General features: G+C 39.0%; 2 protein-coding genes and 1 long non-coding RNA gene across 6 annotated transcripts; 2 read left to right on the top strand and 1 right to left on the bottom strand.

Moving 5' to 3' along the window:
- Positions 1-18,142: 18,142 nt before the first annotated feature.
- Positions 18,143-41,345, top strand: LOC118826857. Of its 4 annotated transcripts, none has more exons than XM_036597884.1 (6): positions 18,143-18,265; positions 22,730-22,794; positions 24,032-24,328; positions 24,428-24,718; positions 27,095-27,160; positions 27,317-30,364. In XM_036597884.1, the coding sequence occupies exons 2-6, from the start codon at positions 22,737-22,739 to the stop codon at positions 27,490-27,492; spliced, it is 888 nt and encodes a 295-aa protein (XP_036453777.1). In that variant the 5' UTR covers positions 18,143-18,265; positions 22,730-22,736; the 3' UTR covers positions 27,493-30,364. The 4 variants fall into 4 exon arrangements, with proteins under 4 accessions (XP_036453777.1, XP_036453778.1, XP_036453776.1 ...); XM_036597883.1 differs by lacking the exons at positions 18,143-18,265; positions 22,730-22,794; positions 24,032-24,328; positions 27,095-27,160; positions 27,317-30,364 and adding exons at positions 33,501-33,559; positions 37,097-37,393; positions 37,519-37,809; positions 38,562-38,624; positions 39,001-41,345 and having other exon boundaries at positions 24,653-24,718; XM_036597882.1 differs by lacking the exons at positions 18,143-18,265; positions 22,730-22,794; positions 24,032-24,328; ... (1 more) ...; positions 27,095-27,160; positions 27,317-30,364 and adding exons at positions 32,178-32,307; positions 33,501-33,559; positions 37,097-37,393; ... (1 more) ...; positions 38,562-38,624; positions 39,001-41,345.
- Positions 41,346-48,210: 6,865 nt separating this feature from the next.
- LOC118826862 lies at positions 48,211-50,909 on the top strand. Its single transcript, XR_005008815.1, has 3 exons — positions 48,211-48,377; positions 49,240-49,301; positions 50,758-50,909. It is a non-coding gene; the product is annotated as an uncharacterized LOC118826862 (long non-coding RNA).
- A 445-nt stretch (positions 50,910-51,354) lies between these two features.
- LOC118827052 lies at positions 51,355-61,555 on the bottom strand. Its single transcript, XM_036598266.1, has 5 exons — positions 61,489-61,555; positions 59,862-60,158; positions 59,462-59,752; positions 57,276-57,476; positions 51,355-51,362 (listed from the first exon to the last, which is right to left on the bottom strand). The coding sequence occupies exons 1-5, from the start codon at positions 61,547-61,549 to the stop codon at positions 51,355-51,357; spliced, it is 858 nt and encodes a 285-aa protein (XP_036454159.1). The 5' UTR covers positions 61,550-61,555.
- Between the last annotated feature and the right edge of the window lie 10,534 nt (positions 61,556-72,089).

The raw sequence follows: 72,089 nt of genomic DNA, 5'->3' as shown, positions 1-72,089 counted from the left end.
GCATTTCACACCAAACCGCTCTGAATAAACACTTAATGAATTTAATGTAGATTAACAGAAAGTAAGTAATAAAAAGGATAACAAGTCATTATTTTGAGAAGTCATAATTAAAAAGGTCAAAGCCAAACATCAGAAATTCTCAGTCAAAATTTTGAAGAAGAAAAAACATTTTATTCTACCTGGTGGGAACAAGAAATATAAATATATCACAAATAAATTAAGAGAATGCCTTGAAGATTGTTTTTGTTCTATATGTGTGCGCTTGAAGCACTGGGGTGTGAATATTTGTATTTAATTTATTATTGTATATTTATTAGACAATAACTAGTGTCCAGGATTAGTTAGGGCTACTAAAGTCTGCCCTGTACATAGAAAGGAAGTCTTTGGGATCTTTGTACAGTGGAAACTTGAACCAGGAGAACCTTATATAAAATATAACAGACCCACTTTGAGACTGACTGTGTTCATGAGGAGTGGAAGGAAAACTAGTTCCTGTACAATCACAGCAGTTATTTAAGCATTTTTCACTTTTTAGTGCGTACATTCATTTTCTGAGCACACGTTAAAGTAACTGTTTAAATAAAGCACTTGGTGTTGATATAGTTATTAAATATGGGGGTTTATGTGTCGTGAAGGATCCTCCAAGCTGTCCTTCTCTCTGTACTTCACACTTCCTGAACTGAAATTGAAAGTGACGCACTTACAGAGAAAGACACAAGATAAAATAACAGAAAAACCAGACTTCAGACTGTTACAGGGTGAGTAATCTGCAGATAGTATTCGTATTAGTATTCGAAACAGTATTCAACACAATTTCTGTTTAAATAAATAAACAAACACACATAACCAATTCCAACTGCAGACTGAGTGTAAAATATAGAAATGTGTTAGTTCTTCAGATTTCACTGGAGTTTATTAAACCACTGAAGGTCTATTTCTTCTACAAGTATTAGGAACAATGAGCCAATATTCTAACTTAACTAACCACTTTTTACTCGGTTATTACACCAATTTTTAACTCTCCTTTTCTGATTCCCTATTTCAGTGTCTGTGTCAGCTGTTACTGTGGTGAAGGTGAATCTTCATGACTCTGCTACTCTGTGCTGCTCTGAGAGATGCTCTGGTTTGGTCAGATGGACTGTGTTCCATAAACCCACTGATGCTCTGGCTGAGTGTGATCAGACTTCATGCAGATCAAAGGAGGGATATCAGATGATCCATGATCAGTACCTGAAGGGAGATCTCTCTCTCACCATCATCATCAGCACATGGCTGTGAGTGCGAGAGAGGACTGTATCTTCTCCTAGTGCAAATGTAACAGTAACCACACAAAATCCAGTAATCCAGGCTATGATACTGTGCAGTGCTCTAATAACTGACTCCACTGTAATGGTATGCTGTGCTATTCTGTAATAACCATGATTTAAGTGCAGTGATTGGATCAGATTTGGATCAGAGCGTCACTCACATCTGGTTTTGAGCTGAGAGGAATGACTCCAGCTGATAGTGGAGTTTACACCATCTGGGACACCAAGAATAAAGAAATGATTCATGTCTACACAGTGACCGTCCAAGGTACGTCTTCAGTGTTGTTGATACACCTTAATCAGTTAATTATTGCTTTTTATTTTGAGTGTTTGTTAATTTATAATTCGCATCATTCTTGTGTGTTGTAGATAACAGACAAAGCCTGGACAGAGATCTTAGATCTGTTGTGCCGGTGTGGAAGACTTGCAGCTGTGCTTGTGGCAATGACGTTGCTGACTGTGCAGCCGGAACATATTATAAAATATCAGACCCGATACCGATATCATATCAGATCGGATCGTATCGGTCTCATCTCTACTCTAAACCAGAGTATTGATGAAATGTGTTTGATATGCAGGTTTTATAAAAGGAAATAATTTAACATAGAAAACTGAATGTCATTCATTCTGCATGCACTGAAAGAAACTGGAAATATGTAAATGACTGTAAAAAGTTTCTCTTATTGTATAAATTTGCTTTGTGTTTTTTCTCTATATTGCAGCAGTTTGTTTACTAGATTTGTTGAACACCAAAATGTGATTTTAACCAACAAAACTGATGTTTAACTGATCCATAACTTATTAATTCAATCCATAACCATCTGTCAACTTCCAACACTAATAAAGCAAAATAAATAAATAATAAACTGTCCTGTACAGTAGATGTTTTACAGGTACGAGTCTAAATCAGTGCTGTGTTAAGAAGCTTGCAGAGCTTTACTGAGACTCTGAAAAGGTACAAAGGTACAAATACGAACTTTTCACCTGGAAAAACTTATTTAAGGTTCACAATCAGACCTTAAAACCACTGTTGTACCTTTGAGGGAACATTTACACTGTTTGTACCTTTATGAATGATAATGTACCTGAACAGAACCTTCATTACTAACAGTGTATAATCTACATTTATGACCAACTGCATGAAGAATAATGGGTAATAAATAGTAATTAAAAAGGACAGCAAAACAAACAATAGAAGTGAAGCATAATGGGATATTTGACAGTATTTCATTTGAAATGGGACGAGGGGTGAAGCAAAGCAGGTGGATGTGTTTCAGACTGTTCAGAGTCCAGAGTGAGCGGTCAGGAGGCTGGTAGGAACACAGAACAGCTGGAACATCAAAGATACCAGGAACCGTCTGATGAACACATCACTGTCTTCTGGGAGCTGAAGAGTTTTCATCAGCTGGACCACAGTGGACAGAACCTGCAGAGAACAGGAGGGATCAGACACTGAGGTGGGCTCTGCTGACCGTATTGATACTGAAACTCCACTGCTGTTTATAAGATTAATCAGTTTGGATCCACATCACAATTTAAAGAGCTGTGATTTTAATTTTAGACTATTATCAGCAAAACTTCATGTATGGACCAATCAAGTCAGACCAATCAGAAACAACCAAACACCCATGTGCTGTGACATCACAACCATGACTAACTTACAGTCTGGAACACTGTGTTCAGCATTCAGGCCTTAAGCCAGAAAAAGAGGAAGTTCTGTGCTGAAAATATCAGACCTGGAGCTTCATTTATATTCAGAGCACTGACTGTACAGACGCCTTATTCTCTAAAGATTATTATTATTATTATTATTATTATTATTAGAGAGGTGAATATCAGTGTGCTGTATCTGGAGGTGACGATGAAGATAAACAGGTGGAATAATGAACATAAACTCAGATTCCTGCTGATGAAGATCTTCACTACTACAATCAACGGTAACACTTCAACTGTAAGTTAATGTTGAGTACTTTATTAGTAAAAAAGCTGAATTGAAGGTAAAATTGTTATGATTAAATTAAACAACACCATTAACAGTTATTTTCCACCTCATACTAACTGATAAATAACGTGTTTACTAAACGCAGGTTCACTTTGTAAAATGGGTTTTTTATGTACAACAGTAAATACACAGTAAGTATTTCCTATTAACTGTGTAAGTTTGTGGTCTGTTTAGGAAGCAGGTTCAGTTTGTAGCGCCCTCTGCTGCACAGGTTTGGGTTCTTCATGATGAAACTTTAAAATTAACTTACAGTCAAAACTCAGAGTGAACTGTTACACATATATCTGTGCTTGTGGGTTGTGGTGAATATGAAATCTTCACAAATATGTATCATAAACATTATTTAAAGCATTAATTAGATCATCTGTCTAATCTGCACCTTTTATTGTAAAACACTGATATCTTCAGTTCAGAAGTACAGGATGACTGAAGATTAATACTGTATAATCATAGTTATATAATACAGTTCAGTAAGATGTTCTTCTCTTTACTAATCCATCTTCTACTGTTAATGATAAATGTATTTTAAATGTAGAATCTGGAATAATTAAACCATAAACAGCATCTGATTCTCAGATACACAAAGGCTGGACTAGAAAATAAGAAATAGATACACCAAACCAGTAAAAATCATCTGTTGCAATATTGAAGATGATGATCGTGTGTAACAGTTTGATGGAGAACAGTGTGCAGCAGGGGGCGCTGTGGGGCTACAAACTGAAACTGCTTCCCAAACTGACCCAGTAAACAGGGAATAATTGCTGATAACTGTTCCAGTCTAATAAGAGCCTGTTTAAACTGCTAAACAGCCACTGCATCATTTTATCTGTGAGTTTAGAACAGAGAGCTCAGCTCTTTATGTCTGTTTATAAAGGAACCCTGACTGTTCAGAAATGTAGGCCTCAGTATGGAGTGCAAGTCCTGTAGTGTTGAAATACGCTGTATAAACTAAACACATTACTGTATTTATTATTAAAATAATCTGTACCACATGACCACTCTCCTTTTTCACTGAGTGAGAATCATAAAGATCTAATTTAGCCTTTCCAGCTTTATCCAGAGTCTTACATCAACCAGAAGAGGAACGTTTTAATTATCTGATTTTCCACAGGACCAGAGCAACCATGACATCATCACAATATTGATAATTTGTTAAGTTATTTTATAATAAATTAAACATTCTCTTTAGGTTTATACATTTACTATTATTTATTTTTATTAGTATATGACATTATTACACTGTTATAAAGCATACAGTCAGCTAATTTAGCAAATGTAAGCTAACCTTCAGTGCTAGCCCAGCCAATAAACCCAGCTTACAGCTTCAACCCAGCTGAAAGACCAACAGCAGTGAGTTGTTGGTATCTTGGTAACGCTGTGATGTGCTGAATCTGAAATGTGACTCAGTTACAGATACATTTATCACAGTGCTGCCTTCTAAAGCACTGAGTTACGAGTCACTGAGGCAGCTGCCTCAGTTTCAGACACAGCCAGTGTCATTATGGCACAGCAGCTTTAGCAGAGCATTCATTAGTGCAGAACAGGACAAATCAGGGTTACATCAACAGAGAACTCAGTTCAGGGTGGATCACGCTGGCAGAGCTGCACTGATACAGCAGGATTCTGTACTGATCATGATTCTAATCTGAGTTATTGATCTGAGATATTCAGTGATCCTGTGGTGAAACATCTAAACACTGAGTTAGTGAGCATCTCTACACACTCACTACTAAACACTGATAAACTATGATCCAGACAGCTTTTGACCATGTCAAGTAGAACACAGTGGTCTCTTCTCCTGTAGTGGTGGTGGTGGTGGTGGTGGTGATGTAGGGCGTGCAGTGCTGAGCCACATTGGTGGTGTGATCACTGCCACTGGGTGTTTACATTGTTTACGGTTTGACACACCCACACAGCTCTGAGCAGACATTTGCCTATTTTTGAACTGTATTAATGTATATATTTATTGAATATAACACTGATAAACACTTATTCTGTGGCAAATCTTTACAATTAAAACTAAATATTTAAACATTTGAAACCATGTTATAAAGACACATGGACCCTTTTGTCCCCCAAACATCTGACATTACAGCCTCAAACACAACATTTTACTGTTATTGACGGTATTTTGGTTCAGTCTGTTCTGTTTATAATTAACGCTGCTTAACGAGCTGCTTCTACAGCTGACCACATCTGTCATCAACATGTAGTGTAGTGAGTGTGTGTATATGTGTACAGTAGTGTGTGGTGTAGTGTAGTGTGTGTGTGTATAGTGTAGTGTAGTGTAGTGTGTGAGTGTGTGTAGTGTATTGTGTGTGTGTGTGTGTGTGTGTAGTGTATTGTGTGTGTGTGTGTAGCGTAGTGTGTGTAGTGTATTGTGTGTGTGTGTGTGTGTGTGTGTGTGTGTGTGTGTGTGTTTACATTAATACACAGTAACTCAACATCAACTACAAACTCCATTCAGACGCCCCAGAGTACAGTGAGTTCAAACTGATTTACCCATCAGTCTCTTTAACACAGAGTTGGTGCCTCTGTTACAGTAACAGCTGCCACTCTTACAGATGTGGGAACATCACTGTGTGGATTCCCTGTTCAGCTAAAAGGGCATCACATCACATACTGTCACTTTTCATCAGCGCATTAGAAAAGAAATACTGACATAGCAGAACATTTATTTATTTATTTATTTATTTATTTATTTATTTATTTATTTATTTATTTATTCTTAGAAGAGAATTTCTTCAGGACATTCAGGAAATCCAGAGAAACCTCAGCATGATTTAGTGATGAGTATTGGTGTCCATATCATGAGTAACCTGAGGAAAAGAGCAAAAACAGAAGAAAGAAAGAAATATCATTGTTTTATGTTCTACATGAGCTTATCAATACATTTCAAATGAGAGATTAATGTTGCATTTTCACCACAGAGATCCTCTGTAACTCAGGTGGTCTCTGAGAAACACCTGAACAAAGATTTCAGTGGGCTTAATAAGCACACTTACCCTGTTTGTTTCATTTTGTTTTTATTTGTTAATTTATTCATGTAGTTTATTTTTAGTTTAACCTGATTTTAGTTTAATCTGATTAACTTTCATTTTATTTTTCAATCTTTTAAGCTGTAAATGATCAACTGCATTGAAAATGAGTCACTCTCAATGTGTAATGAGAATAAAGATTGATTGACCAAAACAAGATCAAACTAATCAAACAAAAACAACACACACACACACACACAAACACACACACACACACACACACACACACGCACGCACACACACACACACACACACACACAAACACACACACACACACGCAAACACACACACACACGCACACACACACTCACACACACACACACACACACACACACACACACGCAGACACACACACTCACACACACACACACACACACACACACACACAGCCTATTTTATTTCTACTTCATCCTCTGTTTTTAATTTAACAGAAGCTACAAGCTGACTCATTTCATTCACTGTCTCTTTCCTGTGTGTGAGTGTGGAGGAGGGACGAAGAATGAATAGTTTTCTGAGATGAGGTGTGTGATGTGATGAGTGTTTACCACAGTTTCCCTTTTTCAGTACCCGTGCTGACATAAACACAGCTCATCTCCAGCTTCACTGAACAGCTTATTCTGAGAAAGACTAATCAGTCCTGCAGTGATAAACACCTCCTCCAGTTTAGTACAGAACCTCAGTAAAGTACTACAGCATTATATTAGAACAGGCCATGGAGTCCTCAGAGCATTATGGGGGAGGTATGTTTGTAGGTGTAGGTATTAAATATTAATGTCTGAGCTGAAAATGGGCTTCAGCTATGATCATCTTTCTAAACCTCAGTTAAACCGTGTCTTTATCAGGCAGATGTTCGATTTTAAATGACACAGAAATTGGGTTTAGTTTAATCCACAGGTGTGTTTTAAACTGCAGCTTCTGAGGACAAAGTGATGGAGTTTAAGACTCTCATTCAGGTTTAAACTGGGGTTAAACTCTGAACCTCAGCTAAGCTAATGCCCCAATCAGAGCCTATCATGGACATCACCAGTACATTAATACACACTCCCCAGCTGCATGTCTGGTTTAAAAAGAGACCATAACTAGTCCTGTTTAATGGATTTAGTCCAGTGTAATATCTGAAATGTTTCATAGGTTTTCATAGTGTTTATTAAATGTGGCTCCATTTTGTCTGATCTATCTTATCAGATGTCAGTAAACATAAATATGGTGACGTGGTGAATCATGAAATCTTCTCTAAGTGTTATGATGTTGCGTTTGTGCCGTATCTCCCAGCTCTGTATGAAATCCTTCAGGTCAGAGTTCAGGGAGATGAGAGGGTTAAACACAACAACCTGCTGTTCCTGTTATTTTGGTTCAGCAGGAGAACATGACCATGGCTGAGTCTTTATCTTTATCTGGGAGAGTAAAGGATTTGATAAACTGCTGTTAGCTTCAGCTGCAGCTGTTAGCAAACACAGCGGATCCCTCAGTGTGATTGGGTTCTAGCAGTTCTGCCTGCTTTAGAACCTGGAAAACTGGGAAACATCAGTAAAGTTCATTACGTACTTGTGTACATTCAACATTAAAAACACTAAACATTTTACTGTTACTGTCAATGTTTTGTCTGTTATATTTCAATTTACTGTAACGTAATACTTCATCAGATGTGCTCTAATATTAATAAATCATGAACACCAGCCGTGCATATCGCCATAAAACAGTGTTTAATGCTGTATATATGCAGTTTTATTCTCTCTCCTAGTTTAATTCTTAGTCTCTAGTTTCTTTCTATGGGTGAAATCAGTCAGATTATAGCTTTTCCATCTCTTATTAACCAGAGAGGCTTATTCTGATCATATCAGTGTCTGTTTATGTACAGTTGTGGCCGTTTGCTGTTCTGGTGAAAACTCAGCAGATCAAACTCTCACAGATACAGATAAACTATTATGAATCTTTAATAAAGAAGACACAGCAACCTTATAATCATAAAGCTTTAGTTTATGATCTTATCAGTCTAATGAAGCACTTCAGACTGAGATTAATCTGAGTCTAACTGACCTTCCACTGTCTCTGCTGACCATCAGGCCTCTGTAAACAAAGCAGGTCAGGTCCATCAGCTAATCAGAGTCTGCATTAGGCCAATCACAGCACAAGATTTTATTTTATTTTTTATGGAACTGAATTTATTTTGTGTTTTAAACTGGTTTACACTGTTATTTCAGCATCTCACTGAAGATAATTCAGTGAGCTGAGCTAAGAACCCTGTAAAAACAAATGGGGTTTTTAAAAAGTCCAGTGTCCAGTCTGTCTTAAAGTATATATAAATAATATTTTACAGGACATAAAACACAGATTTCTGTTCTGTTAACTTACTGTTAGAAATTCACTTAACTAAAAATTTTATAGCAGCCCGAAGACTGAGTGACTAAGAGCAGCTATGATCTGTGTGCTGCTTTCTCTTCCACACATTTGTAGAATACATATCAGAGTCTTATACAGTCAGTTATGCTATTATTGTACTCTTCTAAACCACAGCCACACCCACTATGAGGTTGAGACTCTGTGGAAGCTCCTCACCTATTTATTCATCTCAGATGTCAGAGTTCAACCACAAAAGCGGAACTGCAGATCGCTGAGTTTGAAAGCGCAGCGGTGAATCTGTCGGGTTCAATGTGAAAGCAGCTTCAGTCACTGTAGCAGGACAGGAGGAGAGGAGAGGAGCGGATAGGAGAGGAGAGGAGAAGAGAGGAGCAGGTTTGCTGAGGAGTTTAGTGCTGAGCGGTGAGTATGACTGATTAGTAAGTAAGACTTTATTGATTACTTATTCTGACTGAATCAGTAGTTTAAACTCGGTCTGCTCTGAGAATCTGAACTGTGGAGGATTTTATCACAACATGAACTTAATTACACAGACTCTTCCCCTCTGAGTGGAGCTGATACTGAACTAACAGAGTGACCAGAGGAGAGAATATTAACCAGATAAAGACCATAAACACACGCAGACTCTGTAAGATAAAGACTCTGAAATCCACAGAGTTTATAAAGAGACCGGAGGAGAGAACATTAACCAGATAAAGACCATAAACACACACAGACTCTGTAAGATAAAGACTCTGACATCCACAGAGTTTATAAAGAGACCAGAGGAGAGAACATTAACCAGATAAAGACCATAAACACACACAGACTCTGTAAGATAAAGACTCTGACATCCACAGAGTTTATAAAGAGACCGGAGGAGAGAACATTAACCAGATAAAGACCATAAACACACACAGACTCTGTAAGATAAAGACTCTGACATCCACAGAGTTTATAAAGAGACCAGAGGAGAGAACATTCATTTCTGGAGTTGTGGAATTGCAGTTCAGGTTTGAAGAATATCTGGTGAATATCTAATGTCCGATGTATCAAGTTAACTTTATAAACTTTGTAAAAAAAGTGATCAACTGATGAGTCTTAACTGTTCAGAGTCTGTGGTGCTGTCAAAACTGTAAACAGTAAGTGCCACTGTGAAACAAATCTCTGAGAATGAACCTACTCACAAAATTCAGTCCTGAGGATGAATAAATTAAACCCCAATTCAGATATAAAATTACTTTCAAAACAGAATTTTATCACAATATATTTGATGTGTCTTAATTGATTTTATTAGTAGTCTGGACTAATTATTGAGTGCTAAGTATTTAAAGGTAACAGTTTTTAGCAGGACTTTTGCAGGTTTTAGTTGAATACCCCTGTATTATAATGTCCATACCACCTTAAATAACACTCAGTCTGTGTGTATGTAAACAGCAGCAGTCTGTTTGTGTGATGTGATGACGTAGCATCTTTAACATCAGCTCAATCAGCGACAGACACAGCAGCTTGTAGTAATGGACAAAATCAAAAACATGCAACAGCAATCTCTCACCACTGCAGTCCTTTTAGCTTTTCAGCGCACAAACTTTTATATCAGAAATTCAGTTTCCTGAAATGGAGATTTTGATTTGGTTCTGCTGCTGAATTTGACCAAAGAGGATTCATTAGTATGATTACATATCATATATATGATCTGGTTTTGCTGTTAATCAAAAACATCCATTTCAGGTTTTTGTCTAACAGAGCTTAAAATTCAATTTCAGAATTCTAAAATTCAGTTTTGAATTCAGCATTTTAATATTTGAATTGAAATCTAACTCCATATTTAACTCCTCAAAATTCCACTTATATGACTAGAAAGTACATCTTAGCATGAGACATTTCAGATATTGTGAGCAAGGCGCCCCACCGGTTAAGCATAATCATTTTTCAGACATATCAGTGTTCATAAGCACACTGTTGGCTCTGTGGCTTTTGGTGGTACAGGTAGAAAGAGAGTGACACTCAGAGGGGCAGCACCAAAAACTGAGAGAAACCGTGAATTAAATAAACATGGAAATATTTAATAATAACAATTATTACGCAATAATTAATAATTATAATTAGAATTTCACAGCGTTCTTCCTGTAAGTCTCTTATCAGTGGTTCTCCACATGTGTGTCACAGAAGCATTGATTTGTGTGTGTGTGTGTGTGTGTGTGTGTGTGTGTGTCGGTAGGTCAGTCATGCAGTCCTACAGTTCCACTCTCTGTGCTCTGATCTTACTGACCACTACATTCTTTACTGGTAAGAACTGAACTGTCACTACTTCATCATCTCATTAAAGACTTTGCTGTATTTTACTTTCGCTTTGTGAAATGGCATCAAAATAAATTAATGTAATTATTATATATTATAGCAAATCAGCTACACATTAAAGCAGATTGTAATGGAATCAGTGATCTGCTGAATGCAGATAGTTCACTACTACTGATTTAAAACATTCACTTCAGGAATGTCCTGATCCAGGGTTTTACTCCAGGTCTGAATCCATTCTTTCAAGAGTCGAATTATCAAAATATTTGTATTTTCAGAGATATTGCAGCTACACAGGTCACACTTCAGCTCATTCAAATAAACTAGATTAGCTTTACCTGAAGAGCTCGCAGAGCAAGAAGACACCATTAAATAATATCTCTAAGGAATGAATCATGGAATTCACCCGTAATAAAATGAGGAAGAAAAAAATAAATAAGATGAGAAAGATAAAGAAGAAAAGATGGAAGGAAGAAAAGAAGGACAGAAGAAAAGAGAAGAATGACTTAATAAAGAAAGAGAAAGTAGATAGCACCTTGCTGCACTGACATGAGACAGTGTTTGAATGGAGTCTGTATGTTCAGTGACTGAGACTGTAGTAACTGCATTAGAATAAGAATAAAGGACAATACAGAGCTCACATTACACACACTGTAATAATCCAGTTCAGGTAAGATATGCTAGACAGCCAATTACTGTGAAATCCTGCTGTAGAATCACTTCATCTTTCATAAAATGACACTTTCTGAACTGATATAATCTTTTATAAACTGCTTATATGCTTTGATTATAATATCCATGACACATGTTATTGATAACTGTGTAATAGCCATGTTATAACTGTGCACTCACTTCCTGTATGGTTAGTTTAATAGTGATTCGCTAAAAGTCAGCAGCTAAAATGCTGCTGATATTACAGGTTTACATTCGTAACACTGAATACAGTTAAGCAGTTTTATTAACTGGTAAAACACAATTCACTGCTGCCTGCTGTGTCTGTTTACAGCTCCACTACAACAGTGGAGTAAAATAGGCTCAACAACTAATCTGAATTAGATTGTGTTCAATGCGTTAAAATAGACCTGAATCTCTCAGAATTGGAACTTGTGTCTTCAGTTTTAAAAAATGGAGAAATTAGTTTAATGTCTGTAATTTTACAGAGACAAATTTGACATTTCACAGTGACAGTTTCTCAGTTACAGCTTTTATTCTTTTGTCTTATTCCCTCTTTCAGCGTCTGAATCAGCTGTTCCTTCAGTGAAGGTGAAAGTGAAGTTTAATGAGACGGCTACTCTGTCCTGCTCTGAGAGATGTTCTGGTTTGGTCAAATGGACTGAGTTCAGTAAACGTGCTGAAGTTCTGGCTGAGTGTGATCAGACTTCATGTAGATCAGTGAAGGAGGGATATCAGATGATCCATGATCAGTACCTGAAGGGGAATCTCTCTCTCACCATCACTGATGCTGATTTCACTATGAGAGCCCTGTACACATGTTGGTGTGATGGTAAAGACGTCTGTGATGTGACTCTTCAGATTGAGCGTAAGTGTCCATATTTTCTTTCTCCACTGACCGTTACTGACAGAACTCCACTGATTTCTGTTTAGTGCTTTGTGTCAGATTTACAGTCTTCTTAATCATTTTTCTCCACAGCTTTGAACACTTTAGTTCAGATGAATGCTGGTGAATCTCTGGTGCTGAATTTAGACATTCCAGATCCGGTGGTTGTGATTTATAACAGCACAGGTGCAGCTGGACCATCCAGTGGTCAGATCTGTACAGTGGCTGGACGATCACTGCAGTGTAATTCTGAATACACACCGAGAGCATCACTCACAGCTGATCTTGAGCTGAGAGAAATGAAGACATCTGATAGTGGAGTTTACTCTGTAATGGACAAAAGGAATGAAGAGGTCATTCACATCTACACAGTGACCGTGGGGTCAGCAGGGGGAAGTGATACAATTAAAGGTATGTCATTACATGCTTTCTTCAGTTGAATCAGAATTCACTGAGCAGGAATCTGCTGCTGAGCTTTAATGATTATTGTTAAAACTCACTACCTTTTAAACCTGTGTGTGTTTTGTAGATGACCATCCAGATCTGGACACAGATAGAGGAGCTGCTGTTCCAGCATTGGTGACTGTACTGATTGTACTGCTGGTTGTACTTGTAGCTGTGATTGTGGTGTTAGTGGTGCTGATTGTGCAGCTGAGGAGAGAAATTCAGCAGCTCCGGAGGAATAATGAAAATAACAGAGTTTTAATGAATGAACACAGAAACAACAGTGCAGAAGAAGAGAGACTGTCACCCCCCAATAGTGTCCAGGGAGTCTGAGAGATCACCACTAATCTCTCTCTCTCTGTTTCTTTCTCTTCTCTCTCTCTCTCTCTCTCTCTCTCTCTGTGTCTGTTTCTCTCTCTCTGTTTCTTTCTCTTTAGTCTCTTTATTTGTGTGTGTGTGGTTGGTTGAGTACATCAGTGTAGAGAGTCCAGCTCTGTCTGACCTTCATCGGCAGAGCTTTTCCAGGTTTTTATCTGTTTTCAGTTTGATAATCACAGCTGAGGATTCTGTCATTAATGTTCTTTACTCTTTAAAGCTATTTTACTACTAATTAAGTGAGTTTAGTTTAGTAAGCTTAAACATTACACAGATAATAACTGTGTAACTGTAAATATGTAAACAAAACTGCAATAATTACATTACAGTTTATTACAATTTTACAAGATGACAATACCAGATATTATTATTTTTCTGCACAAATATTTTCAAAGATATTTTCGAGAAGTATTTCTTTCAAAAACATTTCCATTTCTTACAGTCAGTAGCCGTACAGTTTAAATGCTCTGCAGATTGTACAGTAGAAGTGAATAATGCATATTTAATGTGTTTTATTATTAGTTTTAACCAGTTTTAAGTACAGAGCTCCATGAAGGAAGCTGATGCTGTGATTGGTCCAATGCACATTACCCCGAATCTGATTCAGTACTGGACCTGCTTCATCTACCGTGGAGTGATGGTCAGTTAAAGTCCACACTGATTCAGGTGTTTCAGTAGGTTAAAAACATTCACTGTATGATGAAACCCTGCACTGTGCTGTCGTTCTCCACTGTATTGAAGTTTTCACAGGTGATTTCTGAATTTTTGTTCTGATCAGTTTTCACCAACACAGAAATCACTCATATCTGTAAATACTGCTCTGTTCGCATCGCTGGAATGTTTAGTTTCATTAGACGAATCAGTGTTTTAAATGTTATCATTACTAGTCTGTACAAATGTTTTTATTTTTCCTGTTTTATTCAGTGTTATTCAGAATGTGTTATTGCTTTGTGCTTTAAGATACTCTGCAGCCTGAATGTTTCCAGTGGGGGGTTTCAGTGCACATCTTTATTCAGTTTGGTGACGGAGGCTGTAATACTGCTTATTTGACTTATTTGGTGTGTTTGGAAACCAATGCTCCTCTAACGTAAACTGGCTCTGAGTTCACGAGGGGACCAGAAGATATATGTTTTAATGTATATATACTGAGAGTGTAAATGCTGAAAATGTCCCTGTCAGTGTCTATAATTGTGTTTTGCTGAGTGATATAAAAGCTGATTTCTTTAACAGGTTAATGAGACTCAGGTGTGTCTGATGAGGGTCTGATAACTCAAACTGTTATGTGTCATTATTGCGCACCATCAACTACATCACACACAAATATAAAACATCTGTTTATTAAACTGCAATCAGGCATCGACTAAATGATCTGCATTCACTTTACACTTTATTATTGTACCTGCGGGAGACGCTCAGTACAACACAGATACAGTAGGATTTATTTTTACTGCTGAAATATTAAAAACAGCTTAGAAATGTGCTCATATAAACAACATCATCTGTTCTCAGAATGGGAGATAAACACATAATATAATAAACCTGTAACAGAACATGTATCGTGCTATGACTGTTTCAGTTACCGTCTCACAGACGTCTACATAATAATAAATCATATTTAAGTATCTGCAGTTCTGGATTAATTCTGACTAATTTCACCGTGGAGAGGTTTTCAGCTTCACCTGTTCAGCAGGTAATGAAGAGACAGTGAGACCTCAGTACCAGGACACTGTGAGCTGGGAGATCAAACTGAAATGAGGAGCTCTTAGAGCTGAGAACCTCTGATCTGCTGCAGATGTTCACTGAAGGAGCTGCTCTCCTTTCAGTACAGCCAGTTGTTTTAAAGGAGACCATAGAGACCCTCTGACTCTGGGTTTATTATCTCTTTATGTTTTTAAGAGGCAGTCAGTAACCCTTCACTACTACAGCACTACATGAAGTGATCAGGTCATCATCATCATCAGACAGATCGGTCTGTATGAAGATAAAATCTTACAGTTAAATCTTCTTCTGTGTTCAGGACCAAATGGAAAAGAGGTCATGCAGTTAAACTGGTTCTGGGTCGGTTTTACTGTTTTATATCCAGAGGCGAACATCTGCAGTTATATATTCCACCTGCAGGGGGCAGTAACGCGCGTGTCTCCAGCCACACTTCTGCTCAGCCGGCACTTTCAAATTCTCCGCGCGCTCAGTGACGCGCTTTACTCTGTATGTTCATTTACTCCGAATATTATTATTAATATGATAAATATCAGAGAGGTGAATATGGGGGAGGAGTGTGGTGAATCTGGAGGAGAGGATGAGGAGAAACAGCCGTGGAAGGACGGAGATAAAGTCAGGAATCTGCTGATGAAGATCTTCACTGTCAGACTCACAGTGGAGGTAAAGCTCTGAGGACTTTTATAGCGGAGTTTCTCTGTTTTTTACACTGGAGGGAAATTTTATACACAGTTATTCTTTAAAATGCTGCTTTACGTTCCGCACGTCTGTCTGCGAAATCTGCACTTTTTATTTATTTCATGTTTCAAATGAAATGTGCTAAATTTCCGTTCCAACGACTTTGGCGGGACGGACAAATGTCAAAATAAAAGTTCGACCGAACGTAATAAAAATTAATCTGCTCTCATCGTTGCGTCATACATTATCCAGCGCCAAAAATCTAGAAAAAAAAAAGTTTAAAAAAAGTTTTCATTCGGTTTTGTGAAAGCTGTGTGGAAGTAATTAGTATATAAAAAGCTGCTTGGTGTTAAATTATAGCGTTGAGATAAAAAGCTTTACTTAGGATTTAATTACACAATCTGGAATATGTTTTAATGAATGAAAAGTACAAAAACATTCTTTCCCATCTTCTACTAAAATTCCTGTGATACTCCAGCACTCCACCAAACCCCCAGTCATAAAATTTAAATCACAGATATTAAATACAGCAATACCTGCTCGTGAGAACATCTGTAACTGCTAATAACAGTGCTAATGTGAGCTGAAACATTTTATTCCTCTTTAAACAAGATGTGCTCAGTACCACATATGTTTTTTTTTTTTGTTTTATTAAAAATGAGGTTGATTGAAAAAATGGTAATAACTATTATCACATTAAAACATTTAGCAGATAAACTGAAAAAAACAAAATCTCACACATTTTACTTTTTAGAGATAATTGCAATAAAACTGACATTTCAAAAATCCCAAAAAGTTACTTTGAACATGCCTCATCAGTAAAAACATGAAAATGAATGTGTAAAAATTGATGTATCAAGTATACTAAATCAGAAATATATAAAACATTTTTATAACATGCACAGATGAACACCAGTCAGTTCCAACATGTAGTGTAAGATATTTTACATGTCTGTATTAAAATTAAATAGAATTCCTGAAATGTGTAAACTTTAGATCCAAAGTTCACTGCATGGGCTTTATGCTATAATCTCTCACCAGAAAACAGAGCTGAGTGAGGTGTTACTGAGTGAGAGTGTGTTACTATTCAGTTAACCACTGGGAACAAAAGGAGTTCAACTGAGATTAGATTTTCTTCTCTTTTTTAGGTCATTTCTCTGGTGTTCTGGTGTTGAAGGCTAAAAAAATATAACATTAAAATGTAGAAACATTTTTAATGTATTATTCAAAAATTACAGAAGGAAATGAGTAGATTTCTGAGTTTGTTGAGGCTTGAGTGTCGATGCCTCTTCAGATGAGCTAAAGCTAACACTAGATAAGACTGGTACAGTGTTGGATGCAGATGAAGACTCATCTTCTTCTTCACGAGGTCTTTTCTCCTCAGTGGACGATGTGCCACCATGTTGTTGTAGCACGGACCAGAGTGAGTGTGACAGCGCCGCGCTGTATTTGAGCTGAGCTGAAAGTAAGTAGCCAGTAAAGAGTTCAGAGATGCAGAGAACCTGTTTCTGACTCTAATATTTCTTATGCTAGCCTTAAATGCAAAAGACAGCATGAAACAATGTCCTAACAACACAATCATGTTTCACTGCAGCAGAATATAATGCATTACACTCACTTCCTTAGAAATATGATCAACACTGTCTTTTTCAGCCTGAACTGCCTTTTTACAGTCCTGTTAACAGATAAAACCTGTGTTCTACTTAAGTCTTAGCCTGTATGTTTTCTCTGTCCAAGACGAAATGTAAAAATAGCTGAATGAGCACCTCATACAGTTACTCAGGTACTGGAGTGCACATCTGTACAGCTCACATATCCAAAAATAAGTTCATTTTAAATTTAACATTCAAAAACTGAATCGTTTCATACCAGAACAGATACAAAGGGACATTCAATAACAGTGTTCAATAGTTCTCTGTCACAGAATAAACAACTCTAATCTACACTGAAAAAAAACAATATATTACATATAGTTTTACTCCCATTTTGCAGCAGTTTGGAAAAAAATCATAGCAATGTGTCTTGCTGCTACAGGCATACTTCATGATGCACCCTAAATAAATAAATAAATAAATAAATAAATCCCACTCTGTTGTCATATTAAATATAGAACACAGATTTAGTTTAGCGTGTGTTTACTTTCCGTGCTGTAACAGCTTCGTTTTGAACTTTCCTATCAGGCCATTTTCTCATTTTCTACCAGCAAGAAAAACAGTAGAATCTGCCCTTATGAATAAATAATTTGGGTGAAATCTATACGTTATTAACTAAAATTTCTTATTTCATATTCCCAAATATCCTAATTTAATAAAATATATTTAAGACTGCTGTAGTACCGCTTGAAACCCAGAGAGGGGCAGCACTGCGCCACGGCAGCGCCCAGCCTGACAAACCCAGAAGAAGACAAAGTGAAAGTGACGTCCGAGCGGAGAAAGTTAGACAAAACAAAACATTGAATATTAAGTGATATTAAATACACGCAGCTCCATTACAGCGGCGATACTGAAGCACAGTGAGTATGAAGAGGGTGCTGAAGTGCTTATAGAGGAGCTGAGAGACTCTGCTGTAGCTGTTAGGCTGATTTTAGAGCTAGCACTGAGCTAACAGCGTTAGCTAAAAACATTACAGGTTTCAGACTTTAGATTAAAATCTGCGGGTCTGTATAGGTCGTGGTTAATATCAGAACCAGAATCAGATACACACACGAGGAGTTTATACACACACCAGGAGTTTATACACACACCAGCAGTTTATACACACACGAGGAGTTTATACACACACCAGCAGTTTATACACACACCAGCAGTTTATACACACACGAGGAGTTTATACACACACCAGCAGTTTATACACACACCAGCAGTTTATACACACACGAGGAGTTTATACACACACGAGGAGTTTATACACACACGAGGAGTTTATACACACACCAGCAGTTTATACACACACCAGCAGTTTATACACACACGAGGAGTTTATACACACACCAGCAGTTTATACACACACCAGCAGTTTATACACACACGAGGAGTTTATACACACACCAGCAGTTTATACACACACCAGCAGTTTATACACACACGAGGAGTTTATACACACACCAGCAGTTTATACACACACCAGGAGTTTATACACACACGAGGAGTTTATACACACACCAGGAGTTCATACACACACGAGGAGTTTATACACACACCAGCAGTTTATACACACACCAGGAGTTTATACACACACGAGGAGTTTATACACACACCAGGAGTTTATCTTACAGAAATAGGACCAAGCAGAGCCGGTGTGTGTAACTGTTTCCAGATCAGTTAAAGTTGTCTAACTGACTGTTTGTGGATGATGTTTATGAGGATGGTGGCACAACTTACACTGTGGTTAATATGGTCCTAAAGATAATAGACAGTGCTGAACGAGGAGAAGGGCTTTCAGAACAGCTTCAGCCCTTACTGGAACGGTGTCAGTGTCCTGCACTGTCTTCTGTTCTTGTAGAGGTAAAATGATGGAGTTCTGCTTCATTCTGACCTCCAGAACGTCCAGTGAAGCTGCAGTGATGTTCAGATCTGGAGGCCATTGAAGGCGTTTGACTTTGCTTTGGAGGCGTTGTTTTGGAGCAGGACTTTGTCTTGAGATTGCAGTTCGTCCGTCTATAATGGCCTCATATTAGTATCATTAACACACAGTCCTAATCACTGCTAGGCATTACGGATCCATCAGCATGTTTAACAGGCATGCTTTTCAAGTGGAGGTTCAGATTGGGCCAGTGGTTCCAGCACCTCAGGCTTTGGGATTTTTACACCAGGTCATGCAGGTTATACCCCGCTGGTTTTAGTTGGGTCACAGTGAAATACATTCATTGTTTTCTGAGGTCGTTATCGATGCTGTAGATTTGTGGTGCTGATAGGTTAGACTTGTATGTGGATATTTGCTCTATTTGGCATGTATTGTAATGATTTGGGACCATTTTCTTTGACACTTGAATTACTTTTCTGTAATTTTTGTGTTTTTCTTCTGAAGTCCAGGGGTTGCTTAAGTCATTGTTAATATTTTTTTTTTTTTAGCCCCCAGCAGAAATATATTTTAGAGATAGTAAACTGTATTGTGTTTACACACTAACCTTTTCCCTGTTCAGGTAAATACGAATATGTGTCAGAGGTTAATCCTTAGTGGAAATGGTTGTACACCTACATTATTTTAGCTGCAGTAATAGAAACAAATGTTGAATGTGGTTTGGTGCTCAGTCTGTTCAAGGTATTGGTGCTAATGTTGATCCAGTATGTTTGGTTTATTACTAACTGATATTAATGAGATATGGATCTACACGAGTTGAGCACAATCAGGCTGCTAACTAAGCAGCAGAAAAATGCATCTTACAGCACATGAGTACCCAGCTACTATTTGGCATTGCAATTAATTTTGAACTGAACGTTCATCATTAATAACAGCTCTGAAGCTTCCCTCAGTTTGGTGAATGTTACATTACTGCACACCAAGCAGTTTTAATTGAGTTTTCCAGATAGCCAATGAGAACATCATAAGCTGAACTTGTTCTTTAACTCTGGCAGAAAGTGGATAGAGCTGATAGAGGTTCATGAGTGCTTTCTTGGTTTGTTGCTTGCATGACGAACATTAAATGTTTAATATGTGAACTAGCGAGACTATGAAACGCCGCTTTCTCCAATTTAGGGAAATACTCCTGTACTACTGTCAAGATGGTATAAGAGGGGGTGATGAACAGTGTGTTGTCAGGAGTACAGGGACGGTGTTCTGTTTGAGTTCTAAAATGTTCTGTCTCCAGTCCATACAATCCATATATGGACGCTAAGACCAGACAGTCAGAACATAGGTTGTTTACATGTGTCAGTACATTATAAAATGTCATCTTAAAGGCACAGTAACAAAAACAGCCTGTTTAATACTAATGATACGTGTCCATTGTGCATGAATTTGAAAGTGAAATTTTATACCTATTTATTTTCAATGGGGGTCTTGAAGAAAATGCATAAGGTACCTGTGCAGTTCTGTCTGAAAGACACGGAAGGAAAGTTATTAATGGGAGTGTTTGGGTTCCCAGATGAATACAATCCAGAATGAATATAAAGACAAAAGTAAAAGAAACACTGCATGACAGAAAGTCTCTGACAGTGTCAGTGTATCGCAGGTACAGCAGGCTAATACAAACATTTTTCTGTTGGTTGATAGCCAGCAACATATACTGAAGTATTCAGAGCTTTTTAAGTTTATGAGAGCAGTCTACCTGAGAGGAGAATTTATATTTCTACAACCCCATTTCCAAAAAAGTTGGCACACTGTGCAGAATGTAAATAAAAACAGAATGCAATGATATGTAAATCATATAAACCATATTTTTAAAGGAAAATGCTACAAAGACAACATATCAAATGTTGAAATTGGGATTTTTTTATTTATTTTTTTTAATATATGCACATTTTGAATTTGGTGCCAACACGTTTCAAAAAAGTTGGGACGGGTTCATGTTTACCACTGTGTTTCATCACCTCTTCTTTTAACAACATTCTGTAAGCGTTTGGGAACTGAGGAGACACTGCTGTAGCTTAGAAAGTGAAATGTTTTTTCTGTTCTTGCTTGATACAGAATTTCAGCTGCTCAATAGTTCAGGGGCTCCTTTGTCATATTTTTCATTTCATAATGTGCCAAATGTTTTCAGTGGTGACAGGTCTGGACTGCAGACAGGTCAGTTTAGCACCCAGACTCTTAATATGGAGCCATGCTGTTGTAATACGTGCAGACTGTGGTATGGCATCATCTTGAAATAAACAATGTCGTCTGGATGGCAGCATATGTTGCCAAAACATGTATATATCGTTCAGCATTAATGGAGCCTTCACAGATGAGCACGTCACCCATGCCATGTGCACTAATGCCCCCCTATACCTTAATGAATACTGGCTTTTGAACTGTACACTGATAACAAGCTGAGTGGTCTTTAGTCCAGAGGACACAGTGTCCATGATTTCCAAAAAGAATTTAAAATGTTGATTCGTCAGACCACAGGACACTTTTCCACTTCAACTCAGTCCATTTTAAATGAGCTCAGGCCCAGAGAAGGTGGCAGCATTTCCTGTTTTTTTTTGCATATTAGAGTTTTAACTTGCATTTGTGGATGGTGCCACAAGCTGTTTTCACAGACAGTGTTTTTCAGAAGTGTTTCTGAGCCCATGCAGCAATTTCCACTACAGAATCATGTCTGTTTTTAATGCAGTGCTGCCTGAGGGCCCAAAGATCACAGCCAGCAAATACTGGTTTTTGGCCTTGTCCCTTACAGAGATTTCTCCAGATTCTCTGAATCTTTTAATGATATTCTGTACCGTAGATGAAGAAAAGCAACAGTTCTTTGCTATTTTATGTTGAGAAACGTTATTCTTGAATTGTTGCACTATTTGATGGTGCAGTCTTTCACAGAGTGGTGAATCCCTCGTCATTTTTACTTCTGAAAGACTCTCTGAGATGTTCTTTATACCCAATCATGTTACTGACCTGTTGCCAATCAACCACCAGGCATTTTTTTAGCATTACAAAACTTTACCAGCCTTTTGTTGCCCCCATCCCAACTTTTTTGGAACAGCTCTTTTGGCATATATTCTTCAAAAAACAATGAAATTTCTCAGTTTCAACATCTAATATGTTGTTCTTGTATTATTTTCAGTTAAATGTAGGGTTACATTTTGCACAGCATCCCAACATTTTTGCAAATGGGGTTGTAAATTTCTAAATTTATATCAAAGCAGGGGGTCGCTTTTAAGTCAATCATTAGTTTCAAACTGTAGAAAATGAGGTATATTTCAGGTATAGAAATAGTCAAACTAACAGATAACAGGTAACACTGTATAGAGTACTGGAAGCAAGGGACTAGGACTTTTGTAGTTTCATGTACTGATGGTGTGTGTGTGTGTTTGTTTGTTTGTGTGTGTGTGTGTGTCTGTAGGTCAGTCATGCCCCGCATTTCTGTTCACTGTGTCCTGATCTTACTGATCATTGGATTCATTACGGGTAAGTACTGCTCTCTCATTCCTTTATCATCTTAAGGGTGTTTAGGCTGTAGGGCAGCCTCAGTGAATGGTCAGAGCAGGCAGGCCTGTAGAATGTAGTGATATTGTTTGTAAAATAGGAACAAATCTTTTTAATTTCAGTAAATAATTAGTGAACAGTCTCTGGGCATTTCCTATTAGTTTACTCTATGAATTTAGAGACTAACAGATTGCATGTTATTTCAATAAAACCTTTAAGCAGTCTGGTGGAGTAAGATAAACCAGATAATTAGGCGATTATCACAATAGGAAGTTTTATGGCTAACTTTTCATGTAGGCCAGGGTGAGGTAAGTCTGGCAGGCAGTAACCAGCCAACACATATATGGCTTTTACCCAGGAAACCTCAATAGCCTGCATGATACTTGTTTAAATTCAGTTTGTGTAGAGTGCACTTATCCTGGCTTTTTCACCTGCATACACATGCAGTTTCTTGAAAAGCCTGTGGGTGCTGCCATAACACCGCACTATTTCTGATTGCTGATATTCTGTTTCTGGACATGCTAGAATTAAGCGCATGAAATTCTGATGGCCATTTCTTTCAGCCAATCACAATCGTCTCTAAGCATTTCCCTTCGGAATAAACCTGCAGTGAGAATGACGGTGGCAGTAAATTAGTTGTTAATTTTTGCTGAGAAATGGTGGAAAGGAGTGAAAAAACATAAAATGTATCTTTTAAGAAGTTAAGTTGGCCTCAATGATTTGTAATAGGAAAAAACAGAAGGGGGTCTGTGTTGTTTCAGGGAGAAACGTTAGTGTGGTTTGCACTGTATGTAAAATGTGTTATCTGGCTTATTTGTGCTGTATTTGTGGTTAAGTTTTATGATTAATGGATGAACAGAAATAGAGCACAGAGGCCTCAGGAATGAAATAAGCAAGATATTATAATTGCTTACACCTTATTATTTTACGGCCAAAATTAATCAGAAAAAAGATGCTGTTACATTAACTACCAGTTCTCCTGTGTTTTACGTTCACTATGACGTGTTTTCCTTCCTTGTCTAAGAATTAACATCATGATTCAACTACAATTTTTTTATTATAAGAGAAATGAACACACATGGCATAATGTAGTGAAACTCTGGAATGGTTGCAGTGTGATCCTGAGTTCAAACAGTGTGGACTGATTTAAAGTTTGTGAAGAATTCCGGAGGAATTTATTCTCCTTTAGCACATCATTTTTATCTATTCTCTCTTTCAGTGACTGAATCAGCTGTTCTTCCAGTGACGGTGAAGCTTAATGACTCTGCTACTCTGCCCTGCTATGAAAGATGCTCTGGTTTGGTCAGATGGACTGTGTTCAGTAAACCCACTGATGCTCTGGCTGAGTGTGATCAGACTTCATGTAGATCAAAGGAGGGATATCAGATGATCCATGATCAGTACCTGAAGGGGAATCTCTCTCTCACCATCACTGACGCTGATTTCACTAAGAGAGCTCGGTACACGAGTGACTGTGATGGGAAAGATCTCTGTGATGTTCATCTTAAGATTGAGCGTAAGTGTCCATTACTGACGGAACTCCAGTAATTATAACGAATATAACGCTTTATCAGATTTGCTCATAGTTTATGTTCCTGATTGTTTTTCTCCTCAGCCTTGAATTTTCCCATTCAGATTAAAACTGGTCAATCACTGGTGCTGAAGTTGGACGTATCAGATCCAGTGGAGGTGATTTATAACAGCACAGATACAGCTGGACCATCCAGTGATCAGATCTGTACAGTGGATGGACGATCCACACAGTGCAAACCTGAATACACACAAAGAGCATCACTCACAGCTGCTCTTGAGCTGAGAGGAATGACTCCATCTGATAGTGGAGTTTATACTGTAATAGAGACCAGGAACGAAGAGGTCCTTCACAAATATGAAGTGACTGTTGAAGGTAAGGTTTTTTTCCCCAGAGGTTTGAATTTCATTTAAAAAAATTCTGACAAAACAAAAGTCTGTAAAACAGAAAAGAACATTTTTAGGAACTGTCCATTAAGAAATGGTCAGTATATGTATTTTTCATTTTTGTAGCCTTCCACCTGTCAGTCAGCCCATCAGGGCAAAGCCACACCAACACCAGTAACTTTAGTCTCAAGTCTCCACACGTCAGTGGATCATCAGTTTTAGTCTTGCAAGCTGGACTTGTTTAGAGAGTCCAGTGCATTTCATAGCTTTGGATAGCCAAGAAACACCTATTTGACATAAAAAGGTCATTTTTACTGACGTACAAAACTACCTGTTGTTTTTGCATGATGTGCGTTTGCAACTTTTAAGTCATAGCTAAAACAAAACACCCACAGAGTTACAGACATTTAAATATTTCAAAGAATAGTCTTGTATAGCTGTTTAAACTGTGATGCTGTACATTTCTCAAACCTCTTTTCTAAAACCCAACCGATATATCATTTTTAAGACTGATACCGATTTTGGTGTTTGAGGATTGAAAAACCAGATGTATCTGTCATCTGATAATCTTTTTTATGACATTAATATGTTCCCTAATATTTGCTATGTGTAGTTATAAGTAGATAAAAATATACTTAGTGGATAACTTGACATAATGTTGTGTAAAAGTAAACCTGCAACTTTGACACTTGTAAATTTCACACTGCAGTGTTATGAACACAAACATCCATCACATTTATCATTTAAAGAATTTAATGATTAACTGGATTATCATTGCTCCATAGTGAAAGAGTCCAGGTGCTAAGCTGGCCTGCCTGTAGTCCAGATATGTCACCCACTGATAACATTTGGCACATTATGAATAAAAAAATATGACAAAAAAGACCCTGAACTGTTGAGCAGGAAAACATTTAACTTTCTAAACTACAGTAGTGTCTCCTCATTTATCAAACACTTACAGAAAGTTGTTAAAACAAGAGGTGATGCAACACAGTGGTAAACATGCCCCCGTCCCAACTTTTTTGGCATCAAATTCAAATTTTTTCAAAAAACAACAAAATTTCCCAGTTTCAATATTTGATATGTTGTCTTCGTATTTTCAGTAAATACAGGATTTAAATGATTTGGGCATCATTGCATTCAATGAAAAGTTAAGGATCCTAAGAGAGCTGGGCGATATGGCCAAAAATGTTATCACGATAAACAAAATTCATATTGTTCGATATTGATGCATATCGCGATAAATGTCAAATCATTATTACTTTCAAGTTTGAAGGCTAATTTAAACTGAAAGTGGTGCTTTTGTGTCTTGTCTGATCTACAGTAACGTCAATTTGCCGTGCTGTGTGTGTGACGGAGCGCTGCTTCAAGTTAGCCAGCTGCTAAAAACAGCTAGCCTGGAAAGATAGCGCTCTCCCACTCTCCAGTGCCTCACAGCTTCCTCAGTTTACGTTTGTTTAAATCAGGGCTGTAACTCACATTAACCCACTTCTTTCTTTAGTTGTTTGTAAATGCACTAATACTGAAATATGACTGAGCGCTGTAACAGTGCGTTAGTTGTGCGGAGCAGACGTGATTTAACGCTGCTAAAGTTGTTAGGATGCACAGAAAGAGGTGAGTTCACTGTAGGACAGTACAGTTACGCCACTGACCTCGTCACTCAGACTCGGCCACAGGAGAACAGATCGCCGGTCGCTCCACTCAAACAGGGACTGTATAACTCTGCGTTTCAGACGTTGCTAAAGTATATTTGGCCACTCATTTTTCACTCGTCGCCCCCCCCTCTCTAATCATGTCCAGGGAGTGCACCCTCTTCTGGCGACAGCAGAGTAGTGTCACTTTCCTTGCAGTAGAAAACGCCACCAGGGCTGTCGCTAGAATGTGGAAGTGTGAGAATGGTGTATTATATTGAAAATTTATCGAACCTTTCTTATCACTCTATCGAGGAAACGTTATATCTCGATAATTATCGTTATCATTTTATCGCCCAGCCCTAGATACTAATTTTTTGGGAACAAAAAATGTGGACTAATGGTGTTCAACTGTGAGTGTGTGTGATGTCCACAACTTTATTATATTAGATCCTCTGTGTAGCTCAGTCTCTCCAGTGCTTCATACTCATTAAACCATTAGGAGATATCAGTCATTACAACATCATTACACTGCAAGACTCAGTTCTGTTTCTATGTAATAATCAGTTGATGATTGGCATAACTTGTTCATTTTAACAGTTGAGTGGAGATGCTGAACTACCCAGAGGATGATTAATCAGATCCTAAATCAGTGGTTTCTGCTGGAACTGCTGAACTGTGTTTATCTCCAGTTTGAGGTCTTGCATTGTGATGATGTTGTGGTGTTTTATCAGGTGATGGTTCTGAAGCTCAGGATAAGATTCGTAAGGCCTCTCGAAGCCGCCGCAGCGCCCCATCTGGTACGACCTACAGCTCACTCTATAGTGATACTACTGTACTGATTGCACTGGGTTACACTAAGGTTTATCACAATGTGCCCTGAAGATGTTGCAGGTCTTAACAGACTGTACAGTTTGAATAAAAACTCTGACCTTCTCTGTGTTGTGTTTTTTTAGATGGTCAATCCTGTCTGTGCAGAGATCAAGGAGCTGCTGTACCGGTGTGGCTGTTTGTACTCTCGCTGGTGCTGGTGGGGGTTGGATTCATGGTATTGGTGGTGGTGATTGTGCGGCTGAAGAGAGAGATTCAGCGACTACAGGCAGGATCCCCTGCTCTTAACCGGGGGCTCTGAGAGATCATTTCAAATTGTTTATTTTTCCTATCTCTCTTTACCGTCTCAGGAAAGGGAATGTGTGTGTGTGAGAGATACTTGATATGTGTATCAATATGGAGACTTAAGCACTATCTACTCTTCATCTACAGGGTTTCAGTGTAGAATCTATACATCTCAACAGAAGTAACAACTGAGATTTCCTTTATTCTTACAGTTCAACTTTCTGGAGCAACTTTTGGTACAAAGATTTTGCTGAAATTGAGCATCTTTATCAGAATCTAAATGATAACCACTTTTTGTCTAGAAGACCTCAGTACAAATGCTGCCAGTGCCTTTCTTCTATGAAAACGTGAGTGCCTTAGTTGAGAGTCTGAACTGAGGTATATTTTGCTTTCTTTTATTCTTGAACTGGACCAACTATTCTGTGAAGAAATTAGAGAAGCTTTCTTTATCTGTAGGTTTGGAGATGTTACATTTATCAGGGCTAAGTTTCCCTAAAGCAGGGTTTCTCAACCGCTGGGCTGTGGAACACAGTGGTCCACAGGCATGTCCTAGGGGAAAGGCAGCAGTTCAAAGTGGGCCAGTAATGTCACTTTGTGTAAAAAAAAACAAAAAAGAAAAGATAAGTGGGAAAAAAAGATTAACTTAATAATTCTCTCATCCGCTGTCATTGTTCTGAGCTGGTTTTAAAAACAGACGAGCCATAAAGTAACAATAAAGTAATGCGTTTTTGGTTCATCGATCAGAACTAACAACTGCAGATGTGTTATTTATTTAAACATAACTGCAAATGTTGGTTTCTGGAATTGAAACAAAGTGGATGATCAGATCTTTTTCAGGCCCTGATTCTTAGGTGTTCAGTGTCAACACATAAAAAAAAGAGTAAAAAAGTTACTTTAAGAAAGGTGATCTTTGTTTTCCTGTGGGCGGTCCTTCAGTGCTTTCTAGATATAAACAGGGGTGGGCTTCGGGTGGGAAAAGCTTGAGAACCCCTGCCCCAAAGCATCTTAGCATAAATTCTTCATATTCAGATTATTAAATGGAAGAGTGTGCCTTACAGTGAACGCTTTCTCTACTAGTTAAAATGATCTTAACACTAAGAAACGCTTTTGGAAAACTTGGACCTGGAATTTAATCTAAAGAAGCTGAACTTACTGAATAGCCTTTTTACAGGGCAGCTAAAACTGAAAACAAAAGCTAATTTAAACACAAATCTGCTGATGTTCTCAAGTTTAGGGGTAGATGGATGTCCTTAGACTCTAGACAGGTTTCTCCACTAGCTTAGAAACTGACGGCTCTATAATTCAGTTCTGTCTGAGAATGAGGAACTTCAACCATTGGAGGCTTTAAACCACATATTAGGTTTTGAACCCTTGGTGTGAATGAAAGAGCCAGTGAAGTGATATCATTAGAGAAAAAAACAAAGCAGTAGGTCAGCAAATGATGCTTCTGGATGCTTTTATAGGGCTAGTAATGAAAGACAAGGAGTGCAGCCTGATGACCAAATCATAGATAATAATGACTTGTTATGGACTGTAGCAAAATTTATTAGGTACTTTTTTTAGCATAAGAACTGAACATTTTCAGATATCTCTTTTCTTATATTGTGATTTGACTGCATATTTGATATAGAACAAAATACAAGCTCTATGTAATTTATTTTGTAGTTACCAAGTGTATCTTTAATCATCAGCATTGTAATCAGCTCCAACAAAATGTGCAACTGCCACTGAAGACATGTGCCCCCTGTTAAAGTGGTCCAGCTGGAGGGTCAGTTAAACTCATTGAGACTGATTGTGATGAATCGTATTTCATTAGATTAAGATTCTCTAAGGCTTTATGAATGTATGTTGTGCTTTGCTGTATTCTTCTCTATTCTGTTCTCTTCTTCCCGTCTGTAAATATCATTCAGCTGGCAGCTTTAGAGTGAGGATTTTTTAATACTGATGTCTTTACTAGAAGGAAAGTTGTATGACAGGGAAAGCCACTGATATGTCTTTTTACATTCTTACAGTCTGCACAGGATTATTGTTTTTTATTACCTTGTTTAATTGAAGAAAAAAAAAAAACTTGGTGAGATACAGTATGTACATTTTGTTATGGCTGTCTTTACATCTTGTATAAATAAGTGCTGTTTTTATAGTTTTTGTGTTTCATCTAACATTGATTCTGTAATTTTGTACTGAGACTGAAACACCAGTAAGACTGACCCAAGTGCCTCAGGCGAGTGTGGATAGCCAATCAGAAAGAAAATGACAATTTTGATATTTGTGGTCAATTTAACATAGTCAGTATTTTGTAATTGTGATCATTTTTGTTATTGTGATTGTTTGCAAGAAGTCATATGGCACAGTCTATATAAGGGAATTAAAACCTGATGTATTAAATTACATAAAAGGACCAAAAAAGTGAGGTATGTCTGATTATGTTAACTAAACTGTGAGTGTCTTGTTGGAGACATGGAATCCTATGATGATAGCATGTTCAATATGACCTACTGCCAGTATTTGTCTATACAGACTGTAGTGTTGTGGGCTTCATTTTAGGCACCTGCTATTCCTGAATGTGGTACATTTGAAGGAGTGTCCGCATACTTTTGGCCATGTAGTGTACATTTTACGGTTTTGTGCCTTGGTTAAGAGCTGTTTTGAGATGAACCACCAGCAGGAGTGAATCCAGTGAACAGCTTTGTCAGCACTGTTGCACTTATATAAATAGCACCAGAGAAGTATGATATAGTAGGTAAAGTATAAATGTGTTGGCACAATATTTTGAGATGTACATTGTTTTGTTTTAAAATATTTAAATGTAAGGAGTGTTTATTATAGTATTTTAGTTTGGTTTATTGGAAATGACTAATTATGGAAAATAAAGCTGAGTGAATATTGAAGCTGCTGAGTCTGTTTTATTTCAGTATTTAAAGTGATACAATGATACAGGACCCTTAGTCACAGAGTGAGGGTAGGAGTGCTGATCTCTTCCAGTCAGTAATTCCTCAGTAAATAAGAGAGGAACCTGATCCTGGATCAGCACTCCGACTCTAAGGAGCTTTGTGAATACCTGGTCTGCAGTGCTCCTTGTGGAAAACGGTCTGGGTTCTTAAAGTTTCCTAAATGCAGCAGAGACTGAGTTAAGGCCACTGCACCCCAGAAACGCTGATCCAGTCAGCTAACATAGCTTATAGCCTCTTTACACCTCATATCTTTTAGCTCAAACATCGAGCCTCGTTCACCAAAATCTCCCTAAGTTTGTTCTTAGGAAATGTACTAAGTAAAAGTCTACGTCAGATTCATGATGTGCTCTGAAATCATACACACTTAAAAAAGGGTTCTTTAGTAAAGAAAATGGTTCTGTGTAGAACCATGGACACTCAAAAGACCCCTTTGCATGGTTAAAGGGCTGTTTGCACTGTGAAATGGTTCTTCAGAGTGATGGAGAATGTGCTGTAGATTTTTGGGTCCTTCTATTATTACAAGCTTGACATTATAATGACAGAAGAACCCTTTTCAAAAAGGTGCTATGTAGAACCATATACAACACATTCTCTATCAGTCTGAAGAACCATTTCACCATGTAAAGAACCCTTTAATTATGCAAAGCCTTCTCTGAGTGTTCATGGTTCTATATAGAACCATTTCTTTTAAATTAAGAACACTAGAAGAACTGTCATTTCAAAGAGTGTAGAGCTGCTCACTCCTCTTGAGTGTGTAGATTGTGTTCTACAACAAATCCCAAATAAGAAAACATTGGTGAATGTCAGAATCTTCGTAAAACTCCGTAAGAGGGTTTTAAGAAGGAATTTCTTCTTAAGTAGGTTTGGTGAATGAAGCCCAATGAGTCTGTGAAGGTGATACTAAACGAGGCCGAGTATTGGCTGGTCTTTACATGCCCTTGCTGACCCAGCTCCCCTTCAAACCATATCCTTCCCCCTTTCAGCGCTCCTCTTCAGGGAGAGCCAGTTCCTCACACCCCACTGAAGATTACACGAAAGGACAACCTGCGAGTGAACATGCAGCACATGTTACTACTGAAATGAATACATTTACCAAACAGTTTATTGACTAATGTTCATCCAATTAAACAAGAACCTCAGATCTTCATCTAGATGAGTTAAGGTTAAGTTGGTTAGTAGTAGCAGCTGATGATGAACAAAAGGACCCGTCAGCTCAGTTTTGTACATTCTGTTTCTTGCAGGCCACTAGTTCTGAATCCTGGTCTTAGTACTGCATATCGTGCACATTTCCAGTTGTTTTTTGAGTTATACAGGGTGGAACAGATGAAACGGTCCAAACTCACTAAATTAAAAATACACTTGTGGGTAATGTTCAGGACCTTCCCAGCACCCAGACAAGGCCCAGTGATTTATTTGAAATTAAAAATACATGTCTGTCATTTTTAGTTCATTTTTATTTAACATTATCATGCTAATACTATTTAAACTGCCCATCAGCATTTTACACTACCAGGGTAAAACCCTACCTAGACTGAATCTTCCTCAAAATTTTGTAATACCTCATAAAATTAATAATTAAAAAAATAAATAAAAATAAAAATATAATAAAAAATAAAATAAAAAATATTTTAAGACATTTTAGAGAATTATATTGTACTTAGTTTGTGCCAGAACACGTCTGAATATGTTTTGCCCAGCCTCTGAGTGAAGACAGTCAGATGCTGCAGCAGTGCACACTCAGTTCCTCAAACAGAAACTTCTTATTACAGACAACGGCCTCCTCTTACACGAGGGACTGCTCAGCTTTACTCCGGGGAAAATTTGAGAATAGCCCCAGCTACACCTACACAATATTCATAGCACAGTTTAGATCGATTACAGTAAGTATTGCATATTTTCATGTATTATAAAAAAAGAATTGCTAACTAAATTCATCCTGCCAGAAGCAAACAGGGTCTGCAACAACTCAGCCAGTTCAACAAAGAGGCAGTGCTTGGTTTAATAGATAGGTCAGGCTTTGCATTAACAGGTTTAGTAGAAGTATCTGTTCTATCTACTGTATCGGGTGTGGTTTTCTGTGCTCTAGTAGTGAGAGTCCATGTTTTAGAAACCTGTCTGTTAGCAGAGCAGCTAACAAGCTCAATTCTGGCTGTTCTCTACACACGTGGGTCACATTTCACCTTCCTTTAAACGCTTGCCAGAGCAATTATAATTATTCATTTGGGCTTGATTAGATTGTTGTGATTTAGATTAGATTAGATCGATTGTTTTGATTTATTTCTCTGAAGGGCATGACACAGCAAAAACTACAACACGTGTCTGACCAGTGTAGAAATAATGCTGACAACACTGACACCAGCTGGCCTGGAGGTGACCTGCAATTTATATATTTATTTAAAAGTAATTTATGTCTGTACTCCAGCCCGGTACAGGCTTTTATTAGACAGTTGACTCCTAACATGCAACAACGATTAGGATTAATGCCCCTTTCTGTTATTATCCTTCACTCCACACTTAATATCTGTAAAATTATCCATACCTTAACTTTACACTTAATATTTGTAAAAATACTCATACTTTACCTTCACACTTAAAATCTGGAAGAAAAACTCATACTTTAACTTCACATTTAATATCTGTAGAATTATTCGTACTGTAGCTTCACAGTTAATATCTGTAAAAATACTCAGTTTAATTTACACTTCTGTACAATTATTTGTACTATAACTTCATGCTAATGTCTGTACAGTTATCTGTCCCATAACTTCACAACACCATAACAATCTGTAACATTACTTATACCTAAACTTTACTTTAAATACCTTTTAAATGATCTGTACTTTAATTTCACACAGTATCTATCAAATTATCAGGACAAAAACTTAATGTTCTATTGGTTTTGATTTTTCTTTTAATTTCTGTTTCTATGTTGAAATATATATTGACCAGTAAGTGCACCTACGCTTAGAACAAAGTAAGAGTAGCTTTTAAAATGTGAATGAATATTTTCTACATTTGAATGTGCCTTTTTTTCCCTTGACAAATATTTGAATTTGGGTTTTTATTTCATCAGTTTTACCATGAAGACCTGCAGCTCTGCTCACTGTGTCCTGATCTTACTGATCACTACTGGTAAGAACTGCACTGTCACTCCTTTATCGTCTCTTTAAACACTACAATATTTTACCATCCCTTTGGTTTTTGAATCAGATTTTCTGTAAGAGATGACATGAAAAAGATGATGGGCTTTATAATGTGAAGGGTTTGGATGGATCTTGCAGAGTTGGCTGTTGTTAAAAACATTTATTAAAGGAACAAACCAGAGACGGAATGCAGAAACAGGCTATGGTCATGCAGAGGCTAACGGGCATATGCAGGTGAGACTCAGACAAGGTCAATAAGACAGGCAAAAAGGTCTGAACACAAACAAGGGAAGACAGAGGTCAATAGAGGTCAGTCAGAAGACGTAAATGAGAAACCAAAAAAAAGTCACAAGCCAAAAATGAGTACAGACAAAAGGCTCGGTAATGAACAGCATGCTGACACAATACTTCACAATGAACCTAACTAAAAGCCCAGGCTTTATACTAACCCTAAACACCTGACAAGGAATAAATGTGGAAAGAATCCGGAGTCATGTGACCTCCCAGAGGATTCTGGGAGTTGGAGTCTGCAACGGAGTGAGGAGCAGTGGTTTCAGCATATCTGGGGAGAGATGTGACAGTACACCTCCAAGGAGCGCAGGACGGCCGACAAATGAACCTCCCACCCACACGACCGGAGATGCTGGAAGATCGACCTCTGGAGTCATTGCACTGCTTGACAGATGTGGATTCACAGGAAGGATCTCTAGAAGAGACTAGCAGGACAGGAACTGGACAGTCATTGCTTCTTGGGACATCCCGTGGGATGAGGAGCGGGCTTATCCAGGTGTCGTGTGTGGAACTTGTCCACCAAACCTGGATCCAGGACATCAGAAGCAGGCACCCAACTTCTCTCCTCAGAACGGAATCCTTCACAGTCACTTAAATGCTGCAGAACACCACCACAGCGCCTGGAGTCCAGCACCTGCCGAACAGCATATAAAAGGCGCCCTCAACCTCCAGAGGTGCAGGCACAGCCTCTCCAAGCGAAACCTCATTCAACAGACCAGGGGCCACGGGCTTGAGGAGAGAAACATGAAAGAAATTACAAACACAATACTGAGAACATCATTAACTCTCTTGACTACTGTAAATGTTCCAATATACTTGGGTTTTGGTTACTTACTACCCTCCCTAAACCTGAAATCCCTGGTCGATAACCAAACCCGTTCTCCAGGTTCATATGAGGGGGTCTCTCCACGATGGCAATCGGCCTGTTCTTTATAATGCTGAATGGCAGTGGGTTTGTTCCCAAACCTCCTCACTCTGTTGCATCCACTTGTTTATGGCAGGAAGGTCTGAAGGAGTGGCTGTCCAAGGTACGAGTGGGGATTGGAAACCTAATGTGCACTGAAATGGGATTAATCCAGTAGTGGCACTGATGAGGGAGTTCTGAGCCACTTCTGCCCAAATCAGAAACTTTGACGAGTCTAAAAGGTTATGTTGATGGAACAGTCTGAGCAATTTTCCTAATTCCTGAATAGTCTGTTCACACTGTCCATTGGACTGAGGGTGATAATTGGAAGTTAACCTTATATTAACACCAGGGTGTTCAAAGAAACTGGCCATACCCTAGAAGTAAATTGTGAGCCTCTATCAGACAGTGTATCTTCAGGAATGCCATAGTGCTGGAAAACATGAGCATAAATGGCCTCTGTTGTCTGAAAGGCTGTAGGAAGTGCTACAAAGGGAACAAATTTGACTCCTCTGGAGAAACAATCAGCTATAATTAGTATTGTCATGTAATCATCAGAATGGATAAGATAGGTAATAAAATCAATAGCAATGTGGGACCAGGGACATTCAGGAACTGTCTGCAATGTTTGGGGGGGTTTTACTTTGAGCACAAATAGAACAGGAAGCTATAAACTTATGCACATCTTAATTTAAGGTCTCCCACCAGTAACGACTTAAGAGCTGTTGTGTATGAACTTCTCTGGGGTGACCAGTTGAGAGCGAAGAGTGAGCCCAAGTAATGAGGCGATCATGAAGTGGTTCGGGCACATATGTCTTGTTGGCAGGGCAATGGTGAGGAACATTAGTATTTTTTAAAGCTTTAGCTATCTGTTCATCTATCTCCCAACAAATAGATGCTACTTGTACAGAGGAAGGAAGTATTGGTTCAGGCTCAGAACTCTCATTAAGCTCATCAGTTCCTTTCTGATGAATTCTTGATAGGGCATCAGCCTTTGTGTTGCAAGTCCCAGGACAGTAAGAAATACTGAAATGAAAGTGAGAAAAAAACAGGACCAACTTGTATTTGATGCTTAGCAGTATGCAGACACTCTTTTAATACAAGGAAAGGGTGATTAGCACCCTTTAGCCAATGCTTCCACTCTTCCAATGCCAGTTGCACAATTAGCAATATAAAAAGCAAACGGATACAACTTAGGGGGATCACCACTGCGATGTGATTAAACAGCCTCAACACCGGTCTCAGAGGCATCTACTTCTACTGTGAAAGAGCGAGAAGGATCCGGATGTTTAAGTACAGGGACTGAAGTGAATGCAGCCTTAAGTGCACTGAAGGCCTCCTCAGCTTGAGGTGAAGTTAATTTCTTAGCTGCACCTTTCAGCAGAACCATCAAGGGGGCTGTGATGGAGCTAAAAAGACATAAGGAGTGGCCATAAAAACTGGCAAAACCAAGGAACTTCTCTAAGTCTTTGAAGTGGGAGTTGGCCAATTAACCATGGCTTTCTGTTTGTCCAGTCGTCCAGTACTATGCCATTCTCACTGACTATGTAACCTAAGAATCTACATTTTAGTGAGGTGAAATTCCCTTTTCTCACCCTTGACATACAGGTGATTTTGTAGGAGACACTGGAGGACCTGACGGACGTGTCTAACATGTGTATCAAGATTGGGAGAATAAATCAAAATAACGTCAATGTAAGCTATCACAAAGTGACCAGTCATGTCTCTTAACACGTCATTGATGAAGATATAAAACACAGAAGGAGCGTTGGCCAGGCCAAAGGGCATTACTGTGTACTCATAGTGCCTCCTAGTGGTGATAAAGGCAGTCTTCCACTTATCCCCCTCCTTGACTCTAACCAAACACTTCTGAGAAAAATTCTTGGCTCCACACAGTTTTTCTAAAGCTACTGGTAAAAGTGACACTGGGTACGGGAACCCCTGTAATCAATGCAATACTTCACAATGAAACTAACTAATAGCCTGGGCTTTATACCAAATCTAAAGGAACACATGACAAGGAATACAGGTGAATGTAATCAATAATTAAGAAGGAGCTCAATATGGATAGGTGGGATGCAAAGAGTCCAGAGTAATGTGACCTCCCAGAGGATTCTGGGAGTTGGATTCCGCAATGGAGTGATGAGCAGTGGTTTCAGTGGAGCCGGGGAGAGACGTGGCATATAATCACTTTTGTGACTAAAATGTGATCAGCTGTGTAAAAGCAGTTCACTCCAACTGATTTGAAGACTTTTGAAAAATAGATGAAAGAAGTTCAACAATATTTATAAGTCTTTTTATTCCTTTGTCTGATTCTGATTCTTCTTTTAGGGTCTGAATCAGCTGTTCCTTCAGTGATGGTGAAGCTTCATGACTCTGCTACTCTGTCCTGCTCTGAGAGATGTTCTGGTTTGGTCAGATGGACTGTGTTCCATAAACCCACTGAGGTTCTGGCTGAGTGTGATCAGACTTCATGCAGATCAAAGGAGGGATATCAGATGATCCATGATCAGTACCTGAAGGGGAATCTCTCTCTCACCATCACTGAAGCTGATTTCACTAAGAGAGGATGGTACACGTGTGTCTGTGATGGTAAAGATCTCTGTGATGCGTCTCTTAAGATTGAGCGTAAGTGTCCATTTCTTTGCTTCACTGACCGATACTGATAGAACGCCGCTGATTTTGATGCTGTGATTTATATCATTTTCTATATCACTTTTGTTGTTAAGATTCTTGTTTGTTTTCCTCCTCAGCTTTGAACACTCCACTTCAGATAAACCCTGGTGAATCTCTGGAGCTGAAGTTGGACATACCAGATCCAGTTGAACTGATTTATAACAGCACAGGTTCAGCTGGACGATCTAGTGGTCAGATCTGTACAGTGGAGGGACGCTCGGCTCAGTGTAAACCTGAATATAAACTGAGAGCATCTCTAACATCTGTTATTAAGCTGAGAGCAGTGACTCCATCTGATAGTGGAGTTTATAGTGTAATGGACAAAAGGAATGAAGAGGTCATTCACATCTACACAGTGACCGTCAAAGGTATGAATTTAGCATGATTATTACAGCATAAGCAGTAAGAGTCCTAACAAAACTTTCTGCAGCAGCTACCAATGACATTTAGCATCAGTTTTCCAGTCAGTTATTGAACTTTATCTATGATTGATTTCTATTCAGTTGAGCATTTCCTTTCAGAGTCACGTGTAGTCCAGGATTAGGCTTAATCTCTGTCCAGGAAACTGACCCAGGTGAGATATAAGACCCCTCACTGTAGCATTAGCAGCACTGAAAGCAGCAATATGTCACTAAGTTAGCTTAGCAATTCCCATTCCAGAGATGCAGCTCTATTCATATTATGTAAGCTGAAGATTTTAAGCTCCAGTTTTCCAACATCTTAAAGATGGTTAACACTTCAATTTTGTCTTTTGAAACATAGCCACAGATCTTGGTGTATGTTTACCGTACAGTGTAGATCCCTAGGGTTCACTATGTGTGCACATTTCACTGCACGGCCACCAAACAGCAAAAGTGTAGATTGATGGGTAAAAATGGAAATTAAATCCATTCAATCAATATCAAATCAACAACACAATCAAGTGTGTAAAAAGTCAAGGGGTCTGAGTATTTTCTGAATCCACTGTAACCTTGTGCCCTTTTCCCAAATTGTTTGTTTGACATGAAGAAGATTTAAAAGGGAATGAAAATGCTGATGAAGAGTTTAACCGGAACCTAAATGAACTGTGTTTATCTTCAGTTTAAAATCTTGCATTCTAATGTTATGATGTTTTTATCAGGTGATTCTGATGCACAGAAACAGAACCACAGACTCAGTGAAAGCTGCTGCAGTGCTCTATCTGGTAAGCTTTACTGTTCACTCTATAGAGATCCTCCTGTACTGATTACAGTGATTTACAGTGTGTTACAGTAGGGCTGAATTAGTACAGTAGAGCAGTGATTCTTAATCCAGCATTGGCAGAATCTCCTCTACCAACACACCTGATCCAGCTTATTAAGAGCTTGATAATCAGTAGACGGGCTGGATCAGTTAGGTTGGGGAACAGCTGAAACAGGACAGGGAGTCCCAGGAACAGGATTAAAACATTTCAACATTACAACAGAGCTTTTTTATTGCAAGTAAATGTGACAGAAAAGGTCTCTGTTCAGCATAAGTGTGCATCAAGTATGCACAACATTAATATTCTTTGCCTTTTGCATTGTGTTTTTGTTTTGTAGATGACCAGCTGCAACCGTGTAGAGCTGCTTTACCAGTGTGGGTGTTTGTAGTGGTGGTGGTTGTGGTGGCTGTTGTGTTTGCGGTGTTAGGGGGGATGATTGTGTGGCTGTGGAAAAATCAGCAGCTCCAGAATGGACCACCAAGGAATGAAATTCCAATGGATGATCAGGGTAACCCCAATCCAGAAGCACTAGAGGGCTTCATCCCCCAACAATGACACAGAACACGTCTGAGAGATCTTTCCCAGTTTCATTTCTCTTTCTCTCTACCTTTACCGTTTGTGGGACCTCTGTGAGAGCGTTATGGTTAGGGTCCATCTGCTCTTCTCAGAGTTCAGTGTGGACCCTTTAACACATCTTTACTAGCATTCTAAACTGAGACGTCTTTTATTCTGGCTCATTACTGTACTGTTCATCCAGGTGAACTATTCTCCAGTAAATTCAGCTAAAAGAGTAGGAGATTTCCAGCAAGGTAGAGATTTTGTTTTTAGTACATTTGGAGATGTTACCCTGATGAGTTTAATCTAGGGAGGCTGAACCTACAGTGTAGCCATTTCAGGTGTCCTTAGACCCTTCTAAGTATCTCCACCAGCTCAGATACTGATGATAAAAGTGCAGAGTTAGGTTCTGTCTGTGGACCCCAAGTTTGGTGCTACTAGGAATTTGTGGCCTGAAGTCCATCACTATGACAAATCATTCCCTTGCAGTAATTGAGATGTTCTCCTGGCTGAGAAAGTGGAGCAGTAATGGAGGCACTGAAATGATGGCTTAGCTAAGGGTCTCCTAAGAGTGCAGGAACCTCATTTTGATTTTATTGATTCCAGTACTGACACTATAGGATCTAAATATTGAAGACAGTGGGACCAATATGCTTTATGAAAAAAAGACATGCACTTTAGAATAAAAAAGTCCTGTAATTTATTTGTTCATTGGTTCTGCTTTGCTTCAGTGTTAAACCAAGTAAGCTAAATTTTACAGAAGCCAGTAATGTGAGTGTTCTAGTGCAGGTTCCCCTGAGTCTGATCAGAAGTTGGACCTTATCTACTTCATGAACAGTGGACTGATGTTCAGAAGGGACTGTGAAAGGCCAGTTAAACTCCACACTGATTCAGATTAATCCCACTCTGTAACTGTGTTTTAGTAGATCACTATGTTGTACCTGAGCTGAAGCTTTATGATATTGTATGCTTTATTTTGTGTGTTTATTTTGTTATTTTTGTCATTTTCTGGACATTTTATCTTTTGATATCATACTGGCTGCTATGAGGGAATGAGGAATAGGTCACAAATACACTCAAGGTCCACTTTATTAGGAACACCATTCAAACACTGTGTAGGACCCACTTTTCTCTCAGAACGGCCTGCATTCTTTGTGGCATGGATTCAACAAGGTGCTGGAAACATTCGTCAGAGATTTTGACCTATGTTGATATATATTGCATCACAAAATTGCTGCAGATTTGTCAGCTGCAAATTCATATTATGAATCTCTCGTTCTTTACATTCTCCCAAAGGTGCTCTATTGGACTCAGATCCTTGACTGTGGAGGACACTTAAGTACACTGAACTTATTGTCATGTTTAAGATGACTTGTGGATGCACACGGTCAGCAGACAGGCTGTGGTGTTCAAACGATACTTGTCTGGTATTAGGGGGTCCAATGTGGAGCAGCAACCGTTGACATAAGGCAGGTTGGGTCCTTCAACTCTTTTTGCCAGATTCTGACCCAAAAATCGAGATTTATCAGACCAGCCCACTTTTTACCAATCTTTAACTGTCCAGTGAAGGACCCTGTGCCCACGATAGCCTCAGATTCCTGTTCTGCCATGCTATGGTAAAAGTCACGAATGCTGCGTTTGGGTGCTCATTGGAAGGTTGTACATACTGGATGGTTAACTAGTAAATACGACTAAACTCTGTTCAGGTGCTTGTTTATACATACGCCTACTACAAGGAAAAAGACAGCATGGCAGTCTGGAGAAAACACATCCTGCTTTTCTTTGCTGTGTTAAAAAGCACATAGATCTAATAGAAATGAATCAGATGTTTTGTACTCAAAGCTATTAAGAATGTTTGTGTATTTTTACTTTTTTTAATGTGTAAAATCAAAATGTTTCCAGTCTTCACTCTTTGTACATCTTTTTTTCAATGTCTTTGTGGCTTGTTAATGGAGATTTACAGTCATGTGCCTTGTTTAAGCTGTGACGTGAGGCTAAAGAATCAGCAGCCCGACTAAACAAAGTACCTTTGTGAATTATTGCACTGACATGAAGACGGCACATGGGAGAAGTGCAGAAGTGCATTTATTTTAAGTGTTTATTTACGTAAAAAGCAAATAAAGACGTTCATTTTGTAACGTTTTTGTGGTAATGAGTGCGTATCTTAATTTTAATGCAGGTCTATATTGTTTGAAATGACTGTAGAAAGCCTGTGTTGTGTTGATTAAAGATGTTGGTAAGAAATTGGATCTTTCTGTGAGTTGTGGACATTCATGAGCAATATAATAATAATATGAAGGGGCTAATAGATATACTATGGGGTCTGGTCACCATGGGTCACATGGTTTGGTCAAAATTTAACAATTGAAGGGTTTAAACTGCAGCTCTACTGCTTGTCTGATTATGTGCTCCATCTCAGTCAAAAAAACAGCTGCTCTTACATATCACACTAATGCCTGAGCTTCATGCTCACTAAACTGTCCGCCACATTTTTCAGCCCTGTTTACTGCTGATCTAAATCATTCCGTTGTTTTTACATTAAATTTGTTGTCTAACTGAAAGTCAAACACATTGGCACTTTTTCGAGAATGTTCATTTAGTTCTGTGCTCCACAATACTCTTTAAATATGTCTCACAAAATATGTAGCAGTAAGACTCCCTGACATGAGACAGTTATCCTCCATATGCATCTGTACTGAGCCGTAGGCTGAACATTTGTACTGTTTGTCATGTGTACTGCACTTATACTCCTCCAGTTCAAGCTGTTATAGTGAATGATGCTTTGATCTGTACAACATGTACAACTCCATTTACAAAAGAGTTGGGACGCTGTGCAAAACATACAATAAAAACAAAATGCAATGATGTGCAAATCATTTAAACACTATATTTCATTGAAAATAATACAAAGACAAAATATCAGATGTTGAAACTGAGATATTTTGTTGTTTATTGAAAAATATTTGCCCATTTTGAATTTGATGCCAACAACACATTCCAAAAAAGTTGGGATGGGGGCAACAAAAGGCTGGTAAAGTTGTGTAATGCTAAAAAACACCTGGTGGTTGATTGGCAACAGGTCAGTAACATGATTGGGTATAAAAGAGCATCTCAGAGAGGCGGAGTCTTTCAGAAGTAAAGATGAGGAGGAGTTAACCACTTTGTGAAAGACTGCACCATCAAATAGTGCAAGTACTCAAGAAAACGTTTCTCAACATAAAATAACAAAGAACTTCTGCTTTTCATCATCTACGGTACATAACATCATTAAAAGATTCAGAGAATCTGGAGAAATCTCTGTATGCAAGGGACAAGGCCAAAAACCAGGATTTGCTGTTCTCAGGCAGCACTGCATTAAAAACTGACATTTTGTAGTGAAAATCACTGCATGGGCTCAGAAACACTTCTGAAAACCACTGTCTGTAAAACAGTTTGTTGCTGCATCCACAACAAATGCAAGTTAAAACTTTAAAATGCAAAGAAGAAACCAAATATAAACAGGATCCAGAAACGCTGCCACCTTCTCTGGGCCTGAGCTCATTTAAAATGGACTGAGGGGAAGTGGAAAAGTGTCCTGTGTTCTGATGAATCAACATTTGAAATTCTTTTTGGAAATCATGGACACTGTGTCCTCTGGGCTAAAGACCACTCAGCTTGTTATCAGCACACAGTTCAAAAGCCAGTGTTCATGATGGCATGGGGAGCATTAGTGCACATGGCATGGGTGATGTGCACATCTGTGAAGGCACCATTAATGCTGAATGATATATACATGTTTTGGCAACATATGCTGCCATCCAGATGACGTCTTTTTCAGGAAGGCCTTGATTATTTCAGCAAGACAATGTCAAACCACATTCTGCATGTATTACAACAACATTGCTCCATATAAAAGAGTCCAGGTGCTAAACTGACCTGCCTGCAGTCCAGACCTGTCACTACTGAAAACATTTGGTGCATTATGAAATGAAAAATATGACAAAGGAGATCATTAACTAATAAGCAGATGAAATCCTATGTTAAGCAAGAATGGAAAACATTTCTCTTTCAAAACTACAGCAGTGTCTCCTCAGTTCCTAAATGCTTACAGAGTGCTGTTAAAAGAAGTGATGAAACTTTTTTGGAAATTGGGTTGTACTTTGCACAAAGTAACTGGGCACAAATGTGACTGTAACAGGAAAGTCTAGACTGTTGGCATGTAGCTGTCACACATATCTGCTATCTGGATTCTGCTCTTGGGTGAAATGTTGCCAACATCAGGTTACGAGAGAAAGCAGAAACTAGGACTAAGAACAACTACACAAGTAAAAGTACCATGAAATTAGACTTAAATGTACTTAAGTACCAAAAGTAAATGTAGTGTGAGTTTTTACAGTTCTGTTATATTATTTTGATGAACACTTTCTGTTAGGGAGACCTGTGTGGCTGCACACATGAACAGCTAACTCAGTTTTCACCCATTATTTTAAAGTTATAAGGAAAACTGAAAAAGTTTAGCCTTGGAGGCTTTAGACATGACGTCAGAGACAGGCTCCCAAAATACCCACAGCAGTGCAGACAGAACACTGGAAAGCAGTGATGAAAGAAACGAGGCTTTCTGAAGCTTTGAACCAACTGAACCAATCGATTCGACAGATGATTCATTGTTCTGAAGCACTCGGATCACCAGCTGGCGCCACCTGCTGGCACTTTCAGCGTTAAGGTTCTCACCTTACCAGTTTCTTGAAAAGAAATTTCTTCAAATGTTTCCATAGCAACCTGCACCAACAGCCTACTGCCCCATGATCAGTGAAAGCTGTGGATAAGCGTGGCTAAATGTAGTCCAAGCATGAACTGGTATTTGTTTTACACAGTTTTGTTTCCTTCTATCTGAGGATTCTGTACTGCATAAACAGTAGAGACTCCAACTGCTCTTTGTTATCATCACTGCCTTCTTACCTCTTTCAGACCTTCTAGTCTTAATGCATGTTTTGCTGTTACAGTACTGTTATGTTTCATGTAAAAGTACACGAATAAAACATTCTGTATAGTTTACATTGCTGTATTTGTCTCATATTCTTGGAATGTGGCTTTGTATGAATGTTTTATGCAATTCTGAAATGTTATTTGTTGCACTGAAGCAATGTAATTAGGTATGAAGCCCCTAAGGTGACATGGTGAATGACCATAAAGTAATACGTTGAGGCCATAAATTAATATATTGAGGTCACTAATTAATATATTGAGGCCATGAGAAACTTAACTCAGGCGTGTCAAACTGGGGACCTTCCAGGCGAAAGTGCTGTGGAGGTCAGCCTCATCTAACACTCTGAATTCAGTCATGCAGGCCTTCCTAATGAGCTGAACCAGGTGTGTCTCAGGTGTTATATGCACCTGTATGCAAGGACAACACTTGAATCAGGTGCCTTGCATGTAGTCTCCACCATGGTTTGCTGTGCTGCATGGAGATGCTCCAGTTGCTCGGAGAAAGGAGTAAGAATGGTTTTCCCCACTGACACAGAGAGGAGAAAAAAAGTCGCTGGCTCAAGTCAGCAGGAGCAGCTACTAAACTACTTACCATCACTAAAGATTACAACAACAAAAATGACACTGTGTCCACACCACTGTGAAAAGCCTAATGTTTTGTTTATTAAAAATAAGGAACAGGGTGAGGGTGCTGTGTCATTGTAGGGGGTCTTTAGGCTCCACTGATTCCCCCATGGTTTTTTGTTTTTTGTTTGTTTGAAAGAAAGTGAGAGAAGGAGAAAAAGACTAAGGAAGGCTGGTCCACTCAGCACTACTGACCTGCAGCATCACTGGCCCTCCACCAAGCAGCTCCCAGTTATCTGATTTATAGTCTTCTTGTTATTATTTTACTGCTGGATTTTTGTCCACTAACTCGTCCTGCAGTTTTCGAGATATTGACACTGTTCCAACTTTGGAATGTCCGGTCTGATCAGGAATGGTGTGCCTGTAGACAGCTTTTTAATTCGACTTTCACTTTTTGAACAATCCTAGTTAAATTACGTTTTTTTTTTTCCCCATAGGAATGAATGGGGTAAAAGTTGCATGTCTGCTGGACTTCTGCTCAACTGAAAGACACTTTTGCATACACTACCTCAGGGCAGGCCTCCGAGCATGAATTCAATGTTGTTCTGACCTGCACTGTCTTTTTTTTCCTCATCCCACCAAACTGCATGTCCTCACTCAGGGAAGGTCCCCAAGCTCTAATCCACAGCCATACTGACCTGCACTCCTCTATGGGTCATTTTTTCATCCCTCATACCTCCCATAGAGTCCCATTCATTTTCAACAACATGCAGCTATTGGCAACCCCCTAAAAACATTCAGTAAACAATCCACACATCATAGCAACCGCTTATTCTAGTTATCAGCGGCCTTTGTGGGCAGGGCTGAGAGAGTGCAGACGCGAATGCTGGTCCGTTGTTTTAAGCTCATATTTGTGGCTGAAAGTCAAGTCAAGAGGCTTTTATTGTCATTCCATCCATGTACAAGCACACAGTGGAGTGAAATTACGGTCCTCCATAGAACAACACGGTGCAGACGCAAGTGTGCAAAAAATTAGACTAGAAACATTACAGTAAATATGATACATTAAACAGACATTAGACACAGTAAACAGACAGGACAGTGCAGCACCGACACAGCACTCATTTCTGAGCATGAGGTGGGGTTGTGGAATAAGGTGCAAAGATTATTTAACATGCTGTGATCTGTGAGTAAACGCAGTCACACTTAAGGTTGCTCCTGTGATCCAGATATTTCCTGAAGCCCACCTTTCCACATCTTTAGCACACATACACACCGATCATCACTTGCTTCTTCCTTAATCAAGACTTCAAGGCTTCAAAGATAATTGGAGTAAGTCTTCCTTCAGTTGAGTCTTTATACTCGGTGCACTCAGGAATCAAAGAGAACAATTACAGATTCTTCTCATCCAGCAAACCATCAAACCAACCACTTCCTTCTGGGAGACAGAACAGCTCTTTCAAAACTAAGACAACCCTCTCTAAGAACAGCCTTTTTCCTACTGTGATAAAGTCACTAAACTCTTCTGAGGAGTGTTTATCACTGTCACATCCACTGCAAGTGGTTCCCCTCTGCGCCTACAGAGGTCGCTCTCACCAGAACACTAAGTTCTATCAGCTGTTTCTCATTGCTGATCTAGTTTTGTGTACATTTAGACCTCAGCGTTGTTTGTACTGATCATGCCGAGTAGTTCTGAGTGTTATTACTGCTGTTCTGCTTCCCTGGTTTCACTCTTTGCTCTGGACTTTGGTTTTTTGAGTTTTGGATGGTGTTATTGGCTTAAATGCTCTAATGGTTTAAAAACCTGCTCGTCTTCTGCCTCAAAGGTCAGTAATTCTGAGTTTGCTTCAATAAACATACAGCTGACTCCAAACTACAGCTGTGAACTTGTCTGTCTGTGAGATTTCCAGCCTTTGTAAGAGTAAACAGATAGAGTTACTGTGTAATCCACTTTCATTACCCAATTTACAGTTTCCCTCACTGATGCTGCTTAAACCCATTGCTGTGCAGAATTGAGTGCTGTGTGTTGGTTTATTCATTTATTTGTTTTTGTTTATTTGTTTGTTTTATTTACTTTTGATATGTCATTTTGGGTGGAGTGTTAAGTCTCCAGTGTGAATCTCTTTATGTTTGGGAACTACTGAAAGCTGTATTAGTAATATGAGTGTGTTTGAGATCACAGACAAGCCTTTCTTTGATTCATGATTCAGTGTTATTAACTCTAATAAGGTGTTTTAGTGACACAGTTGGACATTTTAAGCTTATTTAGGGAAGAGTAGTAAGGAGTGGTCTGCTGTTTGGGGCTGGTGGGTCGATCTCAGTGGAAGCAGGTCAGCCCTCTCAGCCTCTCTCTACTCTTCTAGTCTGTGTCCTCCTTATTACTTCTGTGGTGAAAACAGTGAATGTACTGAACACGTTTTCTCCAACTGTGTCCGTTTCAGGAATTTTCAGAATGATGTAGTGAAGGATAATGGACAGACAAATCACAGTATATTAATCTTTTCAACTCCTTGAGACCACCGGTGGTTCCAAAACGCACTTAGTCATATTCTTCATAACTTTCATATTTCATAAGCTACATTCTAAAGGTGGGGGTCGTATGAGGCTGTAACTGTCTTCTTTCCAGTCAAATAGATGGTGATGTAATTTTAAACCCTTATAATAAAAGAAGATGAACTCTGTTTTTTTTTTCTACTGAAAGTCGACCCATTTTTCCACAAATCTGGGCTGTAAACTATAAACAGATGGCGTCTCTTCAGTGATCTGCTCTGTAAACATTATTTTTATAAAATAATACGAAGAGCGTCTAAGATTTTTGGATTTCAGCAGTAAATTGTGAGCATATAGCAATATGTGTATCATAAAACACATGTTCTGTTAATTTGAGGGATCTTTTAGAAAAAAAATAATACAATAAAAATTTACATTTATTTCATGCAGTTACTGAATAATTTGCCTTAATATTTGGTCATGTAAACTCAGATGGACAAACCAAAATATACCCTGGAGAATAAGAGGTTAAGGATGGAAAGTTGTGATTGTTTGTTTTATTACTTTTTACATTACTAAAGACTTTTTCTGTGTGAATATTTTGTTCATAAAATCAAATTTACAAATAGAATCTTAGCATATTTGAAGACGTTTTAATATGAAATTTAAATATATTTATTGTAAAAGCATCTAAAGTGATGAACATCTTTACAAAATTGAAATGTGTTTGAAGGTTGTTATTATTATTATTATTATTATTAGATTAGTATTTACCTCAGACACGTGTCTGTTTTTATATATTTGTTTTATACTTGTGTATTTCAGTTCTATTTTATATTCTGCTGGTAATTCTCTTATTCTACAGTATACAGTACTGTATCAAATAAAAACTGACCAATCAAAACCAAGAAACACCAAAGAATCTTATCGGTTTGAATATAAGGGAGGGTCGCTGACTCGCTGGACTCTGCAGGGTCTGGAAGGATGTAGACGACGGTGAAGCTGATCTGTGAAAACAGACTCACAAACAGAAAACGGAGTTACAGAAAGAGAGAACAGAATCTCTCGTGAGGGACTGTGTGGTGTTACTGGAGATCAGTGAGGTCTTTATGAGAAGCACCGTTCCAGTCAGAGAGAAAGGTGAGTACTCAAACTGCAGTAACGTGTTTTAAACGTGTTTGTGAGTTTGTGGAGACGCTGGACGAGTCTGCTTTTCTTATCTTTATCTAGCAGAGTGCTGAGCACTGCTGTCTGTTTCAGATACAGAGCGCTGCCCACTCTGCAGCTTCAGGGGTTAGTTTAACATTAGAGTTAGTGCTAAATAGTGTTAATGGTGTTACTCTACCTGTACTGAACTGGTCATGGTTCTGGTGTCATCATGGAGCAGAACTTCCTGTTTTTATTTATATTTATAAAGATCTATTTTTGATATTCGTCCTTTCAGCACTAGCTTTTGATCAGACTGTGGTAGCCAGTGAATGGATGAGGCTGAAGTTGGCTTCCTGTTCATCAGCTTCTTGTTCCAATTTCCCTGTTCCACCTTAAATGGTGCAGCCTCATGTTTCCAGAATGTAGCTGCTGCACCATTTAAGGTGGAACGGGAAAATTGGAACAAGTATCTAACGAATAACAAACTGACTTCAGTTCCTTGTAAGAAGGTGCTAATCTATATTGAATATACGGATTAGGGAATGCTATGAATTACCTACAATGCTCACTCAGCTTTAAGTTACTGTAAATAAATGAATATAATGCTACATCAAGTTAAGATCCCCTGTAGGCTAATGAAATAAGCTTAACATGAAACCAGAGGAACAACAGTCACATCAACAGGTTCTCTGAGCCTCATTAACCACACGGCCATATCTACACCTGAATATCACACAAACATGAGCGTGGATCACTGCGTTCCTATCCTGCTTTCTGAGTGCACTATTGATATCCATGTCATTTTGGTCAGTATCTTTCTTAAATTGCCACTCTGTAATTGTTCTTAATGCAGACCAGCAGCGATGTTGACCTTCCCAAAATTGCAGCACTGGCTGGACCCAACCCAGCATCAAGGTATGTATATCTATGATCGTCTATATGCATCACAATCACTTTTGTGGTTGGTGCATCATTTTTCATACCAGTCAGTGCAGTTTAGGGAAAGCAGAAGGGGTTTTTATGTAAGCATCCTGAACCGGTGACCATGAGCTCTTGGCTGTTAAGCTCACATTTGAGGGATGGAGACATTAGTTAGAGGGAGCTGCTCATCCTTTCCTAGTCTAACCAATCATAAGAATTAGAATACCTCCATTCCGCTAAGTGTTTAAACCTCAACAGGCTTGCTGGTCCCTTCTTCAATTCAGTGCCTCTTATCCTCCTGGTTCACATAATTCAAAAGCTGATGCTTTGCCAAGAATTCACCAGTGTGACTCTGAAAGAGAGGGTCAGTCATTCATCTCTCTCCTGGTGAATTCTGACTCAGCAACTCCTGACTTCACCTGTTCACCTGTGTTTTTAACCAATCTGTTTGTGCCTTCAGTTTGTGAAGTACCGTCACCTTGTCGTGCGCACCTTAGCTCAGTTTTGGATCTCTGGTTTTCGACTCTGTTTTATGACTGTGGTTTTGGATCATCCTTTTGGCATTAAAGCTCTTAACTCTAGACTTGTCTGTGAGCGTCTGGCTCTGTCTGTCACCTTTACAACAAGCAGAGCACAATGGAGTAAAATACACTTTACAAATGATCTGAACTGGATCAAGTTTAACACATCTGATACAAATGGATTAAAAATGCCTGGATCTCTCAGGATCAGGAAATTTCTCATAGGTTTTAAAGAACTGAGAAAGAATTACATCATTTGAAATCGGCCTTTTTGTTTTTCTTACAATAAAAATCTCTAATAAAAACTTTATCTCTCATTTGCTGCTCCTTCATTCTCTCTTTCAGTGTCTGAATCAGCTGATCCTACAGTGAGGGTGAATCTTCATGACTCTGCTACTCTGCCGTGCTCTGAGATGGTCAGTACCTGGAGGGAGATCTCTCTCTCTCTCTCTCACCATCACTGACACTGATAGTGTCTCCCTTCAGGTACTGACCATAGATCGTCTGATATCCCTCCTTTAATCTACATGAAGTCTGATCACACTCAGCCAGAACATCAGTGGGTTTACTGAACACAGACCATTTGACCAAACCAGAGCATCTCTCAGAGCAGGGCAGAGTAGCAGAGTCATGAAGATTCACCTTCACTGGAGGATCAGCTGATTCAGACACTGAAAGAGGGAATAAAGAAAAAGAGATTAAAGGAGCAGCAAACGAGAAAAAGTTTCTATTAGAGATTTTTATTGTAAGAAAAATTAAAGATCAAGTTTGTCACTGTAAAATAGCCGATTTCATAGCCAATAAGAGTGAAGCTTCAGATTGAGCGTCAGTGTCCATCTGTTTCCTTCACTCACTGTGACTCACAGAACTCCACTGATTTCTATATATGGTGTCAGATTTAAATTCTTTGTGATTGTGTCTCTCCTCAGCCTCGAGTACTACAGTTCAGAAAGGGTGGGTATTTGCACTGGTGGTTACTGCACATGTAGCTGTGATTGTGATGTTAGTGGTGAAGAATGTGCAGCTGAGGAGAGAAAATCAGCAGCTCCGGGAGAAGAATAAAGGTAACAGAAAGAAAAAAGAAGAAAAAAGAGACGGTCATTCTCCAATACTGTCCAGGAAGTCTGAGAGATAATCATAATCAACGTCCCCCCCCACACTCCTCTCTCTCTCTCTCTCTCATCTCTCTCTCTCTCTCTCTCTCTCTCTCTCTCTCTCTCTCTCTCTGTGTGTGTGTGTGTGTGTGTGTGTGTGTGTGTGTGTGTGTGGTGGTTGGTTGATTGAGTATCAGTGTGGAGTGACTATAGAGATTATATAGTGAGGCTGGGAAGAATGTCAATATAAAATATCAACACGCTCTGCTAAAATGTATTATAATAACCAGGGCTGTAATTATTTATGTTTTAGAATATTCTAAAGAAAATTCTCAAATAGTAAAATATGCTATAACAGGAAAGAATCTTAAGATGATTAAATAGTTGTCTTATCGTTATTTAGTGTTACCTTTATTATTATTGTTATTAATGTCAGTATACTGCAAGATAAAGAAAAAACAATTGTTAAACAATTATTATCATAGCAAGCAGCATAAAATCCTGTTCTGGGGTCCGGCTCATGCTGGCGACCCTCAGCAGGTTTTTCTGAGACTGTAGTGAGTCAGTGGTGAGCGGTGAGTAGGAGAGTATTTAAAATCAGACTAACTTAAATTCTTAGCTTTTTGGTCACTTTTGGTCAGCCTCTCAAAAGCACTTTGCACCCAGGCATATGCTAGACTAAGCTGTGTTGGTCTTAAACCCCGGAGCCCCCCCATTTCCAAAAAGTTGCAATGCTGTGCAAACAAGGACAGCATTTCAGATATTTAAATATGCCCATTTTGAATTTGAAGCCATGTTTCAAAAAGTTAAGACGGGGCAACAAAAGACTGTTAAAGTTGTGTAATGCTAAACAAAACACCTGGTGGAACATCTCACAAACAATTAGATTATTGGCAACAGGTCTGTATCATGATTGGGTGTAAAAGGTTTTAGATGTAAACATAAGGAGGGGTTCAATAGTGGGATCAAATAGTGGAACAATCAAGAATAACGTTTCTCAATGTAAAATAGCAAAGAACCTGGGGAATTCTTCATTTACACATAAAACCATTAAAAGATTCAGAGTACCTGGAGAAATCTCTGTATGTATGGTATAAGGCCGAAACCAATACAGGTTGGTCATAATCTTCGGGGCCACAGGCAGCACTGCATTAAAAATAGACATGATTCTGTAACGGAAATCACTGCATGGGCTCAGAAACACTTCTGAAAACCACTGTCTGTGAAAACAGTTCATCACTGTTTCCACAAATGCAAGTTAAAACTCTAAAACGCAAAGAAGAAACCAAATATAAACAGGACCCAGAAACACTGCCACCTTCTCTGGGCCTGAGCTCATTTTAGATGGACTGAGTGTAAAAGTGTCCCTGTGGTCTGATAAAGCAAAGTTTAGATTCTGTTTGGAATCATGGACACTGTGTCCTCCGGGCTAAAGACCACTCAGCTTGTTATCAGCACAGCCAACATGATGGTATAAGGGTGCATTAGTGCACATGGCATGGGTGACGTGCACATCTGTGAAGGCACCATTAATGTTGAACAATATTTACGTTTTGGCAACATATGCTGCCATTCAGACGATGTCTTTCTCAGCAAGACAATGTCAAACCACATTCTGCATGCATTACAGCAGCATTGCTTCATATTAAAAGAGTCCAGGTGCCAAAGTGACCTGCCTGCAGTCCAGATCTGTCACTGCTGATAACATTTGGCACATTATAAAACCTGAAATACTGTATCACACAAGAATAAGAAAACATTTCACTTTCAAAACTACAGCAGTGTCTCCTCAGTTACCAAACACTTACAGATTGTCAAAGAAGAGGAGGAGAAGAAAAGCTTTAGCAGGAAAAGCTTTAAAAAGATGCAGATGTAAATGTTTCAACCAGTTTAAATACAACATAAGTTCCATAAAGCAGCTTGTGGTGTGATTGGTCTAATGAAGTTTCTCCTGAATCTGATTATCTGATTATCTGTAAATATGAATCTGCTAACAGCTCTGGAACGTTTTACTTTAGTGTGACAAAGGAAGAGGATTCATATGTTATTCTTTACAAATCTGTAACATCTGAAAGACTCTTTATTTACTCAGAATTATTTAAAGTATATTTGTTATTGTTATTTTGTACTTTAATGTAGACACTGTGTGGTGTGAATTCTTACACTGATGAAGTCTTGGAGTTTTCACTTTACACTGTTGTTCAGTTCTGCTGTAATCAGTTCTCGGTCAGGTGATGGAGGCTGTAATGATGACCTGACTCAGGTGTGTTTACAAACAGAACACAACAACAGTGTGTACTGACTGTGTCCATTAGAGAACCAGAATGTCTGTATATTTTGTCATGGAAAACAAATGTTTGTATTTATGTATAGATTATGCTTTTCAAATAAACTGAAAACAAGATCTTGTTTTTGGAAAATGTTAATGTCAGCTGAGTGACATACATTTCTGATTTCTTTAACAGGATCATTAAGAGGTTAATAAGACTCAGATGTGTCTGATGAGGATCTGATAACTCAGATATTTAAAACATCTTTATTATTCTGCAATTCTGTTATGACTTTATTAACACACAGGACATTCCCTCCATATAGTGCAGCTCTATGACGAGTCCTCATTATCAATAATCCTTTCTGTACATTCTTACATTACTGTCCCAAACTGACCCTGATAAGGGACACTAACCAAATGATCTGCACACACTTTACAGTTTGTTTATTATTTGATCTGCAGGAAACTTTCAGTACAGCATGGTTAACAGGAGGAATTATTTTCATTGCTTAAATATTAAAAGCAACTGAGCTGCTGAAACAAGACAAACAGAAGAGAAAGAGAGCAGCCAATGCTGGAAGAGCAGAGTGAAGTGTGGAGGAACAAACCAGTCATGATGTAAACCACACCACCTACACAACACACAGTACCCCCCACCCCCACCCCCAAACATTACTGAGACTGTACTTAGACCCCTGAAGACTAGACTGAAGGAAGTGTATGGTGTAGTACAACATTCAATTCAGTACAACACAGTTTAAATTCTACATGCTGTAGTTAGTTATAATATTAAGATTCTCTTCAGTGCATTTGGTTTGACAAATTTAGGCCCTTCAGTAAAGAAGCTGTTGCTTTTTTTTATTAATGAAAAAGAATTTAAGAATTCTCGTCTCGCTTGCAGTGTTTACTGTCTGTGTGGAGTTTGCCTGTTCTCCCCGTGTCTGCGTGGGTTTCCTCTGGGTACTCTGGTTTCCTCCCACAGTCCAAAAACATGCAGACATGCTGAATTGCCCCTAGGTGTGAGTGAGTGTGTAACTGTGTATGTCTGTCTGTCTGCCCTGCGATGGACTGGCGACCTGTCCAGGGTGTATCCTGCCTTCTGCCCAGTGACAGCTGGGATAGGCTCCAGCACCCCACCGTGACCCAGAAGGATAAGCGGTTTAGATGATGTATTTATGTATTTGGTTTTAAAATGCTAGGCCCTGCAGTTAAGACGTTATTAAATTTTTGATGTTTAACAAATTAATTAAAATTAAGCCCTAAAGTCCATTCAAATTTGGCTTGCTGTCGTTGGTTGCAATAATAAGAATTATTAACCTCTTTAATGCATTTGGTTTTACAATTTTGGCTCCTACAGTTTAGAAACTATTTACTTTATGTTATATATTAAATATTAATTATAATTCAACCCAACACTTAATTTACATTCTGCTTGCTGTTGTAAGCTGCCAAATTAGGGCACTTTTTAATGCATTTGGGTTTACAGTTTTGGGCCCTACACTGTTTACCTTAGTCTCATAAAACACAGCACAGAACTACGGAAATCAGATTAAAGTTCATACAGATAAAACACACTTATACAGATATAAAATATACAGATATACAATTATTTTAATACAAAATGTACACAGAGTTTAAACATTCAACCACAAGCATTCAGATTTTACTGATAAACAGCTCTGGCACCCTTAATAATCCTGCACACTCAGCAAAAACAAATTTATTTACACGTAATAAAAACAATATTTAAAAAAGTCCTGCTCCAAATCTGCCTGCAGAATGATATTTACAGATATGGCAGAAACATATTTGAACAGAGCTGAGAAAGAAACAGCGAAGAGCAGCAATCAGAAAGCAGTAGCTAAAGGTGAACATTATCAATCTGATGAGATACAGTATGAGATAAATCTGAGGCAGTGTTGAGCTGTAGCAGCAGCACAATCAGGTCCAGCGGCTCTAGACTTCCCGCTTTAATCACTGACCCATCCAAAATGACCACTCACATTTACTTTATTAAAGACTTATCAGTAAATGAGCCACGAACAAACACCTCCCCAGTACCCAGGTCCAGTTTTCAGTGCTGAGTCTTTGAATCTAATCTCATCATGCTGATATGAGTAGGATGAGTTTATAGAGGACGACATTAGTAATGAGTGATTAGTGATTATCTCAGTATTAATGAAGGAGGACCTGTTGAAACAAACTCACCTTCAGAGACTGTTATGTGGACAAAACAACCCACAGCGCTTTGTGGAAAATGGACGCTCTACTAATTATGATATCTAATGAAACTGCATTGTTTGAACACCAAACTATCAGCTCAGTGAACGATCCACTCCAGCATAGAATATCCTTAAGTAACATTCAACTAAATATCCATTAAATTGGAGTTGCACTGGAGCCACACTTGTATAATCTGAGACTTTACACACCTGCTTTAATGAGCTTCTCACTTTGCTGCACTGCAGAAATGTCTGACTGCAAGTTCATTTTTTCTCCAAATCTCCAAACGTACTGAAGTAGAAATAGAAAATACCTTGCTGAAAAAAACATGTGTCCCCCAAAAGGGGCTTTTCAGAGTTTGACAGTGAAGTGCATGAATAGAGAAGCTTCAGTTAAGAGTGTTAGTGGAAGCTTCTAAAGCTCTGCAGATGACCAGTAGACAGATCTGGAGTCTCCACACACACATACACTATATTGCCAAAAGTATTCAGTCACCCATCCAAATCATTGAATTCAGGTGTTCCAATCGCTTCATGGCCACAGGTGTATAAAACCAAGCACCCAGGCCTGCAGACTGCTTCTACAAACATTAGTGAAAGAATGGGTCGCTCTCAGGAGCTCAGTGAACTCCAGCGTGGTGCCGTGATAGGACGCCACCTGTGCAACAAGTCCAGTCGTGAAATTTCCTCACTACTAAATATTCCCACAGTCAACTGTCAGTGGGATTATAACAAAGTGGAAGCGTTGGGAACGACAGCAACTCAGCCACGAAATAGTCGGCCACGTAAATGACAGAGCGGGGTCAGCGGATGCTGAGGCGCATAGTGCGCAGAGGTCGCCAACTTTCTGCTGTCAATCGCTACAGACCTCCAGACTTCATGTGACCTTCAGATTAGCTCAAGAACAGCATAGAGAGCTTCATGGAATGGGTTTTCCATGGCCAAGCAGCTGCATCAAGCCTTACATCACCAAGCGCAATGCAAAGCGTCGAATGCAGTGGTGTAAAGCGCCGCCACTGGACTCTAGAGCAGTGGAGATGTGTTCTCTGGAGTGACCAATCACGCTTCTCCGTCTGGCAATCCGATGGACGAGTCTGGGGTTGGTGGTTGCCAGGAGAACGGTACTTGTTTGACTGCATTGTGCCAAGTGTAAAGTTTGGTGGAGGGGGGATTATGGTGAGGGGTGGTTTTCAGGAGTTGGGCTCGGCCCCTTAGTTCCAGTGAAAGGAGCTCTTAATGCTTCAGCATCAAGAGATTTTGGACATTTCATGGTCCCACTTGTGGGAACAGTTTGGGGAGTTTGGCCCCTTCCTGTTCCAACATGACTGCGCACCAGTGCACGAAGCAAGGTCCATAAAGACATGGATGAGCGAGTTTGGTGTGGAAGAACTTGACTGGCCTGCACTCAGATACCTCAACCCGATAGAACACCTTTGGGATGAATTAGAGCGGAGACTGTGAGTCAGGCCTTCTCGTCCAACATCAGTGTCTGACCTCACAAATGCGCTTCTGGAAGAATGGTCAAAAATTCCCATAAACACTCCTAAACCTTGTGGAAAGCCTTCCAGAAGAGTCGAATGTTATAGCTGCAAAGGGTGGACCGACATCATATTAAACCCCAGGATTAAGAATGGGATCTCACTCAGGTTCATATGCGTGTGAAGGCAGACGACCGAATACTTTTGGCAATATAGTGTACATATAACAACCACTCTCACATACATGTCTCATGAGTGGAGAAGCAAGAGAGAGAGAGCAAGAGAAAGAAAAGAAGAGAGGATGATCAAGAATGATCTTAGACTGCTCCCTGGTCATTACTGTGCTGTGCCAGTCTCTGCTGTTCTTCTGCCCTTGATTACCCAGTCCATTCTTCTGAACGTGGGTATTTCCAGTGATATCCGGTCCTTTTGGAGGCTGTGGATTTTTCCTCGTCAGCTGCACAATCACCACCACTAATATCACACACACAGTGAGAAGCACAGCCACTGATACACTCCGCAGTGGGAACCGTCCACCCAGACTGAGCAGCTCCTGATCTCTGCACACACACGGCTGAACATCTACAAACCAAACACACACAAAGATGTACGGTGAGCTTCATTCACACTGTTTAACTCCAGGAAAGTCTGTTTATGCAGCTCCAGATAAAAGAGTGGATACATCCACTTTTAAAAACTAAAGACAACATCAAAGCTATAAATAACATATGGAATTATGCAGTAAATAAATGTGTTAAATCAATACAGCCTTGACTCCTTTGCCTTCATGCAGCTTTACACACTCTTAGAGTTCTCCAGGCAGCTTCACGAGGAACCACCTGCTTTACCAACAGGACTGAGGTACCCAAACTTTTGACTGGTAGTGTAAACCATGCAGCATCATATTTTAGATTATACTGTGCAGAAACAGAACTGCAGTGACAGATGTGTTCAAAAAGCTTAATGTACATGAAGTACTGGAGAGGCTGGCTGTACACAGAGGAGCTGATGTACCACAGATAACAACCAACATGATCACAGCTAAACTCCATCACTAAGGATACAGTAGCAGTTTGCTGATCAGTGAACTTTAAGTTATCGGCAGAACGTATGAAACACTGTGTTCCTTAATTCAGTTCTGGTCCAGATGGGTTTGTGGTGCTCTGAGCTGATAGCGTTCTAGCTAAGACAGCACTTACAGCAGGAGTTTACACTAAGAGTGGCTCAGTCCCCAAACCTTACACAGCTGAATGTAACAGGACACTGAAACTGCATTAGCTGTACCTCACCTGCTTTTCCATCGGGAAATACGTAATGATTTTATTCCCACTGGAATCAGATGTTTTTATTCAACGTAATACTGCTGTCTTACTGACTACTTTGAATCTTATGCAGCAGGTAATCAGTTCTTATATGCTACAAACACAATCAGGCATAACATTATGAGCACCTCCTTGTTTCTGCGCTCATTGTCCATCTTATCAGCTCCATTTACTATATAGGTGCACTTTGTAGTTCTACAGTTACAGACTGTAGTCCATCTGTTTCTCTGATACTTTGTTACCCTGTTCTTCAGTGGTCAGGACCCCAAGGACCCTCACAGAGCAGGTACTATTTGGGTGGTGGATCATTCTCAGCACTGACGTGGCGGTGGTGTGTTAGTGTGTGTTGCGCTGGTCTGAGTGGATCAGACACAGCAGTGCTGCTGGAATTTTTAAACACCTCAGTGTCACTGCTGGACTGAGAATAGTCCACCAACCAAAAATATCCAGCCAACAGCGTCCTGTGGGCAGCGTCCTGTAAGCACTGATGAAGGTCTAGAGGATGACCAACACAAACTGTGCAGCAGCAGATGAGCTATCGTCTCTGACTTTACATCTACAAGGTGGACTGACAAGGTAGGAGTGTCTAATAGAGTGGACAGTGAGTGGACACAGTGTTTAAAAATTCCAGCAGCACTGCTGTGTCTGATCCACTCATACCAGCACAACACACACTAACACACCACCACCACATCAGTGTTACTGCAGTGCTGAGAATGATCCATCACCCAAATAGTACCTGCTCTGTGAGGGTCCATGGGGGTCCTGACCACTGAAGAACAGGGTAAAAGGGGGCTAACAAAGTATCAGAGAAACAGATGGACTACAGTCTGTAACTGTAGAACTACAAAGTGCACCTATATAGTAAGTGGAGCTGATAAAATGGACAATGAGTGCAGAAACAAGGAGGCGGTCATAATGTTATGCCTGATCGGCGTATCTTTCAAAGGGAAGAAGTCAAAGGATAGTTTGTTGGTTGCTCACTGCAGCAATGCGAGATCATAAAGCCCAAGGAACGTTATTAATTTGGTAAAGAATGGATTTGGAAAAGAATGAGATTTCAGTGGGGGCTGAGATGAATAACAGGGTCTTGCGTCACAACCAGCTCAGCTCTTCTGTACTAGTTAGACCTTCTCTGGTTAGTGTGCTGCGGCCTCACACTGACCGGCTGACGGACAAAATCTGGGTACAAGTTGAAGGTGTGGAAAAAAGATTACTGCTGTAAAAGTAGCATTAAATTCATACCCTGGACGGTCACTGTGTAGATATGAATGACCTCTTCATTCCTTTTGTCCATTACAGTATAAACTCCACTATCAGACAGAGTCACTGCTCTCAGCTCAAGAACAGATGTTAGTGATGCTCTCTGTTCATATGAATCTCTACACTGTGTTGATCGTCCATCCACTGTACAGATCTGACCACTGGATTGATTAGCTGCACCTGTGCTGTTATAAATCACCTCCACTGGATCTGATACATCCAACTTCAGCACCAGAGAGTCACCAGGTTTTATCTGAAGTGGTGTTATCAAGGCTGAGAAGAAAAACAGGAACATCAATTTATCAACTGAGTGCAAAGTGTTACACCCACATCACTGGATTCGGTCTGCAGAGTTCACGCTAGAAAACAGCTGGACACTTACGCTCAACCTGAAGACGCACATCACAGAGATCTTTACCATCACAGTCACACGTGTACCAGCCTCTCTTACTGAAATCAGCTTCAGTGATGGTGAGAGAGAGATTCCCCTTCAGGTACTGATCATGGATCATCTGGTATCCCTCCTTTGATCTGCATGAAGTCTGATCACACTCAGCCAGAACATCAGTGGGTTTATGGAACACAGTCCATCTGACCAAACCAGAGCATCTCTCAGAGCAGGGCAGAGTAGCAGAGTCATGAAGATTCACCTTCACTGTAGGAACAGCTGATTCAGTCACTGAAAGAGGGATTAAGAAATATAAACAATGTGTTAAAGGTAGTAAAGTGTCAATCCACACTTTTTCAGTTCCGATCTGATTCTGATACACAACTGCTGACACTGACGCAGATTCCGATACGCTCCCTTAAGAGCTCTGTTTACTTTACTAATATCATACCATTGTTGGTTTTGTGTTTCAGGTTACATCACAAGGCTGAAATGGACAACACAGCACTTCTTATTAGAAGAGCAAAACTATACACAAAGACATTGAATTTAAATGCATTCCAATGGAATTTATTCATGTTGAACTTCACATATAAACAGGTGGCAACAACAGCTGTAATGTGAAATTAAACATATGAAATGCAAAATGGAAATAAACATCTTAAATATCAAAAGCCTTTCTAGAACGTTAAACACAAACAATAAGCTTGGCTGCATCATGTGAACAGGTCAAGTATTGGGACAATCTTTAAAATAAAATGCAGAACAGGATGTCAGACAGCTGGGCTCTAAATGCTCCAACAGGCTGCGACAATCTCACATTTTCCACCATGATGCTGGAGAGCATCAGTGAGAGTCACTGCCTGGTGGTGTCTTCCTGTCTGTTAACGTGAACTCCTGGTACTCTTTGACGTGAAGCCTCTGCAGGTGATTAAACTGGTTGTATTGTCTGATGCAGCCACACTTCCACCCCTCAACACACTGGCTTTACACACATTACAAGTAGCGGTTTTACTTTCCGGCATTTCCAGACTTAAATATCTCCAAACACAACAACATTTTAGACCAACAGCTGATGTTATTTGTTATTTGCAGACCAACAGCTGATGTTATTTGCTCACTAACTTACAGGCTGAAATTGCTGCAGGTTCATGATAAAATGTGGAACATAATCCGGATCGGTGACGCGTCTCACGTTACATTACATTACGTTGTAATGCATTACGGTGGGTTCATGGTCCAGCACAAGCTGCAGACTGGAATATGGATCAGTAAGTGGATCGGCCCCATCCGTCCGATAACCAATGAATGAAAGATGTCAATATCTGACCCGATACTGATACAGGATCGGATTGGACCCATGTCTACTCATTTACTCCAACAACTACTTCATTTAAGTAGGTTACTCAGTACGGTGTTGGGCTCAGTATCGCCAAATACTGAAAAACATGTACTCAGCCTGGAAAAATGGTATCTTTGTATCCCCAGTTTCAGTGTTTTAAAATATAATAACATAGTTTTAGAATGAAGCTTAGAGAATTACCAACACGCCAAACAATGAACCTTAGAAACCAAAGGTGAACGTAAAATGTTTAAGATGATTAAGAAGTGCAGGACTTACCAACAGTGAATGTAGTGGTCAGTAACATCAGGACACAGAGAGCAGAACTGCAGGGCTGCATGACTGACCGACACAAAAACACTATTAGTACTGACAAGAAGAGGAGAGCGAAACTGTAATGCAAATTACAAATGCAAAGTACTGAAGCGGAAACAGAGAGCTGTTCTACACCTGCAGCACTTTCCACCAGCTCTGCTGTCATCCACCAGCTAAACCACTGATGATGGTTTCTTACTTTGTTTTATTAGTTATCACGTCTGGTTCTCGTAGGCTCTGTTTGGAGAAGAAAAACAGTTACCACTGCCCTCCTCATTATTCACAGGACAATACACTGTTTTTTTTCTTTTTAACAAAATTTTCCAAACAAAATTCTGTCTAGTCAATCATATTAATAAGGAGATAGAAAGGATTCAGTGTCACGCCTCAGGAGGACTCAGACTACATTTCCCACAATACATTAGGAGATCATGTGACTGAGCAACTTCCCTCTGAGGCAGAGTCCAGGAGGGACTCCATTGCCCACAATCCCTCGGGAGATCATATCACTTTGGATGGTTGTGCACGCACCTATCAGCGCTCACATTCACCGGAGTACTAAATACACACACCTGTGTTTATTGTCATATGACCCACTTAGTATAGTTTATAAGCCCGGCCTTTAGTCTTAGTTGTTTGTCGAACTTGAATAAAGCTCTGTGTACATTTTTTTTTTATCCGCGAGCGTCTGAATTCTGTTGCATCGTCACATTCAGTCCCTGAGTGGAGCTGCAGGACTGGACGACTCGCCTACAGAGACAAAAACACACCGAGGGAAGAGGAGAGACAGAGGAGGATAATTACAAACTGCCTATAATAAAAACTTCCTCTAGCTGGATTCTCTAGTTAGCTCTGACCAGCAGCAGAGGGGTTCAGGATATTTGAAGGATTTTTAGCTTGACTTATAGCCTGAGCTGATTCTGTGCCGGTCAAATATCCACTTATGTCACGTTACCAGAATTGTTCAAAGCAGCAGTTAGTTTTATTAATGACGTCTAACGTAAGCTTGATGTCAATGTTGAGCCTGACTGTTCTTCTGTTCTGTATCTGTTGAACCTGTTATCATTGGGAAAGGACTGTGGTGTCGGAGCTCCTAGGCCTGGTTAATTATTCAGTACCAGGTATTTAGCCTTTGGTTACGGGGGCTTCTGATGGGCAGGATGGCATTCTTAGGTAAAGAGTGTGAGCCTAGCAGTAAACAGGTAGCCTATCCATTACTGCATATGTATACTGTCAGTTATAGTTCTTAAAAAGAAAGAAAATCAGAATCAGCCAATGGGCAAGTCTGACTTTAGCAGTACAAAACAGCACAAAACACTATATTTGATGTTGTATGAACTTAATGAAGTTCATGAAGCATGAACTTATTTTTTTTTTGATAATATACGCTCATTCCAAATTTGATGCCTCTAACACATTCCAAAAAAGTTGGGGCAGGATCATATTTACCACTGTGTTAGATCACCTTTCCTTTTAGCAGCACTAAATAATAGTTTGGGGACTGAAAACACAAACTGATCCAGTTTTGAAAGCAGTATTTTTGTGCCATTCTTCTGTTATATAAGTCCTCAGCTGAGCACCCACAGGGCCATTGTTGTCATACTGTGAGCTAAATAATGTGACACATATTAGTGGGTGCTCAGTCTAACACTTAAACTCTCTGACTATGCAGCCATGATGCTGCAACATACAGAGTGTGGCTTGATATTGCCATGTAGAAATAAACATGGATGTCTCTGAAAAAGACAGTGTTTGTTTTTCTTCTTTGGCCTGGAGAACATGACTTCCATTATTTCCATAAACAATCTGAAAGGTTGACTCAGATGACCACACACGTTTCCACAGAGCATCAGTCCTTTTCAGATAAGCTCGAGTCCAGAGAAGTTGGCGGCGTTTCTGGACGTTGTTGATATATGACTTCCACTGTGTGTAGTACAGCTTTAATTTGCGTTTGTGGATGCAGCGACAAACAGTGTTTATTGACAAAGGTTTGTCAAAGTATTCCTGAGCCCATGTGGTGATCTCATCACAGAAACATGATGGTTTTAGTGCAGTGCTGTCTGAGGGGTTGAAGATCACAGGCATTCATCTCTGTGCACAGAGATTTGTTCTAGATTCCCTGAATGATGTTATGCAATGTAAAGAGTGAAACTCCTAAAATCCTTGCAATACTTGGCTGAGGAACATTATTTTTTAACCTGTTAGATTTTTTGCTAATGCATTTTTGGCAAAGTGGCGGGCCTTGACCCATCCTTGCTCATGAAGAATTCAGCTTTTTATGGATGCTCCTTTTATATCTAAGCATGATTCCATCACCTGTTAAGAAAGTTTTTTTTTTTACTTTTTATTTTTAGTATTTTTTTTTTCCTCTGTTGCAACTTGCCAGATGTGAGGGAAAAAAAATATTGTGACATATATCATGGAAATATCATAATACTTAATGAAATGTATATTTGTCATATTGCCCTGGAATAGCATGAGGTTTAGTAGGTATAGTGTGGAATTGTAAAATTGAACAAAAGAAAGGATCAGAGAATGTAAAGGAAGTAACGGATCTCAAAAAAGATCTCAGTGTGGAACGCGGGTTACTACCATTGTACTAATGCAATTTTATCAAAACACGACAGATGGATGCCGACACAAAACACAGCACATGGATTCCTGGTTATATGACTCATGATTGAACAAATGTAAAGTTTTTGCTCTCTGAGTCACAATCGATGGCAGATGAGCATATCTCGCTGTGTGTAAGTGGGTATACGGTAAGGTATACGCTCTAAGTGGGTATACGCTCTAAGTGGGTATACGGTCTGAGTGGGTATACGCTCTAAGTGGGTATACGGTCTGAGTGGGTATACGGTCTAAGGTAGTGCTCTTGTTGTTTTTCTTTGGTACGAGTTGATCTGGAGAGTGTTGGGAGGGGGGCGATGTTTGATTGGCTGTAGCCAATACGGCTTTGATGATGAATTGCCTGAGGAACCTGTACTGTCTGGCAGTGAGTGTTAAAAATATCTATTTAGAGTGGTCTCTCTGCTCATTTCTCTCTCTGTCTTTGTCTCTCTTTCTCATTTCCAGCAAGAGGAGTCTGTCAAAATATACCTTAGGGATTCCCTGGTGGCTCTACCTACCATTGTTGGTGAAAACATCAAAGATCCTGTTCACTTCCACCCAGTGAATATTTCCGTTTGTCCTGGATTGATGTGGTAACCCACTTCTGCAGGCTTGCAGATGCTTTTCTGGTAATGTTTGGTCTGATCTATGCTCTTCACCTGACTTATCCTAAAGGACTGACCAACACTCTTGAATTCGTCCAGAATATTTTACTTGGATGGAGGATGGGAAATTGTCACCTATGTTACAGACCCTTAAGAATGATCTGATGATCTAGGCAGTTAGAACTCTTTCCTCTCCTTGTTGCGACATCATTAATGGTGTCTCCTGCTCAGAGGTCTCTGTGTTTGTTTTATTATCCCTTGGTTAATAAGCTAATGCTGTTTTTCAGTAGGCTCTTGTGAAAGACTTGTTGTTTGTCAACATTGGTAAATCTTAGCCTTTTTTTGTTTCTATTATTTTTTCTTTATAATGTAGTCACCCATGGGTCAGGTTACTGAGAGGCTCTGTGTGGCCACAAAAAACAGATGACTAAGCTAACTGTGTCCTGAAGACCCTTTGTGGGTTACATTAATTTCATTGATTGATCTTGTCCCCTCCTGCACTATGCAATGCTGTGTAAAATGTATGTTTGGAAAACATCTAAAATTAGCTGTGAGAACTTGCTCATTAGTTCATAAATACATTTCTTTGTATAAATACGTTTTGTCAACATTACATATTTAGTTAATATTAAGTACTTAGTTGTGCTGCGTAACAGAAATACATATTTTCAGTAGTACACACTTGAAATAATTGTGTGTGTGACTCAAAAACTACAAGCTGTGCATACTACTGACAGTTGAGTTTATAAACTTAAAAATGTTAAGACTGATTGCCTTTTTAAGGCTGTGCTAACTTGTTTGGGTTTACGGTCTATCAAATTCACTGAAGAGGCAGGAATGCTGTGCTCATGAACGTCCACAAGGTGGCAGTGTAACACTATAAATAACCGCAATGAAGGTATTACTCTTTGAATTAGCTGAAGGTGTTAACAGTGTACAGTGCTCATATATAATAATAATAATAATAATGTAAGTGTATCAGATTGGAATTTGCACATGCTGCCACATGGCTAATCTCTGGATATAAGTTACTACAAATAAACAGCAGCCAGTACCAGCTGTGAAAAAGACCAGTGAAATAAATGCAAAGATTTCTTCAAATGCGGCTGCTAAAGAAAACTGCTGCTCCCTCTGTTGTATTTTTCAGCACAGAAACTGGAATCAAGGTAAGAAACACCTGTGAGTGAAATAAATTAGCCCTCATTAGCCACCGTGCATATATATCACTGTTAGCCATTAGCTGACAGACTGTCTAACAGCCACACAATAAAATAACTAACAACCCTGCTAACAAAAGCTGCTGCTGGCATTAGCCATGTTGAACAGCTGTAGCTACAGGCTAATAACAGCAAAAGCATGTTAGCTCACGGGCATTGATCTCAGTTGAGAATGCGGTTTTGAGAGGAAACACGTGATCCTGGAGTAAAAGTTTATACTAAAAGTACCAAAACTTTATAACAAATTTATCACAAAACAATGTCTCAGGTATCAAGCAACACATTCATAACCATTTTGTGTAATAACTTGAGCCACAAAATACTTTGGACGTCTGGTTCCTAGTTCTATGATGGTGAAGAATTCTGACTCGGTAAATTTCTCCAGAAAGGTGCATTTCATACCAAACCACTCTGAATGATTCTGTTTACATCTACATCATTGTATGAGTAAGTATTTAAAAAAAAACATTGGAGTTCCCCTTTAACATCACAAAATCACAACACTGATAACAAACAATCATCACTGCTGTATGGAATGTCCACAAGATGGCAGGATAACACTATAAATATCAGACATGGAGACATTAATCTTCTATTTTTATTATTTGAAAGTATTAACAATGCAAAGTGTTCATAAATAATAATAATGTAAGTGTATCAGATTAGAATTATGGATTTTCACATGCAGCCACACGGCTGATCACTGGCTTTAGCTAACTACAAATAAACAGCAGCTTTTACCACCTCACTGTAAACTGACTGTTCATTTTTTTTTTTGTTAGTTACACAAATGTGATAATTTATTTACAGTTAATATCGTAAGAATAATTAAAGCTTTTAATTACTGGTATTAAAATTGTTACTTTAACAGTGAATCACTCCACACTGACCTATTAGTTAGAGTGAACAGGAAAACATGAATGACTTTGTTTACCTTTTCAGGCATTTAATTATGCAGAAATTCTGAAAAATCTGTGGAATCTGTGGAGTGCACAATGTAAGACTCAAGTAATTTATAATGAAAAATGATAAAGTCCATGTGCACAGCTGTCATTTTCAATCTATTAAAGAGTTTGTACATTATACAGTGTATAATAGTGGTGAAACTCCAGCTCTAAACAGTGAAACAAGAAAATCAGATTTTAGAGCTTCATCACTCACCGCTTCATTTAACTTTATACAGTCATTTAAAACTAATTAGATTTTAGAGCTTCATCACTCACCGCTTCATTTAACTTCATACATTCGGTCGTTTCAAACTGATCGGATTTTAGAGCTTCATCACTCACCGCTTCATTTAACTTCATACAGTCGGTCGTTTCAAACTGATCGGATTTTAGAGCTTCATCACTCACCGCTTCATTTAACTTCATACAGTCGGTCGTTTCAAACTGATCGGATTTTAGAGCTTCATCACTCACCGCTTCATTTAACTTCATACAGTCGTTCGTTTCAGACTGATCGGATTTTAGAGCTTCATCACTCACCGCTTCATTTAACTTCATACAGTCGGTCGTTTCAGACTGATCGGATTTTAGAGCTTCATCACTCACCGCTTCATTTAACTTCATACAGTCGGTCGTTTCAGACTGATCGGATTTTAGAGCTTCATCACTCACCGCTTCATTTAACTTTATACAGTCAGTCATTTCAGACTAATCAGATTTTAGTGCTTCATCACTCACCGCTTCATTTAACTTTATACAGTCATTTCAGACCAGTCAGACTCAAATGATGTAGAAAACAACTTAACACAGTCACTTCATACAAAGCAAACTCACTTGAATGTAATTAAGACAAGCAGATCTTACTGATAAACTACTTTTTATGTGTGTAACATGCCAGATAATACTGTCTATACCTACATACTGTACCATTTTTACATGTCAGTGCAGTCAGGTTAGAGTTTCTCTGAGGCACTTCAGTGCTGCTCAAGTCTAACAGCAGAGTTTAAACAAGGTACACAACTGTAGATCTACAGTAACAACACACTGAAAATACTGAAATATGTAATATTTATACTAAGTGCAAAGAACTCTGTGACCAAGTTGCATTCACTGAAATACACAGGATAAAACTCAATTCTTCAGCATGAAGTATCACAATGAACACGTTCCTAATACTCCTGAGTAAAAATAAAAAAATAACTACTATTAGTGGGTTTTACAATGCCATATAAATCCATTTTAAAGTAGAACTCAGCAGTATTTAGATAAAATACATGCTCTCCTTCCTCTGTATTAGGAACACCTTTACACCTGTTCAGTAACGCAACCATCCTATCAGCTAATATTCACAACAAACATAACAAAATAAAAATCTGAGTGACTTCTAAGTGAGTTCTGTTGGCAAAAGCTCCTTGTTGATGAGAGGTCAGTGGAGAATAGCTAGACTTGTTTGAGCTCACAGTAAGTCAAATAACCACTCTGTACAACATTGAACAGAAAAGCATCTCAGAGCGCACAACACACCCAACCTTTTTTCATTCTTCCACATTTTACCCACATTTTCTCCCAAATTTAGTTTAGTGTCTGATTCCCTGTTAGCTAGGTCTCCCTCTGTAACATGACGCTAGCTGTGAGAGCGAAGGCTAACATAATGTTACTGGACTACTCAACACTCTTCTAGGAGAATGCAAAGTGCTTATTCTGTCATGTCAGACATACAAAGAGAGACAGAGTGCTGTTTTGTAGTAATGCTGTCTTGGACTCTGCCTTTTCTGAACCACTTCTTCTTTCTCTCATTATATAGTAACACTGAACCTGGCACTCACATACAGAACCCACCTCTACACTGAAGCTGCACTCCTATAATCAGTGTCCAAGATGGAGCTACATGGAATATCTCAGGGCAACCAAAGATACAATTACATGTTACAAGCATGATAAAATGAGAATTCTCATTTTATCCAGGGTAAAAGTGACTCCACTAAAGCACACAGGCAGCTTATCTATTAAGATCTTACAGTCAAAGAGCACTTAAGACTTAGAGTAACAGCTTCTGACCTGGAGAACTTTTACAAAGTTACACAGTGAAGCGCATGAATACAGAAACTTCAGTTAAGAGTGTTAGTGGAAGCTTCTAAAGCTCTGCAGATGAACAGCAGACAGATCTGGACTCTCCACACTGACACACATCAACAACCACTCTCACATATGTAAAGGAATGAAAAAGCAAGAGAGAGAAAGAGAGAGCAGGAGAAAGAAAAGAAAGACATTGGGAATGATCTCAGACTGCTCCCTGGTCATTACTGGGCTGTGCCAGTCTCTGCTGTTCTTCTGCACCATGATTACCCAGTCCATTCATTTCAACTCTGTTCTGGACGTGGTTAACATCTCCATTCCGTTCATGTTTCATCCAGAGCTGCTGAATTTTCTCTCCTCTGCAGAAAATTCACCACCACTGATACAGCACACACAGCGAGCAGCACAGCCACTGACACAGCCAGCACAGGAACCATCCACCCAGACTGAGCAGCTCCCTGATCTCTGCACACGCACAGCTCACCATCTACAAAACAAGCACACACACCCAGAAACGTCTCTTTACACAGTACCAGACAACAGTTTGGATACATCTACTTCTGAAGACTTTTCACATTTTTATTATTCACCCAGTTTTGGAAGAACAGTGAAGACATCGAAGCTATGAAATAACATGTATGGAATCATGCAGTGATCCAAAAAGTGTTAATTAAACCAAAACTTATCGTATTCTTACTTAAAAATGTTCTATTTTAAATTCTTCAAAATAGCACCGCCTCCTTCAGCTTCAAACACTCTTGGTGTTCTCCCTAGCACCCTTATAAGGAGCCATCTGAGATGGTTTTCCAACAGGACTGAAGAACATTCACACATGCTGAGGACTTGTTCTACATCAAGGCATTCTGTTTATTTAAAGAATGGTTTGGAGAAAAATCTCATACACACAGACTTCAATTGTACTGTTCAAATTTATTTTAGATCACATAAGCATTCGCCTTTAGGCCAAAACGTCTAAGATTATAAAAATGTTCAGTAAGGTGTCTGATGTTTCACTAGTAGTACGTCATGCAGCATAATCAGTACAGTAGTATATCTGTAGAGTGAAGTGTAATGTGTACCAGATGGAGCACTGTAGTGGATTCCAGAGGGCTTATTGATCTCTCTCTGCATCTCACCTGATAAAAACATCACAGCATCACAATGTAAGATCTCAAACTGAAGACAAACACAGTTCAGCTGTTCCAGCAGAAACCACTGATTTAGGATCTGACTCCTCTGGATAGCTCAGCATCTCCACTCAACTTACACCAATCATCGATTTATTATGACACTGATGGAGATTAATTTTAAAGACACTGTTTTTCATAGAAACAGAACTGAGTCTTGCACTGAGATACTGTTGTAATCACTGATCTCAGTGTTTCTTAACTCTGATCCTGCACATTTTAGTGTTTTTCCTGCTTTAACACACCCTCAGTATGTGACTGTTATTGAGCTGATTGGTTGGATCAGGTGTGTTGGGAGCAGAGAAAACACTAAAACATGCAGGCCAGTGGGCCTCCAGGACCAGAGCTGAGGAACACTGGTGTAATGAATGTGAAGCACTGGAGAGGCTGAGCTACACAGAAGATTTAACATACAAAAGATCTGAGCAAGCAGCATAATCGTACTCACAGCAAACACCATTCAGACACAGACACAGACAGCGGTGCCATGAAGAAGGGGGAAGTTAGAATAATTGACTGACAAGGGCCCTAATAATTATTAGAAAATTTGGTATTTTTTTACTATTAAATTATTAATCTATCAACATTAGTAGAATATTTTATGTACTGTATACATTAAAGATTTGTTTTTGTCAACAAGTTTACATCCAGAGAGCCTCTGAGTTCTTTTAATTTAAGCCTGTGATTTTAATGTAGGAGTTGTTTAACATGTTAGCTGTCTTTTAGCCTGTAAGCTAGCTGACCAGCCTATTTCTAGTTAAGAAAATAAGCTGTCAGCCCCTCAGTTTAAATACAAAATGGGTTCTTACTTCATCAGTGCACTCATTACACACCTTAGAGCTAGAGATTATTCTATTAACAGCACGATGATTTTTCATGCTGTGGCGCAGCGATACAGAGATCAGTATATTGAGTGTTGTAGAATAGCTTTGAACGCAGCTCAGCCAATCATATTTTACAGCTGGAGATTTCCAACTCATAATTGCGATTTTAGGTTAGTGAGTGTCCATTTCACAGCTTTTGGTTCATCAAGGATTTAGCATGCTAATTTTTAAGACTAAGGCTATTAAATAGCCAGCTGGCTATTAATTAAGTAGCCAAGCTAGCGTTACATTTTTATGCTGCTGTTGTCAATCATTATTAGCCAGGTGTGTCATGTAATAATTTACCACAGTGATGTGTTTGTCTTGAATATTTTGGCTGAATGATGAGAGTTATAAGGTGCTGTAAGTTGCTAGCTGCTTTAGTTAGTCGCCACATACATTTACAATTACATTTCAACTATAAAAGACGCTACACTCCTGAATTCAGATCCACCTTGCTAATGACTTCTGCTGCCACTCAGTCATCAGCTTCACACAGGAACACTAGAACTAGACAGTATAGTAGGAGTACAGTGTATCATTCTGTGTTTGGAAATTGAAGGTAATTTTTAAACTGCGAAGGCATTTTTATGTAATAACTGTCAAACCAATCAAGTTGAAGTGCAACAAACATATATGAAATGTTAAATCATCACTAAATATTAAACAGTGCCAAACAGGACAGTAGAGTGATGCTAGGAGGCTACTGGGTCAGCACACCACAGAACTCATTGAGCTCTGACTAACTGATGCTCCTGTAATATAAATCAAGTGGATAAAGACTTAATTCTGAGTCAGAATTCTGCCCATCCCTACCGCTTAAGCTGTACAGCATTAAATTCATACCCTGGATGGTCACTGTGTAGATATGAATGGCCTTTTCGTTCCTTTTGTCCATTACAGTATAAACTCCACTGTCAGACGGAGTCACTGCTCTCAGCTCAAGAACAGATGTTAGTGATGATCTCTGTTTATACTCAGGTTTACACTGCAGTGAGCGTCCATCCACTGTACAGATCTGACCACTGGATGGTCCAGCTCCACCTGTGCTGTTATAAAT

The sequence above is a fragment of the Colossoma macropomum genome, unplaced genomic scaffold (genome assembly GCF_904425465.1).
Source record: "Colossoma macropomum unplaced genomic scaffold, Colossoma_macropomum, whole genome shotgun sequence".
Taxonomy (NCBI): Eukaryota; Metazoa; Chordata; class Actinopteri; order Characiformes; family Serrasalmidae; genus Colossoma; species Colossoma macropomum.
This window is presented reverse-complemented; position numbering and strand designations above follow the sequence as displayed.

What these genes read in the sequence shown, in the direction of transcription:
- LOC118826857 (XM_036597883.1), top strand. Translation starts at nt 33,508, where the DNA reads ATGAAGACCTGCAGCTCTGCTCACTGTGTCCTGATCTTACTGATCACT. An exon ending in TGCGTCTCTTAAGATTGAGC is followed by an intron (nt 37,394 to 37,518) that starts GTAAGTGTCCAT and finishes TTTCCTCCTCAG; the next exon opens with CTTTGAACACTCCACTTCAG. An exon ending in CTGCTGCAGTGCTCTATCTG is followed by an intron (nt 38,625 to 39,000) that starts GTAAGCTTTACT and finishes TTTGTTTTGTAG; the next exon opens with ATGACCAGCTGCAACCGTGT.
- LOC118827052 (XM_036598266.1), bottom strand. Translation starts at nt 61,549, where the DNA reads ATGCAGCCCTGCAGTTCTGCTCTCTGTGTCCTGATGTTACTGACCACT. An exon ending in GACCACTACATTCACTGTTG is followed by an intron (nt 60,159 to 61,488) that starts GTAAGTCCTGCA and finishes TCCCTCTTTCAG; the next exon opens with TGACTGAATCAGCTGTTCCT. An exon ending in TGTGCGTCTTCAGGTTGAGC is followed by an intron (nt 59,753 to 59,861) that starts GTAAGTGTCCAG and finishes TTTTCTTCTCAG; the next exon opens with CCTTGATAACACCACTTCAG.